Source organism: Oncorhynchus gorbuscha, unplaced genomic scaffold (genome assembly GCF_021184085.1).
Source record: "Oncorhynchus gorbuscha isolate QuinsamMale2020 ecotype Even-year unplaced genomic scaffold, OgorEven_v1.0 Un_scaffold_3352, whole genome shotgun sequence".
NCBI classification, from domain to species: domain Eukaryota; kingdom Metazoa; phylum Chordata; class Actinopteri; order Salmoniformes; family Salmonidae; genus Oncorhynchus; species Oncorhynchus gorbuscha.
The window spans coordinates 1-50,638 of record NW_025747612.1 but is presented as its reverse complement, the minus strand read 5'-3'; the positions used below and the strand labels follow the sequence as shown (position 1 = coordinate 50,638).

General features: G+C 45.1%; 1 protein-coding gene across 1 annotated transcript; it reads right to left on the bottom strand.

The window, feature by feature from the left end:
• Positions 1 to 3,394: 3,394 nt before the first annotated feature.
• Positions 3,395 to 41,891, bottom strand: LOC124027545 (histone deacetylase 7-like; the record flags this gene model as incomplete). Its single annotated transcript, XM_046339953.1, has 14 exons — positions 41,525 to 41,891; positions 28,131 to 28,207; positions 28,016 to 28,060; positions 27,689 to 27,782; positions 26,764 to 26,887; positions 26,135 to 26,241; positions 24,412 to 24,534; positions 23,718 to 23,818; positions 15,756 to 16,011; positions 14,427 to 14,626; positions 13,381 to 13,587; positions 4,408 to 4,672; positions 4,072 to 4,205; positions 3,395 to 3,515 (listed from the first exon to the last, which is right to left on the bottom strand). Coding segments are annotated over exons 1-14 (2,221 nt in total), but the record flags the coding sequence as incomplete, so codon positions are not given.
• Between the last annotated feature and the right edge of the window lie 8,747 nt (positions 41,892 to 50,638).

The window sequence follows — 50,638 nt, the reverse complement described above, 5'->3', positions numbered from 1 at the left end:
ACACCATGCAAACCCTCCTCTACTCTCCTCTTCACCCTCTTGCACTCATCTTCTTTCTCCTCCACTCATCCCCTCTTCATCCTCTTCTTCAGTGTCCAGTTTTTTAAAATCATGACTATACACAGTCTACCTCCTTCTCTTTTACACTTCAACGCTCCTCTGCCCCTTCTCTTTCATCTTCATCATCCTCCTGCACTCCTCTCTTCTTCAGTGTCTGCATTTTCTCTTTCCTTATCCACACCATATTAGCAGCATTCTTCCTCCTTATCTCTTCTCCCCCTCTCTCCATCCTCTTCTTTAGTGTCTAGATTCTCTCTTTCCCCACATCCCTTCCTCCTGAATAAATTCCCCTCCACTCAACCACTCAACCACAGTTCCCCAGGCACCCCTCCAAGCGAAAGATTCAGAGTCCACCCCATTTCTTCCTCTCTCTCTTCCTCTCATCTCTCACCTCTTCTTTGCCTTTGATATCTGATTGGCGTTTTTTTTTTTTTTTTTTTCGACCGTGTCGCCGCCAGCAACAACAGCCTCCACAATTTGTCGCTCTATTAGCTTAATTGTGTAATGAGGTATAATCAAGCTTGTAATGTTTGCCATTTTGTAATGTGATTAGATAAGTGGACAGATTTCACATGACTCTTTGATTGTTTGTTACAGGGTCTGTTGAGCTGTTTGCCTGTGTGTGTGTGTGTGTGTGTGTGTGTGTGTGTGTGTGTGTGTGTGTGTGTGTGTGTGTGTGTGTGTGTGTGTGTGTGTGTGTGTGTGTGTGTGTGTGTGTGTGTGTGTGTGTGTGTGTGTGTGTGTGTGTGTGTGTGTGTGTGTGTGTGTGTGTGTGTGTGTGTGTGTGTGCATGCGTGCGTGTGTTATTCTGAGTAACTCACTCCAACTCCTCCACATGGTAGCATCACAAACATCCTTTGAGATAAGATTCCTGAAAGAGTGAGATAAATCCAATACATTAATCTTACATTCATTCAACACTTGATGATCCATGCATATGTGTATAGTTCCATGTGTGTGATTATGAGTGTGCAAAAATACTTATGTGTGGCTATTACTAGGGCTGTTGCAGTGACCGTATTACCACCACACCGGCGGTCATGAGTCATGAAGGCAGTCAAATGCCACGTTACCGTTTAGTCACGGTAATTAGGCTACTCCAAGCTCTGATGCTGCTGCTGGTCATTAGTAGCCTTCCAAACTTGCTAACTGACTGGTACTCAGCACTCTATTGTCCCTCTAATCACTCTGACATCAATGCAAATGCATTCGAAAATCTAATCAAACACTTCATGAGAGCCCACGAGCTCATGTTGCGCAACATCTCTATAGCCTATGCAGTAGTGGCCGCTAAATAGAAAGAGGAGGATCCCATCAGCTTTCTACAGGCTGGCCCTACTATATTTATTTCTCAACTTCCTAATATTAAGCACATTGCTTAATTAGGAGTATAGCCTACCTGGCTGGCATGAAAATAAACCACGGGGAAAAGCGTCCTCCATTCGCTATTTAAGTGCATAGATGACATGTATTTCTTCCCCCGGCCCCTGTTTCGAGACAGGTGCTTGATAATGGTCCATTCTAAATCAAAACTAATTTCACACCTATATTATTTAGTCTATGTAATCACAAGATTAAATCAAGATTAGTCGGATCGGTGACAATATTAGCCTATCACTTGTGAATGATATATTATTACTCGTGAATGATGCCCAGCATAAGAAACAAAATGGCTTTTTTTTGTGTGACTTGTTCAAATCATAGTCGCACACCTCATGTAGCCTAGCCCATAGGCCTATATGTTTTAATAAGGTTTGTATCACAACTAAAGTGGACAAATAACTTCAACTTAAAATTTAAGCACATGAATCCACTTGTGAGTTTCACGTTTGGGGAAGATCCTTTTCAACATAGAAATGCACCTTCATAATAAAAGCATCACACGCATAAACAAATTCCCTGTGTTTTCCGCTAATGGGACATTCGCACGTATAACCTACTGCCGTTTGTGCATTGCTGCACTTATAACGTGAAGTAATAGACAAATAGTTTATCAACATTTTAAGCTAAATGTTCTGATCTGTTGCGTCAGTCACATTGCATAAAATAAAAGGTGTTTTGATGCTGGTGGTTGTATTAACTTGGGATCTATCTCATCCCGCAACTATCTCAGACTATGTTTGGAATATTTATTTCTCGCACAGAATATAATAGGTCGACTTGTGTACTATGGGGGACAGTAGATTGACATAGGCTGGTGCTTTAGTCGGCTAACGTCGGCTAACGAAAAGTAAACGTGGACGGTTCTAATATCTTCAGTATGCACCTCGGAATTGGACGCAGTTGCGCAGTTGCGTCCCCCGATGTGCCTGTCTTAACTTGTAGCCTGTGAGAAAGACCTGATCACGTGATGGAGAGCAGTGTGAGTGAGAGACGCTTCGGATTGGCAGCACACTCAGGGAGAAGGGCACAACAGGCAGAACTCCGGGCCGCAAAAGGCATGGATTTTTATTTAGGGTGTATTACGGCCACAAAGTGGATGACGCCGTGAAATTCGAGGCATCAATCAAGTGCTTGTCAAATTGTGAATGAGAGACTACTGGAGTGTGTACAGCCTGCCTTTCAAGCTACTTCTTTTTGGGAAATGATCATTAGAGTCTCATCATGCAGCCTTAAAATGTACTAAAATCAAAACATAGAGCCCAAAGTATGTAGAATAATTAAAGTTACATCAAAAACTCTAAATGAAGCATATCGGAGTAGCTGTTTCTTTGCTAACCGCTCAACACACAAAATAGCCGCGTGTGTGCACTCCCTCAAATCCTTTGGAGAATAAAAAAATACTCAAATATTCAGCTTTGTTCAATTGTATTCTTCGTACTATAAAATAATATAAAATAATGCCACGGAATTCTAAGCAAATCTTGTCTGCTATATGAACTAGTGTAGCCCAGAGCCATTTGGCATAGCCAGATCAGGACTTAACATAAGGACAACTCAGAGTATGCTATTCTGTTCTTCTGAAATATAATACATTTTCTTCCTATCATGCTTCTTTAGACCTGTCTAAAATAAATAATGACTTTATTGTGAAGGTGTAGGCTATATTTACATGGATTTAGTCCATTTAAAAAAAATGGCTTGTAGGCTAAATGTGTTTATGTTAATTAACGGTCAATTACCATGAGACCGACAGTTATTTGCTTGACAGTCATCGGCTGACGAAATTTTGTGACCGCCACAGCCCTACCTATTACCTATATGCCCAAGTGAGTGTGAGTGTTTGACAATGAGATGTGTCAGAGCGGTGTGTGTGTGTGGGCACGTGAGGATGAGCGTGCATGTTTGTGTGTCGGTGTATGTGTGAGAGAGAGAGACTGAGTGCGTGTCGCACCAGACAGCTTGCGGTTGTCCAGTTTGAGGCGGTTGAGTGGGTTGGTGCCGTACAGCAGGACGTGTTTCTCAGAGTGGACAGACTGAAGCTCCTCCAGAGTTGCCTTTCTGCTCCGGATACACTGGAGGAACGCACACACACACACACACACACACACACACACACACACACACACACACACACACACACACACACACACACACACACACACACACACACACACACACACACACACACACACACACACACACACACACACACACACACACACACGGAGCCAGGAGGTCACACACATACACCCATGAACGCACACAAATTACAGCATAGGTACACACACAGGCCTCCCTTGGAAAAGAGGTCTTCTGACCTCAATGGGACTGTTTAAAGTGACAAACAAAACACAAAGTATGATCTTGGAAATCTGGGCCTTAGCAAAGGGGAGGGGGGTGCAGTGCTGGGGTGTAACCCTAGGTGGCAGCAGTGTTCATAACAGGAGTTTCAACCAACATATTTAGTTCTGTGGTGTTGTGTAGAAAGGGAAAAGGGAGATACCTAGCCAGTTTTACAGCTGAATGCATTTAACTGAAATGTGTCTTCCGCATTTAACCCAAACCCTCTGACTCTAGAATATTGTAGTGTAGTATGTGCTGCTGTGTAGTGCTTTATATTGTACCTACCTCACACTGGTTCCTGAGGCCTCTCTCCTGAAGTCTGGACCAGATGCTTTGGATTCGTCCTGCGTGCTCGGGGTGTCGGCTGTTGTCGCCACAGGTGCACTGGTGCTTCAGCATCTGAGAGTCATACACCAGACCTACACACACACCGACACACACTGTAGTTTAGAGATCATACAAAATAGGTAGAAAGCCAGCCAGACAGATAGATAGTAGACGGCACCACAGAGATCCTAATAAATTAAGAGCTAATAATTCTATGGATGGGACCTACAGCGTCTTCTGAATATATAGTATGTTGTACACGAGATACAACAAGATACAACAAGCACTGTGTACCGTACAGCACTCCCCAAGTGTCTCTCACCAGTGGTGAAGCGTAGCTTGGCGGTGGTCTCCGGACCAGGGCCGGCCAGAGACTGTGGAGTGTCCGTGGGCCGTGGAGGAGGGGGTAGAGAGGTGGAGGCGGGGGAGGACTGGGCGCGACCGAGGGGCGGTGGGCAGGGCCCAGAACCACGGGCACATCCAGGGGGTCCAGGTGGGTCGCTTGTCTACGCCTGTCTGTCAGGACCTGGAGGTGCCTGGGCTGCTCCCAACGAAATGACTGGAGGGAGGGGGATAGATAAAAAGATAGAAAGGGAGGGAGAGCGGGAGGGAAAAAAAGTAGGTGAAAAGTTAAAAACAAACATTTAAAGGCTAAATGTTTGTTTACTTGTTTACCCAGAAGGTTATTAGGAGTTACTTTAGCAACAACATAAAATAGCCCAACTACAGCACCTTGTAAAAGCCATGACTAAGGGATGACTAACAGAGTGAGCCGTAATGCCATGGCACCCTCTATTGGAGAGCCAGAAAGGTGGCCCGAACTGAAGCTACAAATCAAAACTAATTGTATTGGTCACATACACATATTTAGCAGATGTTATTGCGAGTGTAGCGAAAGGTTTGTGTTCCTAGCTCCAACAGTGCAGTAATATCTAACAATTCACAACAATACACACAAGAAGAAGTAAAAGAATGGATTTAAGAAATATATAAATTAGGACGAGCAATGTCGGAATGTCTTTGACTGAAAAGACAGTAGAATACAATACAGTACATACATATAAAATTAGTAAAGCAGTATGTAAACATTGTTTAAACATAATTAAAGTGACTTCTGTTCCATTATTAAAATGAACAGTGATTCCATGCCTATCTACACTGTATATAGGACAGCAGCCTCTAAGGTGCAGAATAGAGTAACCGGGTGGTAGCTGGCGAGTGACGGCTATTTAACAGTCTGATGGCCTTGAAATAAAAGCCTTTTTTTCAGTTTCTCGGTCCCAGCTTTGATGCACAAGTAATGACCTCGCCCTCTGGATGGTAGCGGGATGAACAGGCCGTGGCTCGGGTGGTTGATGTCCTTGATGATCTTTTTGGCCTTCCTGTGACATCGGATGTTGTAGGTGTCCTGGAGGGCAGGTAGTGTGCACCCGCTGATGCATTGGGTAGAGCGCACCACCATCTGGAGAGCCCTGCGGTTGCGAGCGGTGCAGTTGCCGTACCAGGCGGTGATTCAGCCCGACGGGATACTTTCAATTGTGCATCCGTAAAAGTTTGTGAGGATCTTCGGGGCCAAGCCGAATTTCTTCAGCCTCCTGAGGTTGAAGAGGCACTGTTGTGCCTTCTTCACCTCCCCTGTCTGTGTGGGTGAACCATTTCAGTTTGTCAGTGATGTGTACACCGAGGAACTTGAAGCTTTTCACCTTCTCCACTGCTGTTCTATCGATGTGGATAGGGGGGCTGCTCCCTCTGCTGTTTCCTGAAGTCCACGATCAGCTCCTTCGTTTTGTTGACGTTGATGGAGAGTTTATTTTCCTGGCATCACTCCCCAGGGCGCTCACCTCCTCCCTGTAGGCCGTCTCGTCATTGTTGGTAATTAGGCCTACTACTGTTGTGTCGTCTGAAAACTTGATGATTGAGTTGGAGACGTGCGTGGCCACGCCGTCATGGGTGAACAGGAAGTACAGGAAGGAGCTGAGCAAGCACCCTTGTGGGGCCCCTGTGTTGAGGATAAGCACAAATGGAGGTGTTATTTCCTACCTTCACCCCTGGGGGCCCGTCAGTAAGTCCAGGACCCAGTTGCACAGGGCGGGGTTCAGACCCAGGGCCCCAAGCTTAATGATGAGCTTGGAAGGTGCTATGGTGTTGAAGGCTGAGCTGTAGTCAATGAACAGCATTCTTACATAGGTATTCCTCTTGTCCAGATGGGATAGGGCAGTGTGCAGTGCGATGCCGATTGCATCAGCTGCGTTTCTATTGGGGTGGTATGCAAATTGAAGTGGGACTATGGTGTCAGGTAAGGTAGAAGTGATTTGATACTTAACTAGCCTCTCAAAGCACTTCATGATGACAGAGGTGAGTGCTATTGTCATGCAGGTGAAAGAGGACCCAAAAGCGACTTAACAGAAACAGAGTTTATTCAAGTCCAAACAGAAAACGACAAATCCTGAATCCTTAACAGGAAATGTCCAAACAGGGAATAACAGAAATCCTCTAGTCTGTAGAGGGGGAATAACAGGAGAAGCGGCCACAGACTGCAGGTCGCTTCGGGTAGGCGCAGGCCGTAGCTGACAGAGACACCTGCTCACACGCAGCATCTGATGAAGGCAAAAACACGACAGGACAGGGCGATACACAATCACAGCACGGTGAATTCTAAACAAGGAACCGACAGGACAGGAACGGAACACAAAGGAAGAAATAGGGACTCTAATCAGGGGGAAAGGATCGGGAACAGGTGTGGGAAGACTAAATGATGATTAGGGGAATAGGAACAGCTGGGAGCAGGAACGGAACGATAGAGAGAAGAGAGAGCGAGAGAGTGAGAGAGGGAGGGGGAGAGAGAGGGATAGAAAGAGGGAAAGAACCTAATAAGACCAGCAGAGGGAAACGAATAGAATGGGGAGCACAGGGACAAGACATGATAATAAATGACAAACATGACAGTACCCCCCCACTCACCGAGCGCCTCCTGGCGCACTCGAGGAGGAATCCTGGCGGCAACGGAGGAAATCATCGATGAGTGAACGGTCCAGCACGTCCCGAGACGGAACCCAACTCCTCTCCTCAGGACCGTAACCCTCCCAATCCACTAAGTATTGGTGACCCCGTCCCCGAGAACGCATGTCCATGATCTTATGTACCTTGTAAATAGGTGCGCTCTCGACAAGGACGGGAGGGGGAGGGAAGACGAACGGGGTGCGAAGAAAGGGCTTAACACAGGAGACATGGAAGACAGGATGGACGCGACGAAGATGTCGCGGAAGAAGCAGTCGCACAGCGACAGGATTGACGACCTGGGAGACACGGAACGGACCAATGAACCGCGGAGTCAACTTACGAGAAGCTGTCGTAAGAGGAAGGTTGCGAGTGGAAAGCCACACTCTCTGGCCGCAACAATACCTTGGACTCTTAATCCTGCGTTTATTGGCGGCTCTCACCGTCTGTGCCCTGTAACGGCAAAGTGCAGACCTCACCCTCCTCCAGGTGCGCTCACAACGTTGGACAAACGCTTGAGCGGAGGGAACGCTGGACTCGGCAAGCTGGGATGAGAACAGAGGAGGCTGGTAACCCAGACTACTCTGAAACGGAGATAACCCGGTAGCAGACGAAGGAAGCGAATTGTGAGCGTATTCTGCCCAGGGGAGCTGTTCTGCCCAAGACGCAGGGTTTCTGAAAGAAAGGCTGCGTAGTATGCGACCAATCGTCTGATTGGCCCTTTCTGCTTGACCGTTAGACTGGGGATGAAACCCGGAAGAGAGACTGACGGACGCACCAATCAAACGACAGAACTCCCTCCAAAACTGTGACGTGAATTGCGGGCCTCTGTCTGAAACGGCGTCTAACGGGAGGCCATGAATTCTGAATACATTCTCAATAATGATTTGTGCCGTCTCCTTAGCGGAAGGAAGTTTAGCGAGGGAATGAAATGTGCCGCCTTAGAGAACCTATCGACAACCGTAAGAATCACAGTCTTCCCCGCAGACAAAGGCAGACCGGTAATGAAGTCTAAGGCGATGTGAGACCATGGTCGAGAAGGAATGGGAGCGGTCTGAGACGACCGGCAGGAGGAGAGTTACCCGACTTAGTCTGCGCGCAGTCCGAACAAGCAGCCACGAAACGGCGCGTGTCACGCTCCTGAGTCGGCCACCAAAAGCGCTGGCGAATAGACGCAAGAGTGCCTCGAACACCGGGATGACCAGCTAACTTGGCAGAGTGAGCCCACTGAAGAACAGCCAGACGAGTGGAAACAGGAACGAAAAGGAGGTTACTAGGACAAGCGCGCGGCGACGCAGTGTGCGTGAGTGCTTGCTTAACCTGTCTTTCAATTCCCCAGACTGTTAACCCGACAACACGCCCATAAGGAAGAATCCCCTCGGGATCAGTAGAAGCCACAGAAGAACTAAACAGACGGGATAAGGCATCAGGCTTGGTGTTCTTGCTACCCGGACGGTAAGAAATCACAAACTCGAAACGAGCGAAAAACAACGCCCAACGAGCTTGACGGGCATTAAGTCGTTTGGCAGAACGGATGTACTCAAGGTTCTTATGGTCTGTCCAAACGACAAAAGGAACGGTCGCCCCCTCCAACCACTGTCGCCATTCGCCTAGGGCTAAGCGGATGGCGAGCAGTTCACGGTTACCCACATCATAGTTGCGCTCAGATGGCGACAGGCGATGAGAAAAATAAGCGCAAGGATGAACCTTATCGTCAGACTGGAAGCGCTGGGATAGAATGGCTCCCACGCCTACCTCTGAAGCGTCAACCTCGACAATGAATTGTCTAGTGACGTCAGGAGTAACGAGGATAGGAGCGGACGTAAAACGTTCTTTTAGAAGATCAAAAGCTCCCTGGGCGGAACCGGACCACTTAAAACACGTCTTGACAGAAGTAAGAGCTGTGAGAGGGGCAGCAACTTGACCGAAATTACGAATGAAACGCCGATAGAAATTAGCGAAACCTAAAAGCGCTGCAACTCGACACGTGACCTTGGAACGGGCCAATCACTGACAGCTTGGACCTTAGCGGAATCCATCTGAATGCCTTCAGCGGAAATAACGGAACCGAGAAAAGTAACGGAGGAGACATGAAAAGAGCACTTCTCAGCCTTTACGTAGAGACAATTCTCTAAAAGGCGCTGTAGAACACGTCGAACGTGCTGAACATGAATCTCGAGTGACGGAGAAAAAAATCAGGATATCGTCAAGATAGACAAAAACAAAGATGTTCAGCATGTCTCTCAGAACATCATTAACTAATGCCTGAAAAACAGCTGGCGCATTGGCGAGACCGAACGGCAGAACCCGGTACTCAAAATGCCCTAACGGAGTGTTAAACGCCGTTTTCCACTCGTCCCCTCTCTGATGCGCACGAGATGGTAAGCGTTACGAAGGTCCAACTTAGTAAAGCACCTGGCTCCCTGCAGAATCTCGAAGGCTGATGACATAAGGGGAAGCGGATAACGATTCTTAACCGTTATGTCATTCAGCCCTCGATAATCCACGCAGGGGCGCAGAGTACCGTCCTTCTTCTTAACAAAAGAACCCCGCCCCGGCCGGAGAGGAAGAAGGCACTATGGTACCGGCGTCAAGAGACACAGACAAATAATCCTCGAGAGCCTTACGTTCGGGAGCCGACAGAGAGTATAGTCTACCTCGAGGAGGAGTGGTCCCCGGAAGGAGATCAATACTACAATCATACGACCGGTGAGGAGGAAGGGAGTTGGCTCGGGACCGACTGAAGACCGTGCGCAGATCATGATATTCCTCCGGCACTCCTGTCAAATCGCCAGGTTCCTCCTGAGAAGTAGGGACAGAAGAAACGGGAGGGATGGCAGACATTAAACACTTCACATGACAAGAAACGTTCCAGGATAGGATAGAATTACTAGACCAATTAATAGAAGGATTATGACATACTAGCCAGGGATGACCCAAAACAACAGGTGTAAACGGTGAACGGAAAATCAAAAAGAAATAGTCTCACTGTGGTTACCAGATACTGTGAGGGTTAAAGGTAGTGTCTCAAATCTGATACTGGGAAGATGACTACCATCTAAGGCGAACATGGGCGTAGGCTTATCTAACTCTCTGAAAGGAATGTCATGTTTCCGAACCCATGCTTCGTCCATGAAACAACCCTCAGCCCCAGAGTCTATCAAGGCACTACATGTAGCACCCGAACCGGTCCAGCGTAGATGGACCGACAAAGTAGTACAGGATTTTGATGGAGAGACTTGAGTAGTTGCGCTCACCTGTAGCCCTCCGCTTACAGATGAGCTCTGGCTTTTACTGGACATGAATTAACAAAATGTCCAGCAACTCCGCAATAGAGGCACAGGCGGTTGGTGATCCTCCGTTCCCTCTCCTTAGTCGAGATGCGAATCCCTCCCAGCTGCATGGGCTCAGTCTCAAAGCCAGAGGAGGGAGATGGTTGCGATGCGGAGCAGGAAACACCGTTGATGCGAGCTCTCTTCCACGAGCCCGGTGACGAAGATCTACCCGTCGTTCTATGCGGATGGCGAGAGCAATCAAAGAGTCCACATCTGAAGGAACCTCCCGGGAGAGAATCTCATCCTTAACCACTGCGTGAGTCCCTCCAGAAAACGAGCGAGCAGCGCCGGCTCGTTCCACTCACTAGAGGCAGCAAGAGTGCGAAACTCAATAGAATAATCCGTTATGGACCGTTCACCTTGGCATAAGGAAGCCAGGGCCCTAGAAGCCTCCCCACCAAAACTGAACGGTCAAAAACCCGAATCATCTCCTCTTTAAAGTTCTGGAACTTGTTAGAGCAATCAGCCCTTGCCTCCCAGATAGCTGTGCCCCATTCTCGAGCCCGGCCAGTAAGGAGTGAAATGACGTAAGCAACCCGAGCTCTCTCTAGAGTATGTGTTGGGTTGGAGAGAGAACACAATCTCACACTGCGTGAGAAAGGAGCGGCATTCAGTGGGCTGCCCGGAGTAGCAAGGTGGGTTATTAACCCTAGGTTCTGGAGGCTCGGCAGGCCAGGAAGTAACAGGTGGCACGAGACGTAGACTCTGGAACTGTCCAGAGAGGTCGGAAACCTGAGCGGCCAGGTTCTCCACGGCATGGCGAGCAGCAGACAATTCCTGCTCGTGTCTGCCGAGCATGGCTCCTTGGATCTCGACGGCAGTGTAACGAGCGTCTGAAGTCGCTGGGTCCATTCCTTGGTCGGTTCCTTCTGTCATGCAGGTGAAAGAGGACCCAAAAGCGAATTAACAGAAACAGAGTTTATTCAAGTCCAAACAGAAAACGACAAATCCTGAATCCTTAACAGGAAATGTCCAAACAGGGAATAACAGAAATCCTCTAGTCTGTAGAGGGGAATAACAGGAGAAGCGGCCACAGACTGCAGGTCGCCGGGTAGGCGCAGGCCGTAGCTGACAGAGACACCTGCTCACACGCAGCATCTGATGAAGGCAAAAACACGACAGGACAGGGCGATACACAATCACAGCACGGTGAATTCTAAACAAGGAACCGACAGGACAGGAACGGAACACAAAGGAAGAAATAGGGACTCTAATCAGGGGAAAGGATCGGGAACAGGTGTGGGAAGACTAAATGATGATTAGGGGAATAGGAACAGCTGGGAGCAGGAACGGAACGATAGAGAGAAGAGAGAGCGAGAGAGTGAGAGAGGGAGGGGGAGAGAGAGGGATAGAAAGAGGGAAAGAACCTAATAAGACCAGCAGAGGGAAACGAATAGAATGGGGAGCACAGGGACAAGACATGATAATAAATGACAAACATGACAGCTATGGGGCGATAGTCATTTGGTTCAGTTACCTTTGCTTTCTTGGGTACAGGAACAATGGTGGACATCTTCAAGTAAGTGGGGCCAGCAGACTGGGATAGGGAGAGACTGAATATGTCAGTAAACACTCCAGCCAGCTGGTCTGCACATGCATGACCAAAAGTATCTGGACACCTGATCATCAAACATCTCATTCCAAAATGATGGGCATTAATATGCGGTTGGTCCACCCCTTTGCTTCTATAACAGCCTCCACTGATCTGAGAAGGCTTTCCACTAGATGTTGGAACATTATCGCGGGGATTTGCGACCATTCAGCCATAAGAGCATTAGTGAGGTTGGGCACTGATGTTGGGCGATTAGGCCTGGCTCGAAGTCGGCGTTAAAATCCATCCCAAACGTGCTCAATGGGGTTGATGTCAGGGCTCTGTGCAGGCCAGTCAAGTTTTTCCACACCGATCTCGACAAACCACTTCGGTATGGAATTCACTTTGTGCATAGGGGCATTGTAATGCTGAAACAGAAAGGGCCTTCCACAAACTGTTGCCACAAAGTTGAAAAAAATGGTCTAGAATGTCATTGTATGCTGTAGCGTAAAAATGTCCCTTCACTGGAACCAAGGGGCCTAGCCCGAACCATGAAAAACAGCCCCAGATCAATATTCCTCCTCCACCAAACTTTACAGTTGGCACTATGCATTGAAGCGTGAATTATCACTCCAGAGAACGCGTTTCCACTGCTCCAGAGTCCAATGGCAGCGAGATTTACACAGCTCCAGTCAACGCTTGGCATTGTGCGTGGTGATCTTAGGCTTGTGGAAAACCATTTCATGGAGCTCCCGATGAACAGTTCTTGCGCTGATGTTGCTTCCAGAGGTAGTTTGGAACTCCGTAGTAAGTTTTGCAACCCTGTTAATAATATCATGGTAATAAGTGTACACATTCCCCTTACATAAATAGACCCACCGAGGTCAAAAGAGGTTGGCTGGTATTGCAAATGAGGACAGAACATTTTTACGCACTACACGCTTCACCACTCGGCGGTCCCGTTCTGTAAGCTTGTGTGGCCTACCATTTCGTGGCTGAGCCATTGTTGCTCCTAGACGTTTCCACTTCACAATAACAGCACTTACATTTGACTGGGGCAGCTCTAGCAGAAATTTGACGAAATGACTTGTTGGAAAGGTAATATCCTATGCCAGTCCCATGTTGAAAGTCACTGAGCACTTCAAGTAAGGCCATTCTACCGCCAATGTTTGTCTCTGGAGATTGCATGGCAGTGTGCTTGATTTTGTAAACCTGTTTGTAACGGGTGTGGCTGAAATAGACAAATCCACTTCTGTATATAGTGTATATTTGAGAGTGGGACTACTATAAGGATTGTGTTTATGTATGACCTATAGGTCCCTTTGTGTGTGTTTATATGTGTGTGTATATCTGTGTTTGTGTGTGTGTGTGCGCACCTGCGTGCATATGTTTGTGTCTGTGTACCTGATTCATCAGAGGTGTGTGTTCCATGGTGTGATCTCCTAGGTAATCGCCTGAGGAGGTGGACTCTGTGTCCCACATTGACTCAGTGCTACTGGTCCCACTCTGTCTTCTCCTCTGGTAGCCGTCCCCAGGCCCGGTCTCCGCCGGGTCCATGTCCTTCGAGGGGATCTGTGTGACACGAGACTTCTCACTGGACTTGGTCATGAGCTGATGAGGGAGAGTCACAGACACACTCTTAAGGTCAAAGGTCATGCATCAGTCTTCCCTCTTCTTTTTGTGTTGGTGAGCACTATTATGCGGTATCTAGATGTAATTTGTATTGTGCTGTGTGTGTGTGTGTGTGCGCGCGTGTGTGTGTTTAAGTCCCCACAAGAATAGTAGACCATTTTTTTTAACCAACTGGGGACATTTGTTCGTCCCATCGAGGTCAAATGCTACTTCTAGGGGGTTTAGGGTTAAGGTTAGAATTAGTGTTAGGGTCAGAATTACGTTAAGAGTTAGGGTTAGATTTAGGGTTAGGAGCTAGGGTTAGGTTTCGGGTTAAGGTTAGGTTTTTGGGTTATGGTTGGGGTTAAGGTTAGGGTAAGAGTATAGGTTAGGGTTAGGGAAAATAGGATTTTGAATGGGACTGAATTGCTTGTCCCCACAAGGTTAGCTGTACAAGAAAGGAAAGAGGAAAGGGGGATACCTAGTCAGTTGTACAACTGAAATGTGTCTTCCGCATTTAACCCAACCCCTCTGAATCAGACTGTGTGTGTGTGTGTGTGTGCGCGTGTGTGTGTACGCGTGTGTGTGTGTGCGTGTGTGTGTGAGAGCGTGTGTGGTGTGTGTGTGTCTTTGTCTATGCCCCTCTTTAAGATCACCTTGGTTTGTGTGTGCACGTATGTGTGTGTGTGTGTGTGTGTGTGTGTGTGTGTGTGTGTGTGTGTGTGTGTGTGTGTGTGTGTGTGTGTGTGTGTGTGTGTGTGTGTGTGTGTGTGTGTGTGTGTGTGTGTTGCTCAACAGTCCCTAAAATGTGTGTGTCCAAAAATGGTGTGTTCTCTCACCTTGCCCAGGTGTGTGTTCTGTTTGAGTCTCTCCAGCAGCAGTGCGTTGTGGTACTGCTGCATTAACTGGTGCTGGTGGTGGTGAGAGTGCAGGGGGGGCTCAGAGCGGGTCCGACCCAGGGGTCTGTGGGGGCCCGGGGGAGCCAGGCATTCCAGTCTGGAGGAGGGGTACTGGAGAGGGCCGGGGCTCAGGCCTCGCACTGAAGGAGAGAGAGGTGGGGAGAAGGGGAGGAAGAAAAAGGCGAGGGGGAGGGAGAGGAAGCAAGGAGGGTGAACATAGACAGCGATAGGGAGGGGGGAGAAAGAAAGGGTTGAGAGAAATAGAGAGGTCAGGATCATCATGTTTGACTAAAACGTTGTGAAAACGACCAGAGAGGAAGCAGACAGTGTGGTGGAATGTTCTGATTAGCTAGGTCTGTGTAGTCACTCCCAGATCAACCAGATCCATTATAGATTAGGGAAAGTTCCTAGGTCAGTAGGATAAGTGGCATTCAGTCAAACGATCAATAGAGGGCAGTGTCGCTCCGAGTGTGTTTCTGTTCGTGTGCAGCCGTCCTGAGGACTCCAGGATGACTGCAGGTGTGGCGTGTGTGTTGTGTGAGTATGCATACATATCTTCACTGAGTGTATTAAACACTAGGAACTACTAATATTGAGTTTCACCCCTTGTTGCCCTCAGAACAGCCTCAATTCGTCTTGGGCATGGACTCTACAAGGTGTCGAAAGCGATCCACAGGGATGCTGGCCCATGTTGACACTAATGCTCCACACAGTCATGTCAAGTTGGCTGGATGTCCTTTGGGTGGTGGACCATTCTTGATACACATGAGAAACTGTTGAGCTTGCGTTGCAGTTCTTGACACACTCAAACCGGTGCGCCTGGCACCTACTACCAGACCCCATTCGAAGGCACTTAAATCTTTTGTCTTGCCCATTCAAACTGTGAATGGCACACATACACAATCCCTGTCTCAATTGTCTGAAGCATTAAAAATATCTCAGGTTAATCTTCTTTAACCTGCCCCCTCCCCTTCATCTACACTGAATGAAGTGCATTTAAGTGACATAGCTTTCACCCGGTCAGTCTATGTCATGGAAAGAGAACCTAATGTTTTGTACACTCAGTGTACAGTATATGTACCCTATGAGTGGGAGTGCTTGTGTGTGTGTGTGTGTGTGTGTGTGTGTGTGTGTGTGTGTGTGTGTGTGTGTGTGTGTGTGTGTGTGTGTGTGTGTGTGTGTGTGTGTGTGTGTGTGTGTGTGTGCGTGCGTGCGTGCGCGTGCGTGTGTGTGTGTGTGTGCGCGTACATATCTGTGTGTGTTTCTCACCAGTGACTAGCTGTGTGTGCAGCAGCACTGAGGGCTCCAGGATGAGCAGGGGCTGGAGGCGTTGGTGAGCCAGCTGGGCAGCACTGAGGCCCTCCATGGGCAGGTAAACCTGGGGCAGTACCCTGGCCACCCTCTGGTGGCTACCCGACTCCCTGTCACCCTGGGTGGGCAGCCTGGCGCTGTTGGTGGGCAGGGCGGTGGAGCAGGGCAAGGAGAAGTGGGCCAGTGTGCCATCCTGGAGCAGCAACCTCTGAGTCTGATGGAGGGAGGGAGGGAGGGGACACAATAGGTCACGCACACTGTAAAACATAACTGCCAAACCCGCCTGCCTTCATGTACATATCTATAATAGCTTGTACCCCTGCACATTGATCTGGTACTGGTACTCCCTGTATAGAGGTCCATTCTTGTGTGTTTTATCCCTCGTGTTACTATATTTATTTGTATTATCATGTTTTAGCTCTGCACGGTAAAGTCTACACCCATTGCATTCGGCTCATGTGTCAAATACAATTTCATTTGATTCAATTGAAATAAGTTGGTGTTGACTCAAACAACTATAGTCATTGGAACTTCTGTCTATCGCCTCCTTTGAATTTCATGCTGTCACAGTTACCAGCCCTTTCAAGCTTAACATCCTTATCATTTATCGCCCTCCAGGTCCCCTCGGAGAGTTCATCAATGAGCTTGATGCCTTGATAAGCTCCTTTCCTGAGGACGGCTCACCTCTCACAGTTCTGGGCGACTTTAACCTCCCCACGTCTACCTTTGACTCATTCCTCTCTGCCTCCTTCTTTCCACTCCTCTCCTCTTTTGACCTCACCCTCTCACCTTCCCCCCCCTACTCACAAGGCAGGCAATACGCTCGACCTCATCTTTACTAGATGCTGTTCTTCCACTAACCTCATTGCAACTCCCCTCCAAGTCTCCGACCACTACCTTGTATCCTTTTCCCTCTCGCTCTCATCCAACACTTCCCACACTGCCCCTACTCGGATGGTATCGCGCCGTCCCAACCTTCGCTCTCTCTCCCCCGCTACTCTCTCCTCTTCCATCCTATCATCTCTTCCCTCTGCTCAAACCTTCTCCAACCTATCTCCTGATTCTGCCTCCTCAACCCTCCTCTCCTCCCTTTCTGCATCCTTTGACTCTCTATGTCCCCTATCTTCCAGGCCGGCTCGGTCCTCCCCTCCCGCTCCGTGGCTTGACGACTCAATGCGAGCTCACAGAACAGGGCTCCGGAAGGCCGAGCGGAAATGGAGGAAAACTCGCCTCCCTGCGGACCTGGCATCCTTTCACTCCCTCCTCTCTACATTTTCCTCCTCTGTCTCTGCTGCTAAAGCCACTTTCTACCACTCTAAATTCCAAGCATCTGCCTCTAACCCTAGGAAGCTCTTTGCCACATTCTCCTCCCTCCTGAATCCTCCTCCCCCTCCCCCTCCTCCCTCTCTGCAGATGACTTCGTCAACCATTTTGAAAAGAAGATCGACGACATCCGATCCTCGTTTGCTAAGTCAAACAACACCGCTGGTTCTGCTCACACTGCCCTACCCTGTGCTCTGACCTCTTTCTCCCCTCTCTCTCCAGATGAAATCTCGCGTCTTGTGACGGCCGGCCGCCCAACAACCTGCCCGCTCGACCCTATCCCCTCCTCTCTTCTCCAGACCATTTCCGGAGACCTTCTCCCTTACCTCACCTCGCTCATCAACTTATCCCTGACCGCTGGCTACGTCCCTTCCGTCTTCAAGAGAGCGAGAGTTGCACCCCTTCTGAAAAACCTACACTCGATCCCTCCGATGTCAACAACTACAGACCAGTATCCCTTCTTTCTTTTCTCTCCAAAACTCTTGAACGTGCCGTCCTTGGTCAGCTCTCCCGCTATATCTCTCAGAATGACCTTCTTGATCCAAATCAGTCAGGTTTCAAGACTAGTCATTCAACTGAGACTGCTCTTCTCTGTATCACGGAGGCGCTCCGCACCGCTAAAGCTAACTCTCTCTCCTCTGCTCTCATCCTTCTAGACCTATCGGCTGCCTTCGATACAGTGAACCATCAGATCCTCCTCTCCACCCTCTCCGAGTTGGGCATCTCCGGCGTGGCCCACGCTTGGATTGCGTCCTACCTGACAGGTCGCTCCTACCAGGTGGCGTGGCGAGAATCTGTCTCCTCACCACGCGCTCTCACCACTGGTGTCCCCAGGGCTCTGTTCTAGGCCCTCTCCTATTCTCGCTATACACCAAGTCACTTGGCTCTGTCATAACCTCACATGGTCTCTCCTATCATTGCTATGCAGACGACACACAATTAATCTTCTCCTTTCCCCTTCTGATGACCAGGTGGCGAATCGCATCTCTGCATGTCTGGCAGACATATCAGTGTGGATGACGGATCACTACCTCAAGCTGAACTTCGGCAAGACGGAGCTGCTCTTCCTCCCGGGGAAGGACTGCCTGTTCCATGATCTCGCCATCACGGTTGACAACTCCATTGTGTCCTCCTCCCAGAGCGCTAAGAACCTTGGCGTGATCCTGGACAACAAACTGTCGTTCTCAACTAACATCAAGGCGGTGGCCCGTTCCTGTAGGTTCATGCTCTACAACATCCGCAGAGTACGACCCTGCCTCACACAGGAAGCGGCGCAGGTCCTAATCCAGGCACTTGTCATCTCCCGTCTGGATTACTGCAACTCGCTGTTGGCTGGGCTCCCTGCCTGTGCCATTAAACCCCTACAACTCATCCAGAACGCCGCAGCCCGTCTAGTGTTCAACCTTCCCAAGTTCTCTCACGTCACCCCGCTCCTCCGCTCTCTCCACTGGCTTCCAGTTGAAGCTCGCATCCGCTACAAGACCATGGTGCTTGCCTACGGAGCTGTGAGGGGAATGGCACCTCAGTACCTCCAGGCTCTGATCAGGCCCTACACCCAAATAAGGGCACTGCGTTCATCCACCTCTGGCCTGCTCGCCTCCCTACCACTGAGGAAGTACAGTTCCCGCTCAGCTCAGTCAAAACTGTTCGCTGCTCTGGCTCCCCAATGGTGGAACAAACTCCCTCACGACGCCAGGACAGCGGAGTCAATCACCACCTTCCGGAGACACCTGAAACCCCACCTCTTTAAGGAATACCTAGGATAGGATAAAGTAATCCTTCTCACCCCTCCCCCTTAAAATATTTAGATGCACTATTGTAAAGTGGTTGTTCCACTGGATGTCATAAGGTGAATGCACCAATTTGTAAGTCGCTCTGGATAAGAGCGTCTGCTAAATGACTTAAATGTAATGTAAATGTAATGGAACTTGATTCAGTTAAGTAGTATGTCCTCAATGACTAACTGCCTGGGTATCAAACTTCAGTCCTCCGTGATTCAATGTCTGTTAGAATAGTTTGAAACTTTCATTACTGTACAGCAAATTGGCCAGTGTTAATTAATGTTGATTTTTCACTCTAAGTGTTTAAGTAACACTCATTGGTGTAAAATAACCCGAGTGTTACTACTACAATTGAACCAAAACCACGCTCATCATTATCCTATTTCCCAGCATGCTCTATTGCAGGTTGATTTTTTTAGAATGGTTTGTTTCAATATCTATGTTTTTGCCTGTACATTGATAAATTAATCTAATGCTACTTAAATATAAATTACATACATTTTGTTGTTCCAGTTAAGTTGCTTTAGGTAGTTTCATATCATAGTTTTCCCAACCTTTGTAGTTATTCTGAATGTAGATTGCGGTTAGGGCTGGCACAATTACCGTATAACTGTGTAACCTGTGAAAACTGTAATACAAATAAATTAACAGTCATAACCGGCCTTCGTGTGGCTGAGTCCGTTTCCAAAATAACATGGACTCTTAAAAACGTGCTGAAACTTTGTTGCTCCTTGCTGAAACAAGCAAGGTGTTTTTGCAAAAGACACTCCCTGCAGCAGCACACATAGAAATAGAATGAATATAACGTACTTGGAACCTCTAACCCTGTCAATTTCACTGGTAAACTCATGGGTACAAACGCAATGGTTGCCTGGTATTGTGATGCAATCATTTCCTTGGTAATGTAGAATGTTCATTCAAATGATGTTAACTGATGTGGCTCATGCAATGGAATGTGGCTCAATCAACACTTCCTGTGTCAGGCCCTGACCTTAGAGATCCTTTTTATGTCTCGATTTTGGTTTGGTCAGGGCATGAGTTGGGGTGGGCATTCTATGTTTTGTGTTCTATGTTTTCTATTTCTTTGTGTTTGGCGGGTATGGTTCTCAATCAGGGACAGATGTCTATAGTTGTCTCTGATTGGGAACCATACTTAGGTACTTTTTTCCCCACCTGTGGGTGTGGGAAGTTGTCTTTGTTTGTAGCATTATAGCCCTTAGGCTTCACGGTCGTTTTTGATTGGTTATTGTTTTTGTCAGCGTCATCCGAAATAAAGGAATATGTACGCTCACCACGCTTTGGTCCTCCTCATTCAACGATCGTGACATCCTGCTTTGCTTCTATGGGGATACTCGCAATAGCCACCAGTCCACCCATTAATGCCATCATAGACTTGAAATGGGGACGCCCGTTCTATTCATTCTATTTCTATGGCAGCACATGCAGTCAGGTGCGGAGGAGAGGTGAAAATGTGTCTTCAATTTCCTTTTTCTTTTTTTTTATATTCAAATGTTTATTATGGTGACCGGGGTCATTTGGCTGACCAATAACCACCATCCAAAATTCCATGACTGTAACAGCCCTAGTTGCAGATCATTCCAAAGGTTGAATATCCCCACTCTGGCTGGATTCCAATAGGAATTACACATCACTTTGCAAGCCAGCATAGTGGTATACAGGCCTGTTGTGGCCTGTATACAATGAGTATCAGGACAAAAACTAGGCCCTTGAAATAGGGCCTTATGAAATACTGTACGTTTGTATTGTGTTAAAGAATGTAATTTTAATGTTAACATATTCGCTTTGGATCTCACTTGGTGAACTCCACAGGACTGAAAATGGATGAATGCAACAACCATGTCTTTGTCACTGACAGATACAGTCATTGGTAGTAACTCTACAAATCACTCTAAAGCAAGGCACTATGGGAAATATGCAAATAAGTCTTTACACTAGGCAGTGTGTTAATTTAACACTGTTCCAGTGTCTATACAGGTCCACACTTTTAGTGTTGATTTAACACTGAAGAATTTGCTGTGTGTAGTATAAGTGTAAGCAGAAAAACATGTCAGATTGCTGAAATCTGAGTGATGAAAAATCATTTTACAACATGTTCTTTGGAAACTGAAAAGGGCATGTCATTTGAACATGAATCCAATGTTAATGTGTAATGTGTCATGGTACAGTACAGTCGGGTGGCCAAATGTTTTAAACTGGCCTATTGAAGAGAGAGAGGGAGAGAAAGAGAGAGAGAGAGAGAGAGAGAGAGAGAGAGAGAGAGAGAGAGAGAGAGAGAGAGAGAGAGAGAGAGAATCTGAGAACAGGAACAAACAGACGGACAACTGTACTGCCATGTTATTCGATCAGCCCTTATTCAATTAAAACTTTCCCAAATGTGCTCTTTATTTGAAATGTACAGTCTTCAAGGATATGACATATCTTTTAAGCCCATTACATACAGTGGGGAGAACAAGTATTTGATACACTGCCGATTTTGCAGGTTTTCCCACTTGCAAAGCATGTAGAGGTCTGTAAATTTTATCATAGGTACACTTCAACTGTGAGAGACGGAATCTAAAACAAAAATCCAGAAAATCACATTGTATGATTTTTTAAGTAATTAATTTGCATTTTATTGCATGACATAAGTATTTGATGCATCAGAAAAGCAGAACTTAATATTTGGCACAGAAACCTTTGTTTGCCATTACAGAGATCATACGTTTCCTGTAGTTCTTGACCAGGTTTGCACACACTGTAGCAGGGATTTTGGTCCACTCCTCCATACACACCTTCTGGTTTCGGGGCTGTCGCTGGGCAATACGGACTTTCAGCTCCCTCCAAAGATTTTATATTGGGTTCAGGTCTGGAGACTGACTAGGCTCCAGGACCTTGAAATGCTTCTTACAGAGCCACTCTTTAGTTGCCCTGGCTGTGTGTTTTGGGTCGTTGTCATGCTGGAAGACCCAGCCACGACCCATCTTCAATGCTCTTACTGAGGGAAGGAGGTTGTTGGCCAAGATCTCGCGATACATGGCCCCATCCATCCTCCCCTCAATGCGGTGCAGTCGTCCTGTCCCCTTTGCAGACAAGCATCCCCAAAGAATGATGTTTCCACATCCATGCTTCACGGTTGGGATTGTGTTCTTGGGGTTGTACTCATCCTTCTTCTTCCTCCAAACACGGCGAGTGGAGTTTAGACCAAAAAGCTCTATTTTTGTCTCATCAGACCACATAACCTTCTCCCATTCCTCCTCTGGATCATCCAGATGGTCATTGGCAAACTTCAGACGGGCCTGGACATGCACTGGCTTGAGCAGGAGGACCTTGCGTGAGCTGCAGGATTTTAATCCATGACGGCGTAGTGTGTTACTAATGGTTTTCTTTGAGACTGTGGTCCCAGCTCTCTTCAGGTCATTGACCAGGTCCTGCCGTGTAGTTCTGGCCTGATCCCTCACCTTCCTCATGATCATTGATGCCCCACGAGGTGAGATCTTGCATGGAGCCCCGGACCGAGGGTGATTGACCATCATCTTGAACTTCTTCCATTTTCTAATAATTGCATCAACAGTTGTTGCCTTCTCACCAAGCTGCTTGCCTATTGTCCTGTAGCCATCCTAGCCTTGTGCAGGTCTACAATTTTATCCCTGATGTTCTTACAAAGCTCTCTGGGTTTGGCCATTGTGGAGAGGTTGGAGTCTGTTTGATTGAGTGTGTGGACAGGTGTCTTTTATACAGGTAACGAGTTCCAACAGGTGCAGTTAATACAGGTAATGAGTGGAGAACAGGGGGGCTAACAGGTCTGTGAGAGCCGGAATTCTTACTGGTTGGTAGGTGATCAAATACTTATGTCATGCAATAAAATGCAAATTAATATCTTAAAAATCATACAATGTGATATTCTGGATTTTTTTTTAAAGATTCCGTCTCTCACAGTTGAAGTGTACCTATGATACAAATTACAGACCTCTACATGCTTTGTAAGTAGGGAAAACCTGCAAAATCAGCAGTGTATCAAATACTTCTCCCCACTGTATTGTAGTAAAGGAATACAATTCCATGGGAGGAAACATTGAACGCCATTTACAGCTAATAAAGTTCTTTTAAACCTGAACACACACACCTCACTAAACTTCGTGGGAATCCATAACCAATTCTGGCCCTGACACTCATGTTGTTCTTATACTGAGATTCTGAAGCAACTGTGGTACTGTACCTAGTGTGTGTTCTAATATGGTAGTGAATGTGACATCGTGTGACATTGTGCGTGGTACGAAATGGCTCAATCAGGTATGGAAGTGTTAATTTTGTTGATGCTTGTTGGATAGATGGGGAGTTGAGCAGAACAGGCACATACTATACTGCAGAGGTAGGCAACTAGATTCAGTCGCGGGCCAATTATTGTTGGAGCGGATGGTCGTGCGGCCGGAACTTAATTATAATCATTGGTACACTGCAAATTGACCACAACTAAGCCCAAAAATAAATTGTATTTGAAAATAACAATTATTTCATATCTTGATTACATCGATATACGATCACTTATGTCTCATTTTTTATTCATGGGAATGCTTTGGAACAGATTTCATGAATTAAAATCAGTTTTAGCATCTTTAAAAAAAATTACAATAGCATATTGTATACATAAACTGGGTCACACTTAACATTAGTGTGATAATTTTTACTGTGAAATTATTCTTATAGTTACCAGTATTGTAATTACTCATTGTTACAATATACTTATATTGTACTTGGGAGTACAGTGGGGTTGGAGGATAGAGGTGCGAATGGTGGAGGGGGGTTGAGTGGGGCTCACCTCGTGGGCCAGTCCGGTAGTAAGTGGGCTATCTGAGAGGAGGCTGTCATTGGGCGAGCTGCACCCCGACACTGGAGTGCTACTGCTGCTGGGGGAATAGTCTGCAGGATGGAAGGGAGGGATAGCCAATCAGCTAAAGAGATACTGACATGTAGGATAACAGATTTGTGTGTGTGTGTGTGTGTGTGTGTGTGTGTGTGTGTGTGTGTGTGTGTGTGTGTGTGTGTGTGTGTGTGTGTGTGTGTGTGTGTGTGTGTGTGTGTGTGTGTGTGTGTGTGTGTGTGTGTGTGTGTGTGTGTTAGTGGCGGTAAACAAACACTAGTCCGCCCAGCACTAACACACCTGATTCAACTAATCACTTCATCAACAAGACCCTGGCCATATTCATTTGGCACCAAAGGGATGTAAACTCACTGAAATTGTCCAATAGGAAATGCTTGTTTACATTTACCTGAAATTGTCCAATAGGAAATGCTTGTTTACATTTACCTGAAATTGTCCAATAGGAAATGCTTGTTTACATTTGCCGCTGAGAAAAATATATATTCTACTTTGTGCCCTAATGAATACGACCCAGGAATGTTAGTGTTAGGCCGAAGCCAAAGTGCTCAGACACTGTGGCTACAGCACCAGGAAGAGATAGAGGTTGGTTTGATAGACGGTGTACACAACGAGGCAGGAAGGACTACGTTACCCTGAGTGTCCGGCGTTCTGTGCTTGACAGTAGGGGGAGCACTGGTTTTGCGTTGGAGAGGGTTCTGTCTGGAGTTGATGTGCTTCTTCAGTTTACTCTTCACCTTCAGGATGGGCTCCGAGGCTGAACACACACACACACACGAGCAAACATGCGCAGACGCACACAAACACACACACGCATTAATTAACGCACACACACGTACATGAAAATACACACACACAAACACACACACACACACACACACACACACACACACACACACACACACACACACACACACACACACACACACACACACACACACACACACACACACACACACACACACACACACACACACGCAAAAAGTAGATTGTGCCGAATATCTGAATTCCTCCTTCGCCATTCCAACAGTATTAAACTAAAAATGGCTACAAATCCATAATGTGCTATGCCAGCATAAAGCAATACCCTTTTACATAACAAAACCCAAAAGCTCTTCTACGCCCCAGCTGAACAAATAACAAAAGAGTTGACAGCAGTGCCAAAAGTTTCATGTTTACTTTGGCAATGACCACAATAGGCCTAACCAAACGATCAATCAGCGAGCGGCTTAGCACAGACAAAAGACACCCATGACAGTCTGGTATTGTTGTCGGATTTTAATACAGAGGCTGAGGGGCGTGTAGCCTCAAATAGCCAATGCTGCCCGGGTAACACAGGTAAATAATGGCATTGCAATAGTCCTCCAGGTGACATAGTTTAGTAGGGACCACTCCTTAGTAGTACTTATGCATATAATGGAAAGAGGCCACACTTTTGCAATTGTTCAATTCTGTGACCATGGCATTGAGGACTATCTCTATCCTATTAGTTAATTTGTGCATGGTGGAAAGTTTGGCCTCTATTCACCTCTATGTCCGCACGTCATTCACACGCCCAGTCAGACAGACATGTCTGAGATTCTCACACGTGGTTCATTTTACACATACTTTAGTTACGTAATAGCTTTTGGTCTTTCTCAGTCTCTCTCTCTCTCTCTCTCTCTCTCTCTCTCTCTCTCTCTCTCTCTCTCTCTCTCTCTCTCTCTCTCTCTCTCTCTCTCTCTCTCTCTCTCTCTCTCTCTCTCTCTCTCTCTCTCTCTCTCTCTCTCTCTCTCTCTCTCTCTCTCTCTCTCTCTCTCTCTACAGTGTTATTTTTCCTTCCTTTTTAGGCTTGGCGACTCCCACTTTGTCTCTGCCTCTTTCTGTGTCTGTCTCTCTCTACATCAATGTTCGCTATATGTGTGTTAACATGCATCGAACTGCATAACTCACCAGACAACTACAAATGGAAGTAATGTGATATGGCTCCATTTAAAATGAATCTGTATTTCCTTCTCAAGCATTACCTACTCTGTGTTAAAAGGCATGTAGTACCTTCATTTGCTCTGGAATACCTGGGCCGGTATTCATAAAGTGAGTATATGAGTGCTAGGATCAGGTCCACCCCCCCCCCGTCCATGTAATCTTATTCATGACGTACTCAAAGGCAAAAACCGATCTTAGATCAGCACTCCTGTGCTCGCCATTGATGGCAGATCCCCCAAACCATTGTCAGGAGTCAACTGCATGACACCATAGTGTCACCTCATGACACCATAGTGAGAACAGGAAAGGATCTTTTGTTCTAACTGTACTGTACAAAGTACAAATGTCTCTACAAAGAAAGTACAAGCTACATTTAAAAAAAAATGACTCACCTGTTCTTCTGAGGGGCATGTCCTTGCGTTGGTCACATAGTGGATGATGGACATCAGGAGTCACCATGAGAGGCTTTGGGGTCATGTCAGGATCTGGGGCCAATTCCCTAAACAGCCAGTTGAGAGTCATCCACCAAAACCATGAACAATCATTGTTAGGTGTTTGTTGTCTTGTGCTGCATTGTGCTGTATCAATCTTGTGTATGTCCTGGTGACCTCACAACAATCATTTTGAGGAAAATGGACAGTAACATATTGTATTGTGAAATAATGCTTCACCTGCGGCACAACCATTGATAGAAGTTAGTGAGTCGCTCAGCCAGGCTTATTTCACCTATCACCTAATCTATTGAGTCACTCGGGCTTATCCAAATTGTCTTAGAGGTTAATCTTCCTTACTTCCATCTCTTATGGGGATCATTTGTGGGACATGATTGGAAAGGTGAATAGAACAAGATGGTACTCCCGCCAAAGCCACGGGAGTCTAATAACAGCGTATTTCCACGAGTGGACACAGCTCTCTCGCGGTCACTTCATTTTTTCAATATTTTTAAAAAATCGAATGCAAAAAAAAAAAAAAAAAAATCCGTAGAAACTTTAATCAACGTCTTTACTGGCTGGTCTCTCACCTGTAACCCCTGGGCGTGGTGCTGCCGAAGAGGTTGGAGGCGGTCCTCTCCAGGGCGGCCTGCTCCTTCCTCTTCAGGATTTGGCTTCTGAGTTTCTGTTTCACCAGGGGACTGGCCACAGCACCTGTCCGTCAACAGAGTCACCCAATCAGAGACAAGAACCTGGAAATGAAGCAAAGCTAGGCGCAGCATTCGAAATGGACTAAATCTTAATCTATTTGGGTTAGCGGAGGGACACAAACAATATATTCCAATATACCGATTTTATCTGTATTGTATAATAGCTGACAAGCAGTTTCACTCTGAGTCAAATATCTATAATCTACTAGACTGAGTACTCAATGTGCCTACCTAAGATTTCAACATTAGATAAAGAGGAAAGATGCTAGGCATTTCCCTTGTAATTACTAGTCAGATCTGACTGCTATGACTTGGATAATGCAAGTTACTCAAGGACAATTTATTGAAGCTGAACTTTGAAGGGCGGGTTCTTAGGAATTTGGTGACTGACAGATAGCTAGGTCGCATTCTTTAGTAGGCACTTCCTTCCCGAAAAGTAAAAGGCAACAAACAACATGACATTTACAATTATTAAGTGACTCGCTTCCTTTTTCTGACTTAGGTTTCATGTGAAAATAGACTGCGACTAATCTCAAGGAACTCCCTCCGTTACAGACAACCACATTCTGAGGATCATTAGTGGGGCCTCAACAATAAACAACCGAAAACCATGTGCACAAACACCTAAACTACCTACACGATCGCACTGCTGTCATCATACATTGCATTTCTAAAAGACATTCATGGTCATCATAGTTTACATGCTACTGTAAGCGATCCTGATACATGACATACTGATAACGTTGCACTCATTTCTATTGCATGCCATTTTTCCTCCACACAGCTATGGGGCGCTGTAACTTACTCTGCTCGCTCTTGTCCTTGTGCATCAGCTGCTGCAGCTCCTGTCTCTTCTCCTGCTCTTTCTCCTGCCGACTCTGCTCCCTGTCAAACTCGTACTGAAACGAGACCATTAACATTCCCATTCATTTGGGTGCAGTGAAGACTGTATTTAGGAAGTGATATCAGTCAATGGAAAGAGAGGGGGATTATATGGAAAGAGGGCACACCTATCTTTGCCATTGATTTCTTTTGTGGCCGCTTTGACAGCGCAGTTGAGGACTATTTACATTTGAAAGCAGGCTAGGTTGGAAGTGTGCTCTCCATCCATCTCTATGGAAGGGATGCTCACCTGGATGTGCTGTGGCAACAGCTGCTGGGAGTACTTGGCACAGTGCTGGGTTGAGAAGGCCCCCAGGAATGGGGGAGGTGGGGGCCAGCATGGCTGAGTCCGGCCCGGGTCGCACCAGCCCCTGGGTACGCAGGTCCATGGGCCGCACCGGCCGGAGTGGTGACGAAGCCTCGCGAGGGATTAGCCCATCCACTATGGAGAGAGGGAGGGAGGAAGAGAGGAGGTAAAAGAAAGAGGGAGATTATTAGTGATGAAGATCCAAGGCTTTCTTTGTTAGATTGGACAATTAGACTGGAGAATGGGTAAACTAGGAATGAACCGAAGCTGAGGTGATGCATTCTAAGCACCAGACTGAACCACGTCAATCGGTCTCCGGACTGTCCCTGCTATTGGGACAAAATCCCCAAATAGAAAACCCTGCCATGACTCTCAAGCTCTCCCTTTCTTTCCTCTCTTTTTTCTCTTATTCCTTTGTGTTGTTTCTTGTCACCGCCCAGTCAAGGCCCCCATGCTGATGTCCGTACCGGGCCACACTTGAAAAGGGATGACTGACCCCATGGAATAGTCTAGACTTGTGTGATGAAAACATACCAATGATGGTATGCACACGCACGCACGCACGCACGCACGCACGCACGCACGCACACACACACACACACACACACACACACACACACACACACACACACACACACACACACACACACACACACACACACACACACACACACACACGCACACGCACACGCTCATGCACAAATTTGTTGACATCCTTGTTAGTGAGCATTTCTCCTGTGCCAAGAAAATCCATCGAGCTGATAGGTGTGGCGTATCAAGAAGCTGATTAAAAGGCATGATTTTCACACAGGTACACCTTGTGCTGGGGACAATGAAAGATCACTCTAAAATGTCCAGTTTTGTCACATAACACTTCACATACATACACTACCCTTCAAAACTTTGGGGTCACTTAGAAATGTCCTTGTTTTTTAAAGAAAAGCACATTTTTTGTCCATTTAAAATAACATCAAATTGATCAGAAATACAGTGTAGACATTTTTAATGTTGTAATTGACTATTGTAGCTGGAAACGGCTGAATTTTTATGGAATATCTACATAGGCGTACAGAGGCCCATTATCAGCAACCATCACTCCTGTGTTCCAATGGCACGTTATGTTAGCTAATCCAAGTTTATAATTTTAAAAGGCTAATTGATCATTAGAAAACCATTTTGCAATTATGTTACCACAACTGAAAACTGTTGTCCTGATTAAAGAAGAAATAAAACGGGCCTTCTTTAGACAAGTTGAGTATCTTAAGCATCAGCATTGGTGGTTTGATTACAGGCTCAAAATGGCCAGAAACAAATAACTTTCTTCTGAAACTTGTCAGTCTATTCTTGTTCTGAGAAATGATGGCTATGCCATGCGAGAAATTACCAACAAACTGCAGATCTCGTACAGCGCTGCGTACCATTCCCTTCACAGTACAGCGCAAACTGTCCCTAACCAGAATAGAAAGAGCAATGGGAGGCCCCGGTGCACAGCTGAGCAAGAGGACAAGTATATTAGAGTGTCTAGTTTGAGAAACAAGTCACAAGTCCTCAACTGGCAACTTCATTAAATAGTACCCGCAAAACACCCGTCTCAACGTCAACAGTGAAGAGGCGACTCCGGGAGCTGCAAAGAAAAAGCCATATCTCTGGCCAATAAAAATAAAAGTACACAGACATTGGACAGAGGAACTCTGCCTAGAAGGCCAGCATCCCGGCGTCGCCTCTTCAACTGTTGACGTTGAGACTGGTGTTTTGCGGGTACTTTGAATGCACAGAGGTACCATGACGAGATCCTAAAAATGTCCCAGTTCTTCCACGGCCTGCATACTCATCAGACATGCCACCCATTGACCATGTTTTTGGGATGCTCTGGATTGACGTGTACGACAGTGTGTTCCAGTTCCCGCCAATATCCAGCAACTTCTCACAGCCATTGAAGAGGAGTGGGACAACATCTACAGGCTACAATCAACAGCCTGATACAACTCTATGCGAAAGGAGATGTGTTGCTCTGCATGAGGAAAATGGTGGTCACACCAGATACCGACTGGTTTTCTGATCCTCGCCCCTACCTTTTTGTTAAGGTATCTTTGACCAACAGATGCACATCTGTATTCCCAGTCACGTGAAATCCCTAGATGAGGACATCGTTTCAATTGCCTGATTCTCTTAAATGAACCGTATCTCAGTAACATTTTTGAAGTTGTTGCATGTCGCATATGTATTTTTGTTCAGTGTAGATTCGTTTATTGATTCAACTGACACCAAGCCATGTTTAGGTGTCGAAAGGATTGAGACATTGGCTCTTCCTCCAAGCAGTTTCTATGTCCTTGTATGGAAGGCTTCATTAAAAACACTGCAGATAGAAAGAAAGGACAGAAATGGAGGGTGGAGACACCTTTCCCTCAGGGTGGGAGCAGAGGAATATGATGGAAATGTACCACGGTTTCTGAATGCCATGACAAACATTAGTCAGCAGCATTACTCACATACTTCCCGTAGAGGGCCCGTGTCCTAACACTGGCATACCGCATTCAGCTAGGTAGGACAGGTAAGGATTAAGAGCTCACTGTCAAAACAAATGGAAACCCTCCATCATAAAACCTTCGTGAACTATCTGTATAGCTTGCTACACAATGTCCAGCACTCTTTACCGTGTCACAAGTCCATGAGTCACCTTCATAACACTTACACTACCATTTATGACCTGGTGAACAGTAGGAGTTTATTAAGACAGTATTAGTGAATAGTAGGAGTAAACAATGTTCCTAACTCTTTACCATATCGTTTTCTATGAGCCACCAGTTTATAATGTATGAATACACGTATAAATACCTGTTAATAAGATTTGTGGTGCGTTATAATACTGGGTAGAAGAGTTACCCAAATAGCATTGGTCCAAAATGACAGTATGAAATTGTCAATGGAATTGTATTCATTATGATCGGAAATGAAAAACTGATCCAAGATCAGCACTCCTACTCTGAGACAATTTATGAATATGTACCCCGAGTGGAGAAATGACTAAGAGAGAGATGTCTGCGAGACGGTTCAGTAAAACAGTACTTTCAGAGGGAAAACACACCCACACACGTATTACTGCAGGTCAAATATGCATGACACACAGCCCCATCACCAAACAACAGATTCCAGTACATCTGGAAAACTCTTGAAATGGGGTGTGGGGCAAGTAAGATTGAAACACCTGGAATAACTATTACATTTTAGTATGATAAACCCTCATTACGTCGCCATAATAACTAATAAGAGCCATGAGAGCGACGGTGTGGAGTGTCTTAAGTGTGGGTAACATTGGTTCTGTGTCTGTATGTGTGTTTACATGCATGTGCGTTTTTTTTACAGACAGAGAGAATGAAAGGGAGAGAGAGGATCCAGGTTGAAATTGAAAGAGGTAAGAGTGTACTGAATCTCGAGTGCATGTCTCATTCTCTCTCTCCGTCTATCACCCCCTTTTACTCAAATGTTTTTAATAAGAAACATGAATGTGTTGAAAATCCCAAATGGCTTGCATTGTCAACTTACACACAGCTCTGACAATCACACTTACTCCACCAGACATGCCACCAGGGGACTTTTCACAGTCCCCAAATCCAGAACAAATTCAAGAAAACGTAAAGTATTATATAGAGCCATTATTGCATTGGAACTCCGTTGCGTCACATTATTGCTCAAATGAACAGAAAACCTGGTTTCAAAAAACAGATGAAACAACACCTCACGGCACAACGCCTCTCCCTATTTGACCTAGATAGTTTGTGTGTATGTACAGTGGTTCCTCTTTAGAAGTTGTGAGCTTACACCTTGGGACTTAGAGGTAAATTTGTGGTTTTGTATGGTACCCAGTGTCAGCGCTTCATTGCTCCAGACCAGCGCAAGGCGGAGTTAGAGCACTGATTATGCTTTTGGGTCCTACTGTGTCTCTAACTGGCAATAAATGGTTGACATAAACCTAAATAGAAACTGATAATTGTGCTCGACTTCAGTATTACTTACTAACACTGTAGTTACACTAAGGTTTTTCTTATTTGATTTTGTTAGGATTATTTTGCTCTTACTGTTGTACTGTAGCCCACTCCCAACCGATCACGGTGTACAGCGCCTGAGTGGTGCAATGGTCTAAGACGCTGCATAGCAGTGCAAGCTGTGTTGCTACATAGTCTGGTTCAATACCCGTGCCGTCCTCGACTGGGAGAACCAAGAGATGACTGTAGGTTTTTCGTTTTCCTCCCTCCAAAAACAGACATCATTCTAAATAACAAACTGGTTTTATTTACAAATTAGTAACAATGTCTCACCCCATGTTCAAGAATGGCCTTTTTCTCACACATTTTACATTATTTGAAAAAAAAAAATTATCTCCAAAATATTTAAGGGGCTTTGCACTAATAATAGTGCCGACTAGGAAATATTCCTGCTGTTCTGTTCTTAGTGCCAGTCTGCACGTTCAAACTAAAACAATGTAACTAATAATGGCATCTTTATGCTTCATTAATAAAATAATGATACAAATACTCTTTCAAAATGCTGATGTTTATTTAGTTATGGATCCATAACGAATTACTATGGGAATAAATATCCCTGAATTACAGAAATATCCTCCAAACCTCTGTATGTAATTATTGGTGGAGGGTCATGCCATATTTCTTGAAATTACGTGACTCTCCACCAATAACATGAGTCTCACTAGTGTTGAGTAATATGCTGTTAAAAGTGGTGCAGGACATATTTATTAAAAGAGCATTTTGGAAGTTAGAAGCAATAGCCTACTTTTTCAGCACCGTTTCGAGCTGCTCTGAGACAAGCATGGTAACTGGTCTTGATAAATCAATGCTATTTTTATTTTCACTGAATCTCCGTTTGGGTATTGGTTAGATTAGGTGTAGAAATGTTATGCTCTTAGTGTAACCTTTATTTAACAAGGTAAGTCAGTTAAGAACAAATTCTTATTTACAAGGACAGCCCACTCTGTCGGGAAATTGAACCCAGGTCTCCTGTGTGCTCGCAGGACACTGGATTCTTTAGCTAAATAGCCCAGTACTGTACTCCCAACCATCACGTTGTACAGCACCATATTTCCCATTCCACCCTGACAGAAACCCAGAGGGGTTTCCATCATTACAGTAGTAATGGACAGCTGGTGGCATTTTGAATCAGGGTTTCAAATACCCAATTAGCAGAACAATAGACTCTTTATAACCAGGCTACTGTCAATGTGAACATCCCCCTACCTGCGATGTATTCGATGCTTAAGTACTCTGGAGTGTTGCATTTCTAACTCAAAACAGCAGTACAGTATTTCTTCATCAACATCTTTATGCTTTCGTTAATAAAATAATGATAAAAATACGCTTTCAAAATGCTGATATTTATTTAGTTATGGATACATAACAAATTACTATGGGAATAAATCAGTGAATTACAGAAATATTGTAACAAAGTTGTCTAATGAAGGTAAACAAATGGTTGCTTATTGGAAAATACTCTTTCAAACACATGGTCACGTTGTACAGCACCATTATGGCTATTAGCAGGGCTATATTTGGGCCTTTATGGGTGGCACAATTCTCCCAGCGTTTCTCTCCCTATAAAAAAAATAAATACATGTTTTTCGAAATAACCTCCAAAATATCGTTATATATTATCAAGTTGATGACAGGCACCTACATAAAGCTGAGTGACTCACCCATTCATGGCTCGATGACCCACTCATTCAACATTCTTTCGTACAGTCTTTAATAAAGAAATGTTTTGGTTATTCTGACCTGGACACCATGTACAGTATTATAATAGCCCATTATGGGCTATTAGCAGGACAATACTGTATACCTCTACCAACACCTCTCTGTATTTTGATACTTTGTGGATGGGGGCTCCGGAGTGGATGGGGGTTCCCGCAGTGCAAAATGGGTTGCTACAGGTTCGATACCCGTGCCGGCCGCCACCGGGAGACCCATTGAGGTAGGTTTTGATTTGAATTTAGAATCCTCCAATTATATGTAATAATTGGTGGAGAGTCACGTCATGTTTTTCGATATACTGTAGGTCTACCGTAGGCGACATGGAATCATGTAGTAGCCAAAAAGTTAACATATATTTTAGATGTTAGATTCTTCAAAGTAGCCACCCTTTGCCTTGATGACCACTTTGCACACTCTTGGGATTCTCTCATCCAGCTTCATGAGGAATGCTTACCCAACAATCTTGAAAGAGTTCCCACATATGCTGAGCACTCGTTGCCTGCTTTTCCTTCACTCTGCGGTCCAACTCATTCCAATCTCATTCCAATCTCAATTAGGTTGAGGTCAGGTGATTCTGGAGGCTGGGTCATCTGATGCAACACTCCATCACTCTCCTTGGTCAAATAGCCCTTACACAGCCTGGAGGTGTCTCACTGGTGTTGAGTAATGTGCTGTTAAAAGTGGTGTAGGTCTTATTTATTTAAAGAGCATATTGAAGTTAGAAGCAATAGGATTTGAAGCAAAAGCCTACAACTATTTCAGCACCGATTCGAGCTGCTCTGAGACAAGCATGGGAACTTGATAAATCAATTAGATTTTTATTTTCACTTAATCTCCATTTGGATATTGGTTAGACTAGAATTAGAAAATGATGGTGCAGAAAAGTTATGCTCTTAGTGTAACCTTTATTTAACTCAGCAAGTAAAATTCTTATTTACAAGGACAGCCTACTCCTTCCTCCCCATCGGGGTAATTGAACTTGGTCTCCCGCGTGTCCGCATTCTCTAGTACAGCCATTATTGAAGGCTATCAAATACTTCTCAAATATGGCCTCTGGTGGTCAAACTAGCGCCAACTAGCATTAATGGCACCAACTTACCATAGAATTCTGCGGCAACATGCAAGCTGCGCCGCAGTACGCTGCAACTTTTAGGAGGAAAGAGGAACCACTGTATAGATATGTAGGCTACGTAGTTCTGTTCTTGTCTATTACTATTCTGTATTATGTAATGTTTCATGTTTTGTGTGGACCCCAGGAAGAGTATCTGCTGCTTTTGCAACAGCTAATGGGGATCCTAATAAAATTCCCCAAAAACCAAATACCCTCTCTCTGGGCTGTCACTTGCACCCTGCCTTAAATGTCAGTGAGGTAAGACTCAACCAGGATGCCAGGCGAGGATGCCCAGGTGTGTCCAGCATCACCTGATCTTATTCCATCCAGACACATTGATATTTCTGTGAACTCACATCAGTGTGTGCATGAGTGAGTGTGTGTGTTTATGTGTGTGTGTGTACAGCTACAGTACATGTTTGTTTTCCATCTCGATTTGGGTATTTGAAGAAGTAGGCACTTTATCTACAAGATTCAGTATGGATACATTTATTGACGTTGCCATTTCTCTTTATGCTTGAGAACAAAAACAGCTACTACAGGAATTACCCAAAGGCATGAGAACACTGTGTATTACCAGCATAAAGAGATGTGTGTTTTCAGAGGAAATGGTCAGGGACACAGGGACACACACACACACGCACACACACACACACACACACACACACACACACACACACACACACACACACACACACACACACACACACACACACACACACACACACACACACACACACACACACACACACACACACACACACACACACACACACACACACACACACACACACAGCAGACGACTATAAACAAAGCGTGAGCCCACTGATTTATGCTAGGGCTGGGCGGTATACTATACACCGGTATTAATTCACAGACCGGCTTGAATTTGACTTTACCTTCTATAACGGTATTTCAATGTTTGGTTTGTTAAATCTGGTCCTCTGTAGCTCAGTTGGTAGAGCATGGCGCTTGTAACGCCAGGGTAGTGGGTTCGATTCCCGGACCACCCATACGTAGAATGTATGCACACATGACTGTAAGTCGCTTTGGATAAAAGCGTCTGCTAAATGGCATATATTATTATTATATTATACGCAACACTGTCCGTTTTATAGTTTACTCATTTGCTACTTGAGTAACCTCACTCCTTCTCATGCTGCACTATGTCGCTAACCATGCCAAGCCCTGCCCCCTGTCACTCAAGGAGAGAGCAGTTGCTCAACCACGGAGTCACTGAGAAATGTATTGCCTTTCATTCTGCCTGGTCAGATGGATGCAACAATGTTGGTGACATGCTCCTTTCCACGAGCGTTCTATAATTACATTATTAGTTTGTGTATCTCACTGTCTGAAACTACTGCTTGTTAGTTTGTCTTTTCTTAGCAAGGTGTTGTCTCCCAGCTCTAAATTACGCCCTGATAGGAAACGATCAGGAAGTCTCTAGTGAACAACAAACAACCACCAGCTGTGTTCTTACCATGGAACCACAGCCATGATGTCGCTCAGAAACACTACACCACCTATCGACAGTATACTTTATGTACTGTCTGCTACATTTTGCATTCAACATGAAAATGCCAACCACAGAAATGAAATGCAGCCAATCATATTTATAAATCAGAGAACTTGTGAGTTTTTGTAGAACTTGGCTGTCTGTGTAAAGTATACCTGTATTGCACTACTTTGAAGTGATTAAGGACACTTTATGACCTCATTGTTATGAAGTGCTTTTTGAGACACATATAGGAGACATCTCTATCACTCATAAAGTGCTTCAAGTGTAGGCTACCCTTACGACCACATACAGTAGCGTGCTCAGTCAGTGAAATGTTGTCGTAGTCCTATTTGAAGCACAGAGCACAAATTTGGTCACACCCTGTGTGCAACACCAAATTGTTTTTCTCCCTGGTGTGGTAAATGGAACACATAAGATTTAATCATAAGGTGTCAAAAATAGGGGGAAAGACGATGATGATATTAACACAATTAACAGTTATCACTTCCGTTTTTCTGTTGCTAAAAATAGACACAAGGCAAACTTCTGGTCTATGTTGACATCTTAGCTTTCACAACCATCGTTTTTCTCTCTCGGGTGCTGCTGCAACAGCTTACCACCACACACAGACACACACACAGACACGCACAGACAGACATACTCATACATGCATACAAACACACACACACACACTCACAGACACACACACACAGAGAAACTGAAACAGTGACATCCTGTTGCTAAAGTTAGTCTGCACCATTGACATCCTCTTTTTCATTTAGGCAAGCAGACGCTGCTATTTTGGTTGAATGTGTGTATGCGTTCCTGTTATTTTTAACAACTCAACCTCACAATCAAGATATTGTTTATTGTTGGGTGAAGGTGAACGGAAAGTAGCATAGTGGAGTTGCTAGTGGAGTTGCATTCTGCTATCACATAATACATACAGTGGGGCAAAACGTATTTAGTCAGCCACCAATTGTGCAAGTTCTCCCACTTAAAAAGATGAGAGGCCTGTAATTTTCATCATAGGTACACTTCAACTATATGACAGACAAAATGAGAAAAAAATCCAGAAAATCACATTGTAGGATTTTTAATGATTTTATTTGCAAATTATGGTGGAAAATAAGTATTTGGTCAATAACAAAAGTTTATCTCAATACTTTGTTTATATGACAGAGGTCAAACATTTTCTGTAAGTCTTCACAAGGTTTTCACACACTGTTGCTGGTATTTTGGCCCATTCCTCCATGCAGATCTCCTCTAGAGCAGTGATGTTTTGGGGCTGTTGCTGGGCAACACAGACTTTCAACTCCCTCCAAATATTTTCTATGGGGTTGAGATCTGGAGACTGGTTAGGCCACTCCAGGACCTTGAAATGCTTCTTACGAAGCCACTCCTTCGTTGCCCGGGCGGTGTGTTTGGGATCATTGTCATGCTGAAAGACCCAGCCACGTTTCATCTTCAATGCCCTTGCTGATGGTAGGCTTTGTTACTTTGGTCCCAGCTCTCTCCAGGTCATTCACTAGGTCCCCCCGTGTGGTTCTGGGATTTTTGCCCACCGTTCTTGTGATCATTTTGACCCCACGGGGTGAGATCTTGTGTGGAGCCCCAGATCGAGGGAGATTATCAGTGGTCTTGTATGTCTTCCATTTCCTAATAATTGCTCCCACAGTTGATTTCATCAAACAAAGCTGCTTACCTATTGCAGATTCAGTCTTCCCAGCCTGGTGCAGGTCTACAATTTTGTTTCTGGTGTCCTTTGACAGCGCTTTGGTCTTGGCCATAGTGGAGTTTGGAGTGTGACTGTTTGAGGTTGTGGACAGGTGTATTTTATACTGATAACAAGTTCAAACAGGTGCCATTAATACAGGTAATGAGTGGAGGACAGAGGAGCCTCTTAAAGAAGAAGTTACAGGTCTGTAAGAGCCAGAAATCTTGCTTGTTTGTAGGTAACCAAATACTTATTTTCCACCATAATTTGCAAATAAATTCATAAAAAATCCTACAATGTGATTTTCTGGATTTTTTTCCCATTTTGTCTGTCATAGTTGAATTGTACCTATGATGAAAATTACAGGCCTCTCTCATCTTTTTAAGTGGGAGAACTTGCACAATTGGTGGCTGACTAAATACTTTTTTGCCCCACTGTAAAGGGCTGGAATTGTTGTTCTTTTATTAGGATCCCCATTAGCTGTTGCAAAAGTAGCAGCTACTCTTCCTGGGGTCCACAAGAAACATGAAACATGACATAATAGACAAGAACAGCTCAAAAATGGAATTGTAAGTTATTTGGTAGTAATATAAAACAACACATAAAAGACAACAATACAGCAAAACAGAGAGCGAGACAGACATAAAAAATTAAAGAATTAAGGGACAAGAATTCATTTATTTTTTGATACAGTTGTTTTACGTCAACAAGCACAGATAATACAGTCATTAACATCCGAGATGTCATGTATGCACATACCAGGCCTCTTACATCACCAATATATAAATATATATCACTCTGGAACTGCAGGGAAATGTAGTCATTTAACATAAGAAAAAAAGTAGCCCACATTTAAAATAATTTGTCTACAGGCCCATTGAGTGTGTGTTTAATATTTTCCAAATTTATGCAACTCAAAATTGATTTAATCCAAAGAGCATGAGAAGGGGGTGCAGAGGATTTCCATCTAAGTCAAATTAATTGTCTCGCTAACAAAGTGACAAAGGTAATTACATCCTTATTCATTTTGGTCAATTGTATGGTGGGTAAGGAAACCCCAAATAGTGCAGTAAAAGGGTCTGGCTCAATCTGTGTGCAGCTTAATTCTGAGAGTGTGTTAAAGATGTCTTTACAGAAACCAACAAGAGACGGGCAACACCAAAACATGTGTATATTATTAGCAGGACACTGATTACATCGTAAACAATTAGGGTTCACATCCTTGTAAATTTTGGATAATCTTGCTTTGGTCCAGTGGGCCTTATGAATGAGTTTGCATTGAATGAAACCGTGTCGAGCGCAAATAGAAGAGCTATGCATCTTTTTGAGTGCCCCTTTCCCATAGTTCATCAGATATTTCTTCACCCAGTTCCTCCTCCCATGAGGATTTAATATTGTTTAATGAGATGGTTTGTAGTGAGCAAATGTGACTATAGATTATTGACACGGTGCCTTTCTGAGTAGAAAGTGGGATACGAAATGTGTCGAACTGCGTTTCACCAGGAAGGTTGGGGAATCCTGGATCTATGCTGTGGACGTAACTCGGGACTTGTAAGAACCTAAAGAAATTATGTCTGGGGAGACCAAACTTAGCTGATAATTGATAATTGTTCAAATACTAAAATGTATTGTTAATATACAGATCCCTGAATCTTTTAATACTGAGACGAGACCAAGTTGAGAAAGCAACCATCAACCATAGATGGGGGAATAGCTGGGTTTGAGGCAACCAAATAAGAGGTTGTCTGAAACCCAAAGTGCCGCCTAAATTGATTCCAGATCTTCAATGTTGTTTTGACACATATATTGATGGTGAAGGAGGAGTAAGGGCCTGTAACGGAAGAGGGAGCGAGGGAAGACAATGATGCCGGTGTAGATGAGATGGCCTCCATCTCGAGCCAAATTGGGGGTGGGAATATCTCTGCTCTGCAACAGGTACTGAATGATCCTAAGGTTAGCGGCCCAATAATATAATCTGAAATCCGGTAGAGCTAGACCGCCGACTGGTTTGGGCCTCTGCAAAACCCGTTTTCGTATCCTGGGGGCTTTTTGTCCCGTATAAAGGGTAGTATTAGGCCATCGATCGTTTTGAAAAATGTATTGGGAAGGCACAATCGGAAGGCACTGATGGAGATATAAGAATTTATGGTGAGCATTCATTTTAATATAATGAATTATTGCGACTAAGTAGAGGTGTAACAAAGACCAGCGTTCCAAATCATCCTTAGTACAGGTTAAAAGAGGAGCAAAGTTGGCTTGAAAAAGGTTTTCAAATCTGATTGTGACATGTTCCCCCAATTATTTTGTGGCCATATTAAGCGGCATCAATTGGCTTTTACTGAGATTCAGTTTATACCCTGATAAGTGACCGAAGGATGTGAAAGTGGCAAGGGCAGCAGGAACAGAGACAGAAAGCTTGGATGTGTATAATAATAAATCATCTGCATATAAAGACAGTTTGTGTTCGTGTCCATATCTGACTATACCTTTGATAAGGGGGTTGGAGTGAAGTGCTATTGCAAGTGGATCTATGGCGAGGGCAAACAGTAATGGACTTAAAGTGCAACCCTGGCGTGTTGATCGTTGCAATGGGAAGCAAACTGATTGAGTGTTATTAGTCCTGACAGAGGCTTGAGGGGATGAATACAGAAGTCTCATCCCCTCAATTTGGAGCCAAAGCTGAATTTATTTAGAGTGTAAAACGCAGTCAAACGCTTTCTCCGCATCCAGGGATATAATGACTTCAGAGGTATTGGTGACAGAAGGATTATATATAATATTAAATAATCATTGAATATTGATGTCTATTTTTAATAAATCCTGTTTGATATACGGAGAGATAATTGATGGGGTGACTGTTTCCAGACGTGTTGCCAGAAGTTTGGCTAGAATTTTATAGTCAACATTTAGCAGGCTAATTGGACGGTATGATACACAGTCAAGAGGGTCTTTGATTTTTTAAAGAATAAGACAAATGGTTGCCTGAGTGAGAGTCTGTGGGAGAACACCATTTACAAATGCTTCATTGTACATTTTAATTAGAATAGGGGCTAGTTTGTAAAGAAACTTTTAATAAAACTGCCGAGTAGCCATCATGCCCTGAGCTTCTCCCAGATTGAAGGCATTTGACAGCATTAGATAATTCTTCAACAGTAATACAGATGGTAAACTACGACTGAACCATGAAAACAGCCAGATATTAGCATTAGCTGCAACCTGGGTTGGAAAAAAAATAAAAATTAAAAAGAGAATGACATTCAAATGTCAATAAACCTGGCAAAGTTGGCTTCGCTAGCCAACCAGTCTGCTGGCCGGCCTGCTAACTAACCTCCTTCGAAGACTAACTAACCAACCATTTGTTCCACACCATGCGGTACAACAGCCACTTTCATGTTCTTGTTGATGAAATTGGCCGCTAAAGCCGGGTCCTCAAATCTGTGCTCGGAGCTGTCCGGTAAAGTCAGTCTCAGAACCGCAGGGTAGATGAGGCCGAACTTCACGCCCGTGCAGTCGCGTAGCTGGCGCTTCACAGCTCCAAAGCTAGCCCGCTTCTTAGCCACAGCTGTGGTGTAGTTCGCAAATATCGTGACTCTTTTACCCTTATAGAGGAGAGAGGATGCTTCTCCCGATCTCCTCAGTATGTCATTGTGGACGTGAAAGAAATGCACCCTTGATGACAAATGGTCGCGGGGATTCTCCATCCTGGGGTCGGCTACGCAGAGTGCGGTGGGCATGATCTAGCAGTGGTTTCTCCTCCAGACCGGGCAGCTCCTGAAGCAGCTCCTGGAGCAGTGGGTCTTGGGCCCTCCACTCCCTCCAGTATTCCCAGTAGACAAATGTTGTTCCTCCGCATTCTACTTTCCATATCTTCGCATCTATTGTCGAGATATGCCACCCTAGTTGCTAATGAGCCAACGTTAGCCTCTAGCTCGCTAATGCGAGTTCTGTGGTCTGTATCACCTCGCTCCAGCTCCGATAAGGCCACTCCGTGTGTGTCAGGTTTATTCTGTATACTCTCGATAGATTATTTTAAGCTTGTCTTTGACCATTGATATCTCTGACCTGAGATTGGTAGAGAGAGAGTCACTTTTGCCGAAAATATCGGTTTTGAGGGTGCATATCACGGATTGTAGCATCTCCACAGTCAGAGTTTCCGTGGGGCCGGCATTAGCAGCATCCAGTGGCGGGGGTGAATCAGGAGAGAGCGCGGGCTTGCTGCGGCCTGCTCTTGCAGACTCCGTTTTTGGCCGGCATTATAAACTTACATTTCTCAAATTTGATCTGACTTGTTTAGGGGTCCCCTCAGACGTCTGGCCAAACAGAAATATGTACAATTTTGCAAGGTTAAATATATAAATGTGGTCACTAACACAGGAGCAATAGGGAAAGGCATTCTACATCCTTGGCTTCCAACAGCGCCCCCAGAACTACATCAATTTAAAAAAGCCACACGTATCATACATATCAATATATTCAGACAAACTATCTACGTCAAATAGGGGTGAGTCGTTGTGCCGTGAGGTGTTGTTTTATCTGTTTTTTTTTAAAACCAGGTTTGCTGTTAATTTGAGCAATAGGAGATGGAACAGAGTTCCATGCAATAATGGCTCTATATAATACTGTACCCTTTCTTGAATTTTGTGGTATGTCTGGTGGCGTAAGTGCAAACATTTGAGGATTTCCAACACATTAATGTTTCTTATAAAAGGAAAAAGTGATGCAGTCAGTCTCTCCTCAACTCTTAGCCAAGAAAGATTGGCATATTTATTTTAGTCCTCTGATTACAATGAAAAGCAAGACGTGCCACTCTGTTCTGGGTCACCTGCTGCTTAACTAGGTCTTAACTAGGTCTCCTTGCAACACTCGACCACATGGCTGGACAATAATCAAGATAAGACAAAACTAGAGCCTGCATGACTTGCTTTTTGGAGTGTGGTGTCAAAATGCAGAGCATTTCTTTATTATGGACAGACCTCTCTCCATCTTTACAACCATTGAATCTATATATTTTGAACATTTACAATCTAAGGTAACACCAAGTAATTTAGTCTCCTCAACTTTTTCAACATCCACACCATTCATTACCAGATTCAGCTGATGTCTAGAAGGAATTATTTGTACCAAATACAATGCTCTTAGTTTTAGAGTCGTTCAGGACCAGGTTATTACTGGCCAACCATTCCAAAACAGACTCCAACTCTTTAAGGGTTTCAGTGACTACATTAGCTGTGGCTGCGGATGCATATATAGTTGAATCATCAGCATACATGGACACACATGCTTTGTTTAATGCCAGTGGCAGGTCATTGGTAAAATAGAATAGAGTAAAGGGCCTAAAGAGCTGCCCTGTGGTACACCACACATTACATGTTTGACAAGAGAGAAGCTTCCATTAAAGAAAATCCTCTGAGTTCTATTAGATATATAGCTCTGAAATCACGATATGGCAGAGGTCGAAAAGCCACATTTTCTCAACAACAGGTTATGGTCAATAATATCAAAGGCTGAACTGAAATCAATTTATTTCAACCAACCATCAGTAATTTCTGTCAGTGCAGTACATGTTGAGTACCCTTCTCTATAAGCATACTGAATGTGTGTTGTTCATTTGGTTACAGAGAAATAGCATTCTATTTGGTCAAACACAGTTTTTTCCAACAGTTTGGTAAGAGCTGACAGCAAGCTGATGGGTCTGCTGTTAGAACCAGTAAAGGCCCCTTTACCACTCTTGGGTAGCAGAATGAATTTGGCTTCCCTCCAGGTCTGAGGACAAAGATTTTCCTCTAGGATCAGATTAAAGATATGACAGATAGGAGTGTCATGTTTTGTCTTATATTGTCTTGTCATTATGCTTTCCCTTCTGTTCGTTTTCCCCCTGCTGGTCTTTTTAGGTTCGTTCCCTTTTTTCTCTCTCCCTCCCTCTCTCTCTTCTCTCTATCGTTCCGTTCCTGCTCCCAGCTGTTCCTATTCCCCTAATCAATCATCTAATCTTTTCACACCTGTTCCGTATCTTGCCCTCTGATTAGAGTCCCTATTTCTCCCCTTGTCTTCCGTTTCTGTCCTGTCGGATCCTTGTATATTGTTCACCGTGCTGTGTCTTTGTCTCGCCCTGTCGTGTCTTGTTTCCCTCAGATGCTGCGTGTGAGCAGGTGTCTGAGTCTGCTACGGTCGGTGCCTTCCCGAGGCAACCTACAGTTTATGGTCGAGTCTCCAGTCTGTCCTCGTCACTACGAGTGGAATTAGTTCTTTATGTTTTGTTTTCTGCTCTGATTTGTCTAGGAGTATTGCCTATTTCCTTTACTGGAATAAAGACTCTGTTTTCGCCAAGTCGCTTTTGGGTCCTCATTCACCTGCATAACAAGGAGTGGCTATGGAGTCAGCTACCATCCTCAGTAGCTTTCCATCTAAGTTGTTAATGCCAAAGCGTTTGTCATTATTGATCGATAACAATAAGTTTTCCACCTCTCCCACACTAACTTTCAAAATTCAAACTTGCAATGCTTTTCTTTCATTATTAGGTTTTTATGCATGAGTATGATGGCTCATTGTTCGTTGTTGGCATTTCCTGCATAGGTTTTCCCACTTTGCCAATGAAGTAATCATTCAAATAATTGGCAACATCAAATGCTTTTGTGATGAATAAGCCATCTGATTCGATCTTTCTGCCCAAAATGTAATTTAAAGTACTCCAAAGTTTTTTGGCTTCATAATACAGTTTCTTCTTCTTTTTGTTGAGTTTAGTCACATAATTTCTCAATTTGCAGTAAGTCAGCCAGTCAGATGTGTAGCCAGACTTATTATCCATCTCTTTCAACCATATATTTTTTCAATTCCTCATCAATCCGTGGAGACTTAACAGTTCTAACAGTCAGTTTTTTTAACATGTGCATGTTTATCAATAATTGGAAGAAGCAATTTCATAAATTCATCAAGTGCAGCATCTAGATGCTCCTTATTAATCACATCAGGCCAACAAATATTTGTAATATTATCCACATAAATGCAACAGCAAAATATTTTGTTTGGTCTCTTAAACATACCACCATATTGCTAACACCTATCTGACCATTTCGGGTTCATCGAGCGGCCATTTTGGATTGAGCGGTTGTGGTTGCCAAGGCTCAGTCTTTAATACAGCCCAGCAGCTGCCTTCCCCACAGTGCCCCCTACTCAGTGCCCCAGTCATGAATTTACAGCAGGTACAACCAACTGGGGGTGGGGGGGGGTTGTACCCGCTGTACAGTAACAGTAGGATCTTGATCACCCTGTGGCAAGAGAACTTTCCTGCAACGCATGAAATGTAAATCTTGTAGTCTATTTGAGGTTTGAAAAGGCTTCTACAGTTTGAAATTTCGAAGTCGAAATTATAAACTTAAGAAGACTTTTTAAGCCTCAAATAGAATACAAGTATTACATTTCTTGGATGGAAAGTTCTCCTGCAACAGGGTGATCAAGATCCTACTGTACATCTGTATAAGTTCAATTGCAGATATAACAACAGTCTAACTTGGCATTCTGATGGAATTAGTTGGAACACATTGAGCCAAGTTAAGCTGAACCAAGTTGTAAATATCAGAGTCAGCACTGTTTGGCATGGTAGTGTGAAAATGGTAAGCAGCCACTGTCCTAGGACCCCTCCCTCCATCTCTCCCTCCCTCCATCCCTTCCTCCCTACATCCTTCCATCCTTCTCCTTCACTACTGGAGGAATCCACAGCTGTTGGGGACATTCTGTCCCCCTGCTTGCTAGCAGCTGGAGAATCCATCCCCTTCCTTACTGTGTGTGTGTGTGTGTGTGTGTGTGTGTGTGTGTGTGTGTGTGTGTGTGTGTGTGTGTGTGTGTGTGTGTGTGTGTGTGTGCGTGTGCGTGTGCGTGTGCGTGTGCGTGTGTGTGTGTGTGTGTGCGTGTGTGTGAGCGTGTGCGTGTGCGTGTGCGTGTGTGTGTGTGTGTGTGTGTGTGTGTGTGTGAAAAAGTGTGTGGGTGTGTGTGTCTAAGTACGCCTATGTATGCCTGTGTGTGTCAGTCGAGTGTGTTCCTGAATGTCTGTGTGTGTGCCAGTGTATTAATAGTGCACATTTGTCTCTTTACGGCACACAGCACGTCTTTGTGTGGGTTGAAGTAGTATACGTAGGTAACTAGGCGTGCCAGTTTATTTATAGTGTCACCTGTTGGGTAACACTTGTGTCACTGTGAATATTCCTGCAAAGCACGTGTGTGCATGTGTTCAAGTGTATGTGTGTGTGTGTATATACTGTTTATATATATATTTATAGCATCCCCCCGCTTGCCACACATTTGTCTCTTTGTGAGTGTATGGCGTGTTTGTGTGTGCATGTGTGGTATATATGCATGTCAATGTATTAATAGGCTCATGAATTGCATGCACACACTCGTGTCCTTGTGTGTGTATGTGTATGGTGTGTGTGTGTGTGTGTGTGTGTGTGTGTGTGTGTGTGTGTGTGTGTGTGTGTGTGTGTGTGTGTGTGTGTGTGTGTGTGTGTGTGTGTGTGTGTGTGTGTGTGTGTGTGTGTGTGTGTGTGAGTGTGTGTGTGTGTGTGTGTGTGTGTGTGTGTGTGTGTGTGTGTGTGTGTGTGTGTGTGTGTGTGTGTGTGTGTGTGTGTGTGTGTGTGTGTGTGTGTGTGTGTGTGTGTGTGTGCGTGTCAATATGTTCAGCCTCGTATGGAGTCCTATGGAGGGTGTGTGGAAGAGAATTTTTACTTACGCAAACCATGCGATTGGCATTGCTCTTCCATGCAATGTAATGCATACAAAGCAGCATAGAGTGGATGCAACTTTATGCTGCTTTGTATGCATTAGATTGCATGGACATATTATGCTGTACTAACATACCCAGCTAACAAATCTAAGTAAAGAGAACATTTTTGTAATGTCGCCCGTAACGTTCCCCAGATGTTTGAGTGTCCAGTTTTCCGTTAGTTTTTTAAAATGTATTTTATTTTACCTTTATTTAACTAGGCAAGTCAGTTAAGAACAAATTCTTATTTTCAATGACGGCCTAGGAACAGTGGGTTAACTGCCTGTTCAGGGGCAGGACGACAGATTCTAGTTAGGGGAACATTCTATAAGGGTTGGGCGGTATACCGTATATACCGTATCCCGGGGTATTTCGAAATACCCTCGATATGATTTTCCAACAATGTCAATACCGTTGTTTTATTACATTTGAATATTTGTACTTTTTATATAAATACCTGCAGTCAACTTGTGCACTATGCAACAGATAAAACAGATCATGTTCACCATTTCGCCTGTTTGATACTTTTTCCTTTTAAAGCTTTATAGTACTAGTTTTCAGAAACCGAACAGATGAATGATCATGCAACGTTCTCCTGAAACGTGCCTAGAACATTAATATATTATATTCTGAAACTGTCATGTTTGTCATTTATTATCATGTCTTGTCCCTGTGCTCCCCATGCTATTCGTTTCCCTCTGCTGGTCTTATTTGGTTCTTTCCCTCCTTCTATCCCTTTCTCTCCCCCTCCCTCTCTCACTCTCTCGCTCTCTCTTCTCTCTATCGTTCCGTTCCTGCTCCCAGCTGTTCCTATTCCCCTAATCATCATTTAGTCTTCCCACACCTGTTCCCGATCCTTTCCCCTGATTAGAGTCCCTATTTATTCCTTTGTGTTCCGTTCCTGTCCCGTCGGTTCCTTGTTTTGTATTCACCATGCTGTGATTGTGTTTCGCCCTGTCCTGTCGTGTTTTTTTTTTTTTTGCCTTCATCAGATGCTGCGTGTGAGCAGGTGGCTCTATCAACTACGGCCTGCGCCTACCCGGGTTTACCTGCAGTCTGTGGCCGCTTCTCTAGTTATTCCCCTCTACAGACTAGAGGATTTTTGTTATTCCCTGTTTGGATTTAAATAAACTCTGTTTCTGTTAAGTCGCTTTTGGGTCCTCTTTCACCTGCATGACAGAAGGAACCGACCAAGGAATGGACCCAGCGACTTCAGACGCTCGTTACACTGCCGTCGAGATCCAAGGAGCCATGCTCGGCAGACACGAGCAGGAATTGTCTGCTGCTCGCCATGCCGTGGAGAACCTGGCCGCTCAGGTTTCCGACCTCTCTGGACAGTTCCAGAGTCTACGTCTCGTGCCACCTGTTACTTCCTGGCCTGCCGAGTCTCCAGAACCTAGGGTTAATAACCCACCTTGCTACTCCGGGCAGCCCACTGAGTGCCGCTCCTTTCTCACGCAGTGTGAGATTGTGTTCTCTCTCCAACCCAACACATACTCTAGAGAGAGCTCGGGTTGCTTACGTCATTTCACTCCTTACTGGCCGGGCTCGAGAATGGGGCACAGCTATCTGGGAGGCAAGGGCTGATTGCTCTAACAAGTTCCAGAACTTTAAAGAGGAGATGATTCGGGTTTTTGACCGTTCAGTTTTTGGTAGGGAGGCTTCTAGGGCCCTGGCTTCCTTATGCCAAGGTGAACGGTCCATAACGGATTATTCTATTGAGTTTCGCACTCTTGCTGCCTCTAGTGAGTGGAACGAGCCGGCGCTGCTCGCTCGTTTTCTGGAGGGACTCCACGCAGTGGTTAAGGATGAGATTCTCTCCCGGGAGGTTCCATCAGATGTGGACTCTTTGATTGCTCTCGCCATCCGCATAGAACGACGGGTAGATCTTCGTCACCGGGCTCGTGGAAGAGAGCTCGCATCAACGGTGTTTCCCTGCTCCGCATCGCAACCATCTCCCTCCTCTGGCTTTGAGACTGAGCCCATGCAGCTGGGAGGGATTCGCATCGCGACTAAGGAGAGGGAACGGAGGATCACCAACCGCCTGTGCCTCTATTGCGGAGTTGCTGGACATTTTGTTAATTCATGTCCAGTAAGAGGCCAGAGCCCATCAGTAAGCGGAGGGCTACTGGTGAGCGCTACTACTCAGGTCCCTTCATCTAGATCTTGTACTACTATGTCGGTCCATCTACGCTGGACCGGTTCGGGTGCTACATGCAGTGCCTTGATTGACTCTGGGGCTGAGGGTTGTTTCATGGACGAAGCATGGGTTCGGAAACATAACATTCCTTTCAGACCGTTAGACAGGCCTACGCCCATGTTTGCCTTAGATGGTAGTCATCTTCCCAGTATCAAGTTTGAGACACTACCTTTAACTCTCACAGTATCTGGTAACCACAGTGAGACTATTTCTTTTTGATTTTCCGTTCACCGTTTACACCTGTTGTTTTGGGTCATCCCTGGCTAGTATGTCATAATCCTTCTATTAATTGGTCTAGTAATTCTATCCTATCCTGGAACGTTTCTTGTCATGTGAAGTGTTTAATGTCTGCCATCCCTCCCGTTTCTTCTGTCCCTACTTCTCAGGAGGAACCTGGCGATTTGACAGGAGTGCCGGAGGAATATCATGATCTGCGCACGGTCTTCAGTCGGTCCCGAGCCAACTCCCTTCCTCCTCACCGGTCGTATGATTGTAGTATTGATCTCCTTCCGGGGACCACTCCTCCCTCGAGGTAGACTATACTCTCTGTCGGCTCCCGAACGTAAGGCTCTCGAGGATTATTTGTCTGTGTCTCTTGACGCCGGTACCATAGTGCCTTCTTCTTCTCCGGCCGGGGCGGGGTTCTTTTTGTTAAGAAGAAGGACGGGTACTCTGCGCCCTGCGTGGATTATCGAGGGCTGAATGACATAACGGTTAAGAATCGTTATCCGCTTCCCCTTATGTCATCAGCCTTCGAGATTCTGCAGGGAGCCAGGTGCTTTACTAAGTTGGACCTTCGTAACGCTTACCATCTCGTGCGCATCAGAGAGGGGGACGAGTGGAAAACGGCGTTTAACACCCGTTAGGCATTTTGAGTACCGGGTTCTGCCGTTCGGTCTCGCCAATGCGCCAGCTGTTTTTCAGGCATTAGTTAATGATGTTCTGAGAGACATGCTGAACATTTTTGTTTTTGTCTATCTTGACGATATCCTGATTTTTTCTCCGTCACTCGAGATTCATGTTCAGCACGCTCTCGACGTGTTCTACAGCGCCTTTTAGAGAATTGTCTCTACGTAAAGGCTGAGAAGTGCTCTTTTCATGTCTCCTCCGTTACTTTTCTCGGTTCCGTTATTTCCGCTGAAGGCATTCAGATGGATTCCGCTAAGGTCCAAGCTGTCAGTGATTGGCCTGCTCCAAGGTCACGTGTCGAGTTGCAGCGCTTTTTAGGTTTCGCTAATTTCTATCGGGCGTTTCATTCGTAATTTCGGTCAGAGTTGCTGCCCCTCTCACAGCTCTTTCTGTCAAGACGTGTTTTAAGTGGTCCGGTTCCGCCCAGGGAGCTTTTGATCTTCTAAAGAACGTTTTACGTCCGCTCCTATCCTCGTTACTCCTGACGTCACTAGACAATTCATTGTCGAGGTTGGCCTTCAGAGGTAGAGGCGTGGGAGCCATTCTATCCCAAGCGCTTCAGTCTGACGATAAGGTTCATCCTTGCGCTTATTTTTCTCATCGCCTGTCAGCCATCT